This window comes from Euprymna scolopes, chromosome 14 (genome assembly GCF_053919585.1).
Source record: "Euprymna scolopes isolate OS-2025 chromosome 14, ASM5391958v1, whole genome shotgun sequence".
Lineage (NCBI taxonomy): Eukaryota > Metazoa > Mollusca > Cephalopoda > Sepiida > Sepiolidae > Euprymna > Euprymna scolopes.
In genome coordinates, this window is record NC_136495.1 from 143036644 (window position 1) to 143108732 (window position 72089).

Consider the following 72089-nt stretch of genomic DNA (forward strand, 5'->3'; position numbering starts at 1 on the left):
TATGTATATATATATATATATATATATATATATATACATATATATATATATATATATATATATATACGTATGGATATATGTATATACAAGGACGTTCTATATCTTAAACATATCTCTTGTGATTCGACATTGTTTAATACCTGCATATGTATGAAAGAAAGATCAATACGAAAAATATATAAATGTTTATATCTTTTCCGTATTTATTTTTGACGTGAAGGAGTAGAAAATGTTTTTTGAAAAAAGAAACAGGAATGTTTCTTTTAAAATCACATATTTTTGGCCGACCGTTTGGTCTTCCTCAGTCTGCATAATAGAAAACATGATGGTAGGCGGGCCGGCTTTTTAGCAGAAGGAGCACGGGTATAGCCAATAAGGGTAAGATCTATTTGAATACGACGCTTCCAACGTTTTGGATATGAAATGGTCAGCAACTTGTATGGCCTCTATACAAAACCAAGTCTTTAATAAATTTTGAATTGGACACACAAGCATCCCACGGACACTGTCGCACATGTGACCATACATGCATATACAACCGCACACTACGACATATGCTTCTTAACATATCCATGCATACACAGGATACGCACACACACACACACACACACACACACACACACACACGTTTATAGACGTATGTACATATACACCTGTGATAAGCAGATGTACGTGATAAGCTATATAGAATCTTCTCACCAAAAGCTTGGACTTATAGATTTAGTATGGTTCTAGGTGCGAGACGGGGTTTAAGGACACGCCGTTTGTCTGGATATTCTACATGCACGCACACCCACAAACGTTTATTTATTTTTTTAACCGCTTACTGAATATTCTCGTGTCTTCCGTTATATTATATCTGACGCTTACACATTTTATATAACCGAGTATTGTATATTGTCGTTATATCTTTCAACATACTATCATTCTGTTCATAAACAAGCTTAATCCTTTTAAACATATCTTATTAACTACTTCTTATATATATATATATATATATATATATATATATATATATATATATATATATATATATATATATACATACGTATGGATATAGGTAAATATAAGGACGTGCTCAATCTTTAAAGATATCTTTTGTGATTCGACATTGTTTAATACCTGCATATGTATGAGAAGAAGATCAATACGAAACATTTATTTTTTTAACCGCTTACTGAAAATTCTAGTGTTAATTTATATATCTGACGCTTACACATTTTATATACCCGAGTATTGTATATTGTCGTTATATCTTTCAACGTACTACCGTTCTGTTCATAAACATTCTGTTTAACTACAGCCACATCCGTTAACCAACAATGCATAAAGAAATGTCCTAAAGAATTGTTAATGTTCACTAAATATGTTGTTATGTTAATTGGAAAGTATATTTCTGGGAAAAAACAATATTCAGTGTATTTTGCTATAACCAGTTTAAATAATTAACAACCCCTGGTGCACTAGTTGGATTACTTGGAAAAATCAATCGTAAACAGTGATATTATCATAAAGGTTGAAGGTGCAATCAGTGTGAGCAACCGTAAAATACAAGTGGCAATTCTTTAGGAAATCTATCAGGTCATAGCTAACGGGATAACAGCATGAAATAAATAACGCCTATCCTGCCTTGACAGAGTACACAATAGACTTCGTGGTTTAGTGGGGGATGCCCTTTTCTCTACCCTGAACCCTCTCTCCCACAGAAGAGACGTTGCGAGCCTATCCTTGTTTTATCGTTATTTCCATGGCAGGTGCTCGTCTGAACTCCAATCTCTGGTCCCCCTCGCCAATCTTTCACGAAAAACACCCGTCTAGCTGAATCCACTGTGAAAAATTTCCCCCACTCTATATCTGTGCCTAAATCAAAACGCGGATTCCATGAACAACGCTTCTTTCTTAGAACTGCACGCCTGTGGAACTCTGTTCCGTCTGCGTGATTCCCTCCAGACTACAACGTGGATGTCTTCAAGTCCAATGTTAACAAATTCCTAATGAACCGCCCCCTTAATTAAACACTTCATCAAATCTCCACACGAACGTAATGCACTTGCAATAACCCTTATCCCTGAGTGGCTTCCGGGCCTTGATAAGTGGTGATCACTGTGTAAAAAAAAAAAAAAAAAAAAAAAAAAAACGTGTTCCGCTCAACATTCTATCCAAATTCTCGAGTTCGACAGAAACAATCCCGAGTTCGACATGATAGACCTGAAGAGTGTAGGTGGTTACTTCGATAGAAGCGTTGTGGAAATAACAGACAAGATGGGAACAGTGAATTAAAATAATACGAATGATCAAATCGAAATTGGAAAAGTGCAGAAACGTAATGAAAGAATCTATTCAATTATATAGGGGGTAAAATATTCTTATAGACATACCTATAACACTCGTACACCATTAGTAACACATTTAAAAAATAAATCTGAACACTGTGGATGAATAATATCCGATTAGCTATGAACTAAATATGTGCAATAAGAAAGAAAATTATGGGAAAATATAACGTATGATTAAAATATACGTAAAACAATAGTAATAAAAATAGGGTAATAAAAAGAAAATGCTTATCAAAACAACTAAAATAATTCAAGAAAAGAATAAAGACTAAAACGGTAGAAATAAAATTAAACGTGCATGCGCAAATAACATCAAAGAAAAATACGGACGAAAAGATAAATATATTTAATTATATCAAAAAAAATTATATGCAAATAGGAAAATATTATATAAAATTATATGGAAAAATATATTCAAGATAACATTTCAATATGAACGCAACAAATCAGTGAAATAAATATACAATTCGGCGAAGTATTAAATGGAGAATGAGCGGACACGGATTGCTGAAAAGTAAATATATATATTAAGATGAAATAAGTTAAGAGAAACGTGTGCAATAAAGTAATACACGTTAGAATCGAATGGAAAATACATAAAGAATGTGGAGGAAAAATACAGACACTACCGAAGGATGAAGTAGGAAGTGTCAACCATGTTTGTGAATTTGTCTTTTCATGTCGATTTCTATGTTAAGCCATGCGTAAACGAAAATAAAACACTTCAGATCGACCTTCATACGCGGCGAGTTGTCCACTTTAAATCAAGTATGTGTACTGATTCGCTTTGAAGCCATAATTAGATTGCTATATGAGTCACCTTATTTTCATCCTTCTTTATCAATAACAATAGAGACTGGATGTCTCTCTTAATTATGTATGGTTGAAAATAGTCGATTATAAGTCTTCATTTTAATCAATCTCTAAAAGTACAATTCTCGCGATCCCGGTATCATGCTTGCTTAACTGTTTACTGAAGCCCTTAAAATTGGGGGGAAAACACGGACGGATATTGAATCCGATTCGTCAGTTCTATCTGTGCGTCCTGAAATAGTATTTCAATTTGAGTAATCGTCAAATAAACAAAAGGATGCGTAAATGTGCCAATAAAGACATATCAGAACGATACTAATATCATTTAGGACGAAATATGACACACCTAGAAAAACCATATCTATAGGTGCTTTGTTGAATATGAAATTCATTTTACACAATTTTACACAGTTAGTCATATAAACTGTGCAATGAATCTAGATAGGAACAACCAGTCACACCATCAGACCGTATTTATTTCTTATATCTATTTAATGAGACATTTAAAAAAAACATACAATTGTAAATCACTGATAAAGATATGAGCAACATTTTTTCCCTTCCCGTTACTTACGGCATTTTGTATTTATCTTTTTTACCGAAGGTAATATCAATGATGAATGTAAATTTGGTGAAGGGTGTATGTGAAAAGTACAGGGTTCGAATTTGGGATACGTGGTTTTACACTCAAAGTCGTAAATCCTGTAGCCATCGTCCCCCTTATTCACGCATCATATATTTTTTTTGTGTTCTTTGATTTTCTTTTACACTTTTATATGAAAATTCCGTGCCTCATGTAATAAACACTAATTTATATTCTTATAACAATAATATAATGCAATTTTTGTCGAATAAAGAAAACAGACCTACGGAAAATTTATATTACACATTAATTAATTACTTAACCTTCCCCTACAAAGGATCAATACGCGATTTCATATTATGTATAAGTTGGTTATTTCTAATGTTTATAAATGTCTAATATCTCATTATAACTGGAAATAATTATAAACGTGGAAACAGTAGAACAGTACTTTTTCGCTGTCAAGTAGACATGTAGATCTATTAAGTTTTAAGTGGTCCATTATAAGAGGTTTGCTTTCTCTTACAGATGGAGGTAGTTTATATATATAATCGCCTCGGCCGTCCCTATTGAGACTAGCGTAGTTACCGGGCATATTTATAGACTAGAGTAAACTTATTTTAATGCATTAGCATCTCAGAAAGACGGATGACTATTTTCCAACATGTTGGAGAGAAGATACCTATATTTTTCGTGCTGTTTTTAATAATATATCATATTGATTACTGAAAGTAAAATATACCAGACTTTTAAAACCTCCAAACTGAAATATCAGCAAAAAAATGAGTCTTTATACGTTTGTTTATAATCTACATGTATTGAAGACGTATTTTTAATTAGAGTGGTCGTGCTTTGATATTAAAGATTATGTCAGATGAGGAGGAAATGTAAATGTTGGTTCGTTCGGAATTAATTGTCTAAAAAACCATGGCTTCCACGTTTTGGTATAATATGTTTACTATATCCATGTGTGTTTTTATATATTTCTTGTTAATTATGACATTGTACTTAATTTTTCTATGATAAATAGGTGTTTTTCTTTGTACCGAGAGGCCATTTTTTTTATTTAGGGACAATTATTTATTACCGCTTCCTGTCACGTGACCAGTGTTACAATTTAGCGGTTTTCCTGCTAGATCTGGAGATTTCGTTTGCAATCTAGCGGGGAATTCTGAAAATCTGAAGATATTTGGCACACACACGCATTAGATTATTAAAAAATAAAGACAACCCGAAAAGCGATTGAAAATACTTTAAAACATAAAATAAACTCATTCATGTAAGTAAAAAAAAAAGTAGCATATATTGCCTTTGGTAACAATTATTTATTGATTATTTCTTTTGTTTTTCACCTTTTTTTTCGACTAACCATTCTTTAATCTCACTATAAAATCGATTTTTCCAAGTACATTGTAGGTGGGGGGTATTCCAACCTCCGAAGGGGTTTGCATTACTGTACACATAGATTCGAAAAAGTTGTGAAAAAAAAATATATAACAAATAAATGTTAACAAAGGCCAGGTAAGTTACTTTTCTGCTAAACTGGATATATTTTTCGTGTGTTTATTCAGTGTAACATATTTATTCAGCTCGAAAAACATACAGTGTTTACCGATGTATTTGAAAATTCAAGATGGCGTCTCACACCCTCTTTTACACTGTAAGTTTAAAAAAGATGTTATAAATAAGAAAACTATACAAAACACTATTAAAAACCCGCCGAATATATGTCAACCTATGTCACAGTAACATGTATTGAGCGAGTTTTTAACAGTATTTAATCCGTTTTTTTTTTTTTTTAAATATATCCAGTTAGGTAGAAAAGTAACTTATCTTGCCTTTGATTACATTTATTTGTTATATATTTGTTTTTTGACAACTTTTTCGAATCTAGGTGTACAGTAATAAAACCCCAACATTGCATCACTAAAAAAACACCACAGGCTTAATGTAAACAGACTGTGTTTACAATATCGGTAAATTTTCAATGGGTTTAAATTACATGATTATTGATAATGTAACCATGTGATTGAACTTTAATTTAAATTAACCACACGTGGACGAAAAATGAATGCCGACGCTCAAAGTGTATACACAGTTTGACTCCTCCCTTTACTTAAAGATTCACTAAAAATCAGGAAATTAACGAATTTTAATGAAAATTGCAGTATTTTTCAAATAATGATCGCAGAATATAATAAACTAATTATTTTTACTTAACTCTTAGTGAAAATGTTTTATTTTGTTTAAACAAAAAAATACCTTTACTAAAGTTTTGGTTTTTAGTAGTAAATAAAAAACGCAAGAATTTATTTTTGCTTTTTTAAAGCATCGTAATTTGTAACAAAAAAAAATAATTTTTACAGTAACATTACGAAAAAAGCCCCTAAAATCCGTATTAATGTATTCGATATAACTCGAAGAAAAATGAATTCTTGCATAATATTCAGGAAATTTACTATTCAATGCAATTCCTATTTCAGTCACCTAAATTATTTAGGGTGAAATGAGTTTAGGAATTCATAGCCAAACCTAAATATTGTTTGGTAAGTATCCAGATACGCTACTACAGAACACCGACCACTCTAATTTGTTTGCGCGCCCCAACATCACATCCCCCCCGCTGGCGCCCCCAATGTACAAAGTAAAATCTTCGGAAAATGTTAAATGGTGTTCTAATTGGTAAATGTCGATGCGTTACTTACGGAAAATTTGAAAATTCGATGTTCCAGGTAAAAAACAAAAACAGATAAATTACCCCCCTCCTCCAACTTGGTGTGCTTTCCTTTTCTTATTTTATTTCTTTTTCACCTAATTTTAAATTTTCCGCCCAAAAAGCGCTATAATGTATTTTAGAAAATTAGAAAATTCTATGTCCTGGAAAAAAAATCCCCTACCCCCAACGTAGTTTGCTTGGTGAAGCCGTCGTTTATGCTACAGCGTGCATACGTGTAGCATAAACGGAAGCTGCAAAATGGTGGAAAGAAGTTCGTGGGTTTAGGGGTAAATACCATGCAAACCGTAAAATTGCACAAAGTTTGACTATCAGATTCGTTGTCAGCGACCTCAATTGCCTATAAAAACAAATTAGAGTGGTCGGTGTTCTGTAGTAGCGTATCTGTTGTTTACCTTTTTCTTTTCTTGCTTAAAAAATAGCATTAATACATTAAGTTAGGTAAACTGACTTTTTCGTTTAAAAATGGAATTATTTATTAACTTAAAAAAAATTTTTTTTAATAAATATTTTGTGTTTTATATACATAACGTGCAATTGTTGAATGTTACTGTTTTGATTATATTCGTTTGGGGGGCACAATTAAAAAATTAAGAAAGATTAAAATGAAGCGAAATTAAAGTTTCCGTTCCATTTTTACAACAACCGTAAAACAGTGCATCCTCAGCAAGTTTTATCGTAATTCATAAGCATATTGAAACACTAAATCAACATTTTATTTATTTTTTTGTATAATTAATGATGGACGTATTTTTCTGTTTATTTTCTTTAAATCTGTTAAAAAAATAAATAATTTGTACATTCTCTTGAAAAAAAGAATCAAACTTTTCTCTACTTTCACATGTGTTCCATTTTAACAAACTGAGCCAACACAACGCGTGGCCTGGTACAGCTAGTATATATATATATATATATCTATATATATATATATATATATATATATATATATAATAAATTCGAACTATTATTTTAAGTTTTCCGATTATATTTGCAAGATGTTTGCATTTGTTTCTCCAACATTATTCCTGTGTAAACATGGACATATTTTTTTTTTAATTTCTAGCAGAAGGGATATGATAATATTGAATTGCTATACGAATCGAAGCTAAATCCTGATATAATCAATTCATGCAAGATATTAATTAAGTAGCAAGTGCAGCATTAGAGATGCAAGTGTTTGAATAAATGTTATAAAATCTAGAACTGTGTTTATTTATTTTTTTATTACATTTTCACCCTAAACAAGGCAAATTGCAACTTTGGTGTAGAGGGCTACTATCAGGGGCAACAACTATTGGGTTACTATGTAGGGATTTGGGCAGCAAGATGTATGTTCACGTTAAACTTGAACTTCTGCACGTCAGTACTGTTGGGGAAGCAGGGACCTGGAAGGGAATTCCAGAGTCTTGCGGTTCTGGGGAAGAAACTATTGGAATAAAAAGATTTTTTGCATCTAGGGATCTCTACAGTGTGGGGGTGGGATTTAGCAGCCTGTCGGGTTTGTTGTGGGCGCTCACGTCGTAGGGGGCACAATTGATTGCAGTTCGTCAGCCCATCCACCACTAAAATACTTGTAGAAAAGGCAGAGGCATGCAACATTTCGTCGATGAGACAGAGGCTGAAGATTAGATGCCAGTTCAGGGCCTATCAGGTGAGCGACTCTCTTTTGAACCCTGTCAAGGAGCGAGAGACTAGTAGCAGATGCACCAGCCCAGATGTGACAACAATACCCCATACATGGCCGAATGGTGGCCTTATAGAGGTACTAGATACTTTCGGGTGTTAGTAGTTTTCTAGCACGGTAGAGAGAGCCCGCCTTTCTTGCAGCGGCCCTGGCAATGCCTTCAATGTAATTGTTCCAACTCATGTTTCCTGTGAAAGTTAGACCAAGGAGTTTGGAAGATGCACTCTCACATAGAGTCGTTGATCATTGCTATAGGTGGTAGAAAGTGATTCTTGTTCTTATTGAATGAAACTAGTTTAGTCTTGGCGGCATTGAAGGCGACCAACAACTTTTGTTCCCATTCCACCACGGATTGGAGATCTTCCTCTAGTGTTTCTGCCATTTCTTTAGAACTGTGTTCATTCGTCTTCCTGTCGTGCCTACCATAGAGTGTAGTGTCATCAGCATATATACCCATCTCAGAGGCAATTTTGTCGGGGAGGTCATTTATGAATATCAGGAACAATAGAGGTCCAAAGATAGAACCCTGGGACAACCCCGCATTTATATCATATTTTTAGATGTACGGCCGTCGAGGACAACCTGGATTTTTCTCTTATCTAAGAAGCATTTAATTATGTTAAGTATTCTACCAGTGATACCGTATGATCTGATTTTCCTGAGGAGACCCTCATGCCATACCCTTTCAAAAGCCTGCGATATGTCTAGAGCTACCGCTCTGTCCTCCCCCGCTTTGTCCAGTGAATGTTACATACGTTCAGAGATTACAGTTAGGATGTCTGCCGTTGAACGGGCTTTTCTAAATCCATATTGTTTGTCAGTCAGAGGTTTAGCATCTCTAAGCTGATGAACTAGAGCATGGTTAAGTAAGGTCTCAATATTTTCGCAAAAAGTGGAACGATGCTAATGGGGCGAAAATTCGATGGGTCAGTTCCTTCGCCAGAATTCTTGAATACTGGTACAACATAAGCAGTTTTCCAACAACCCGGAAAGCAAGCTTCATTAAGGCATGTGTTGTAGAGTTTTGAGAGAACTGGAGCTACTTCGGCTGACCACTTTTTTAATAGCATAGCTGTGATGAGATCGGGTCCACATGCTTTTGAAGTGTCAAGGCTTTTTTATGATAGCATGCACCTGAGCAAGGGCTATTTTCAGATCGTCTAGCGCGGCGTCTGTCTGCATAGGAAAGTCAGGTAAGGGGGTGATTGGAAGAGTCCAGTGTGGAGTGAGGCAAACGGACTGGCAAGCATGTTAGCCTTGTCGGTTGCTGAGGAGACAACCTCGTGATTATTGGTTAGCGGGATAATTGTTGATTGACTATTATTTACTACACTGTTGTAGATTTTCCAGAAGTCTCGAGTTCCTTGTTGGTGTGCTTCGATGCGCTTTTTAGTGGTTTCCGTACATTCTCTCTTAGCTGTCGCTATTTATTTCTTAACGTTATTTCTAGCTTCTATATACTTCAGTCTGTTTGAACTGGACTTATGTCGGTTAAACCTACGGTATGCATGCTGCTTTTGAGCAATGGCAGTCGCGCAAGTCGACGTAGACAATTGGGGAGAGTGGGGCTTACTATAAAATTTCCGCATGAGTTGTGCTGCCGGCTGCATCTCTGTAAGTAGGGAATCCTAGCCATTTTCTGTGGTGGACATTAAAATCACCAAATACATGTATTTGTGCGCTAGTGTCGAGGGACAGTGCCGTGTCTATGCTGTCAGAGACTTTGTTTATTATGGTGCAGTCCTGAGTCGAGGGGGAATGTTAGAGAAAATAAAAGTAGCTAATATTGTGGTGCATGTTTTATCTAAAGCACATACAGGCTTGATCATCTCTTTCTGGGTTTGCTTCTCTAGTCAGGGGGGTATTACGAATGTAAACTTCAAATCCGTGCATGCGTCTGCCAGAGTCCTTACCGCAGAGTCGGAGATATCCAGGCATGTTTAAGTGGTGAGTAGGGGTTGGAGGAGTGTAGGTTAGTCTCACTTATTGCTAAGATAGCCGAGGTATTTTTTAAGAGAAATGCTTCAACATCAGCTTAATTAGTTCTAAGCCCACGGATATTTGTGAATGCAAGCCTCAAGGGCGGAGGCAAGTTGAATTTGTTTGTCCCCAAGCCTTGTTTAAGCTTATTTTTGGATTGTACTGTCGTCATGTTTTTAAAGAGTTTGTGTTTAGAGAAGGGGGAGATAAACAAGAGGTTATACAGAGCATCGAACCTGCATCACAAGTAGACCATCAGCTGACCTTTCTCCAAATAGGATTGTGGCCTCAGGAAAGTCCACTTGGGATTAGTGCAGGGCCCCTTTCCATGCGCGTCATGGCAATACAAACAACCCGATATTATTCAACTGTTGATGGAGCAGCCGCTCTAAGCGCTACTAAAAAGCTAGGGCACATTTACTACCAGTCGGGAACAGCAGCCAGTAACTGTCAATCCGGTACACTCAACTCATTAAAAGAAGGTCAACCCAATCTAATTGGTCAGGCATATATCGTACTCAAGCACTCCCAAATGCCCAGTTTTAGGGATGGGGTTTGCTGTGAATGGGGAATACGGCGTTCGTTGCCCTAGCCAAGAAACAAGATCTCCCGCTGGGTGCTTCTGTCGAATTACTGAGATAGTGTCTCTGCGCTTGATTAGTAGGCAAAGAAGGAGTATGGAAGCTGGGCGATAGACAGAGCCTATCTACTCGTTAAGCAGTTTAGGTTTGCAATCCGGTGAATTTGTTTGAGTCATTAGCTCTAAAAAGGTTGTCATCCAGGACTGAATAGGCCTCCCTCCCCTTTGGTTTAGTTTCAGAGTGTTCCTTCTAGAGGGATGATCTGGGAAGACCACCTGGGTCCGTCAGCACTGAGAGGATTTTCTCCGCGCCTAGGTTCTAAACCAGGTATTTCTGCGACCCCGCGTGGTTGGTTACTGTTACTGAGTTAGTTTGTGGAGGTTATATCTCTGCTGATTGGTTACATTCCTCAAAGTTATTTAGGGGCATTGCTATTTAATTGTTAATGGATAAAGCGGGTGAGTGGAGTTCATGCACTGTAAGCATTTATGATTGTAAGAAGGCTTGTTAGGGAGGAGATAATGTGGTTTGAGTCTTACCCTTTTTATTTATTTTATTTATCTAAGCTTAGGTCTAGGATAATGTTACAGTATGAGTAGGTATTAAGAATTGGGCTACGAGTTGTGCCCAAACTGTTTTAGATGATAGGAGGGTTAAGATGTAAGTGCAATATAGTATGGATAAAACAGCAAGTTTTGAGTCATGCGTAATTAGGTGAATAGATATATGGGCAGGTTTTCAGTAGGTGCGAATAGAGTTGAAGTTGTAGGTATTTTCAAGTAAGAATCATGAGGCATTTTGCATACAAGGAGTGTCGGTTCAATTTCGTATTAATCGTTGCAAAACTCTCAAGGATACAGTTATGTAATGCAGATCGGTTTGCTTCTGAGTTCTTTGGCTGTTAAATAACTGCTTCTGAGTGCTTAGGCTGTTAAATCGCTTACTGGATAGGAATAAGCTGTAATGCATGACTGACAGGTATAAATGTATAAATGTTTAGTGATGGCTATTAAAAGAGTTTGCATGTGAGGGTTTGGGGCTGGAATTAAGCGATTCCACTACAAATGCGGTGTAATGTGGGAGTTTAGTGGCGGATAGGTGGGAAGGAGTAGATTGCTAGCGTTCAAGAGAAAAGGGGTTATTTATTTACGGATAGATCTCCATTAGAGTGTTTGAGTTACAGGTAAGGTTTAGTTTGAAGAAAGGGGGGAAAACTTCTTTTTTTTTTCATGCAGGTAAGACAAACGCAATCGTCTTGGAGGTACAATGTATATTAAGATTTCGTAGCTAGCTGTAAGGGTTTCGCCCCCAGTTATAAGAGGAACACCTAGTTCATTGGGATTCGGAATTGTAGTCATTAAGGTCAGGCACAGAGTGTTGCATCTACTCAGAAAATTAGCCGTAGTATCACAGCAAAGATTATGTATATTGCAGTTACAAATATAGTGATAGTTAAATTATAAGCCAAGTTCAGTGGTTTGCTATGGATATCCTGGAGGACACTTTAATACAAGCAAGCGTACGGTGATTGCAGATATTAAGTATACTACTTAAATAACTTCTTCTGTCTTCTATAGTAGAAATAAAAATAAATATAAACCCTCGCTCCTGTTCGGTATTATTTTGCCTAGGCTATTCGCTTTTCGAGTCGAGTTCTAACTACAGACGGCTCGCATGGAAGCAAAGAGGTAAAGGCAATTTATAAGCATATATAATTAAAATACATTAAATAAATAAATTTAAAAGAGAGAAGGTATAAACAGTTCGTAAAAAGCTCAAAGAATAAATAAATAAATAAAAAAATAATAGAAAACGGCTCGCAGGAAAACAAGGAGTTAAAAACAATATATGCGCATATAGTTAAAATACATTAAATACATAAATTAAAAAAAAGGCCGTTGCCATTTTGGTAAGATTAGGATTGATTAATTTCACTTAGCTTAATTTCTTTGGCCATCTACATTTGATGCGTCTGCCAGCGAGCGTAACCATGTTCTAGGTGAGAGGGTAGGTTGGACTTCGCTTCCTTTCCTGGATTTTCTATATATTTATAGAGAGCGCACATGCGTATGATAATTTTACTTTGTTTTAGCTTTACAGTTCTGTCTTCTATAGTAGAAAGAAAAATAAAGATAATTCCTCGCTCCTGTTCGGTATTCTTTTGCCGAGGCTATTCGCTTTTCGAGTCGAGTTCTAACTACAGTCGGCTCGCATGTAAGCAAAGAGTTAAAAGACAATTTATATGCATATATAATTAAAATACATTAAATAAATAAAGTTAGAAGAGAGAAGGTATAAACAGTAGGTAAAAAGCTAAAAAAAAAGACACACCAAAACACACACGAATAATTTCGGTTTACGTAGCAAGACACGGAAAAGATTATGTGTGATTCGTTTTTTACAACGTAAGGACATTCGCGGCCGTGCCTATTAAAATACGAATTATCAGATATAGGTATCTAGTTCGTCTCCGAATAGCTTTCAACAGTTTAACTAAAGCTAGTTGTTTTCGTCCCGATGTTGGGCTAGACATAATTACACCTCAATATTAAAAATAGGAATCTACCCGCAAGAAAAACATTTAACACACCTATGGCTGTTTATAACGAGCACTATCCAATAATAGAACAATCTAATAATATTATTTCATGAATATGACACAGACACACCAAAACACACACGAATAATTTCGGTTTACGGAGCAAAACACGGAAATGGATGACGAAACTTTACCATATTTGCGACATTAAATCCCGAATATGCCAGATACGACAAATGATAGCTAATACTATTATGATCACGGATTGTTAGTAAACATCTGTTTATAATAATGTTTGTATGTATACATTATTATCTTTGACTGCCCTTTTTTGTACGAGATGCGAAGCTTCAGTATTAAATACTATCGGCGCAAATTATTGTTATTTAAAGTATTGCTTTTTCAATATTCTAATCATATAGCTTGGCATTTTTTTCATTCAATCAACATATTAGGCGATGAAAATATCATTTCTAATCATACAGTAGCAGAGCGAAAAAAAAACGATAGACTTGTTTAGAAAATGATTGAGCGGAGTAGATACTTTATTACTGAGCTAATTTGTAGCATCTTTTCTTAGTCTTATAAAATAATATAGATTTAGAAACATATCAGGTTTGAATCTTTCTCAACACAGTTTAATACAATATTAAAGATAATTTCTTTATTCTTACATCTACGAAACAAAATTATTTAAGTATATTTTTAAAGTCAAATTTTTTTTAAATATAAACATCTCGTTATGCATTATGCCCATTTCCATCTGATCAGATGAAATATGATGTTAATATAAGACATTAGTTATATTCAGTTTAAGCTTGGGGCATAAAAAGAGCTGTTTTAATATACCGCGTGTGTCTTTCAATCTGAGACACCCATAGATAGCTGTGTTTCCATGAAGAGTTTTTAAACTTTTTTTTCTTTACTTTTCATAAAATTTACATGTGTTCAATTATTATTGTCTTTGTCTTCTTCCTGTAAAGTAGCTTGTCTCTATCGTAAAAACACTTTCTCATATCTTTCGTCATCCTCTATCTCTGCAAATCAACAAGTACACAATATATGAAGTATTGCTGTAATCTTTGGCCTTGTGAAATTTTCTTGTCTTTACGAATATTTTCCAAGATAGAGAAATGCATCATCTTTTCTCTGTCGTTTCTACTCCTTCTGAAATATTGCTAGTCTCTCTTTTCTATATGAAAGACACTTTTTATGGTATGAGTTCTTAAGAAATGTCCCATCATTCCAAGCCACGTTTCTCTTATTTTTGCTCTGTTTATTAGTTATTCTAGTGGATTCATCAGTTTACTATGTGCACACTTATATTAATTCAGTGGAATATTTCCGTAGCGTTTAAAAAAAAAAACGCTCGCCTAAGGAACTCTTTGCTTCTACTGTGGTATTTTCATTACTTAGGATAATAATCATATCCCGTCTTTGCGAAAATCATGTTTCGTATTTATTACTTCATTTAATCTAGTGACATCACGCATTGTCCGAATCTATTTGCATAAAGTTACCACAGAAACATCGTAATAATTCATATAAAATGACAATACTCTATTGATTGGCTATCATTATTGTATCGATATTTTAATGTCATATTTTGTAATACATTTTACTAATCAGAGGAGCAACTGAATTAATGAAAATAATTTCGAACACTACTCAGCGAATATACATGTTCAAACAAATACAGGGGTGATCAAAACAATCGTATTTGAAGTACTAGTTATATTCCTAAAATAGTAGTTGCTGAATTTTCAGAAATAATATCCGCAGTAAAATAATAAGAAAAAGAAAGTAAAAAAAGAAACCATTTTTTAACTAAAGTAGTTGTGCTTAAATCATGGAAACTGCGTATAGCTACTATATTAACAAGGCCGATAGCCATTAGTCGCGTGCTCTCCTTAATGAATGAATGTGTGAATGTAGGATTGACATTAAATTCTTAAAGATTAACTAAAATGCCCGAAAATGGGCTGAAATATCTTAAATAAATAAAAAAGTAAATGACGTCGAATGAGTTTAATAAACTTAAGGATGAATTGAATGACCTTAAGAATGATTTGAATGCTTAAGAAATAGCTGGAATCCTTCAAAATCAACTTGAATGATCTGGAGAATGCCTTGAATGGCTGTGAGACTGAGTGGTTGTAAAGTGGGTGATCATTTTACATTAAATTAATACAGCAAAGTGATCCCCCACTTTATATCACAAATTTACAAACATAAGTACAGCATGTAGTAAGAACAGATACTACGTTTTGATCTTGGCCAAAAGACCAAGAAAAGCTTAAAAAGCTAAGAACAGCATCTATTAACAACATACTTTTGATCTTAACCAAAAAGGCCAAGCACGAAATTGTTACGGACAGACCGACAGGCAGACCGACCGACAGACCGACCGATCGAGCGACGGACCGACGGAGTGACTTATAGAGTCGCTTGCACATGACTGAAAACTTACTTTATCATCAATCTATATGCAAGCCTAGTGATCGAATATAGTCGTGGGCGATACCAACATTGTTTTCCATTGCTGCTATATGTATGCCTTTCTGTTGCCAGGATTTTACATCTTGCTTTTAATTTTCACCTTGTAACTATATGTGTTTAGCAAATGGATGAAGGAAACATTTCTCACGTCTTTAGCATGTTTTGAGTGAGCATTAAACCTCCAGCGAATCTGCGAACAAACTTACCATTACATGAAATAAGCCATATATTGCTTGTATTTTTAGTATTATTATTAATTTGGCCACAGGTTACACGAGTAGGTATTCCAGTCGGTAAAAACGTCAAACTCTTTGTATGTTTGTTTCTAAATCGATTGCTAATCATAATTAAGAAATATGTCATCTTCTAGTTGATCGACTATAGGTGGTCAGTCTTTCATTTGTAAGTAAACCAGGCCAGGCGTGATTTATGTTTTACATCCGCTACACAGCCGAGACAATCAAGCAACACAAGATTAATGCAAAGCGTTTGAGCAAAGGTCCGGGTCATGGACATTATTTAGTAACGCCTACGGTCAGGGTATAAAGTTCAAACTCTATCGCACACAAAACCACTCCCTTCACCTTTCTTGAATATGAGAAAATAGTTGTCTAATCTATAAACATAAGGGCGTCAGAGGAAAAGAGTCTCTAATTTCGGCTGAACGGCAGCTTTCAATATTAATTATCTTTGATGCCACTTTGCAATTTAATTTCTAATCAAAAACAGACATGAACTCATAAAATGCGACGTGAGTTGCGTTATGGATATGAGATCTATGTCGGGGTCAGAAATCGACTGTCATATGGCTAAATGAAATCAATAAAAACAAACTAAGCTCCGATCAGCGGGGGAAAAAGATATTTAGCTGACAAGACCAGAGTTTATTTACATCAAGAATGTGAACGTAAATTTGTTGCGATCTGGGAGATTACATATAATATGATTATAAAGTTCTCGTGACTAAACTCTGTCAGCAATTACTTATCCAGGTTATTAACCCGTTTTAGAACCACCACAGGTACTGTTTCATTACGGCGCAGCTCGTATCTAAACTTTTACAGTAATAAACAGAGGTAAAACTTCAATATTTATTTAGTTAAATATTTTCATTCTTTGTTATATTTGCGTTTTTTTCTATCTCTTCCCGTATTCAGCTTAAATGCCTTATATAAATTTCAAACATTACTCTTACCGTTTCAGAATACATGGAATCAATAGAGATTAAAAGGAATGGACACGCCGGATATGCATGAGCATCGATAAAAAATTGTTCACTAAATTCCAACGTCGAGGGACTTCATGTTGAGAAGATTGCCACAAAATCACTAATGAATATAAAGAATCCAGGTTTAACCGAGAATGGTTAGTAAAATTCCGCTCCGAACCAGGGATCGATTTGTGGTCAGTTTGACAAAAGATCTAAGCACAGGATCACGGGATGGGGATTACAAAGTGAGAGAACATAATGCCCCTTTGACTTTTCAAATGGCAAGACTCAGAGAATTGAGACCGCCCCCGCTCAACGATGGGAATATAGATACTGGGGATTAATTGCACGAAAGAGCAGGGGAGGAGAATCAATGAAACTGCCGACCCTGTAACTGTTGCTCGACGATTGCTTGTAAACATTTAAAGTGAGTACTCTGATTTTGAGCAAAAAATATGCTGTTGTGTTTATATTATTTTAAAAAGAATCATGAATGTCTTTAAACTGATTATTTCTGATTTTGGAAAAATCTTGGAGTTTGTGTTTTGTTGGGTATTTTGTTCTTATTGATACTTTGGAAGTTTTGAAAGTGATTATTTCTATTTTGTAAAAGTGTTGGACTTTTTATGCTGTTTCGTTCTTACCAATGAATTGAAACTTTAAGCTGACGTCTGGTCGGTCATTAGTCTCGATAATAGTTTTTGCAAAAAAAAAAAAAAAAAAAAAAACATGAGGTAATGTTGGAAATTCTACTTTTAAAAATTAATTAAAAAAAATGTTAGAAAAAGAAGACATACAAGTTTAGGAAGATAACAATTTTTAAACTTAAAAATAAAGAGTTGAGAAAAAATTTCTACATAAGGATGAAGAGAAGTGGATTCTTTACGGCGATGCTTTGAAAAAACGAAACCGCCGGTAACGATTTTTTCTATTTTTTTCATAAGGATTCTAGATAAGGATATGGCGATTTCAATTGTTTTGGTACTATTGCTGTCAAGCACTTTTTTTACATGGAGTTCACCACTTATCAAGGCACAGAAGCCACTACTGGATAAGAGTTATTGCGTGCACAGTAATCAATGGGATAGTATAGTAGTAATTCAGATTCGATAAAGTGCCTTATTTAAGGGGCGGTTAATCAGGAATTTGTTTATGTTGGGCTTGAAGACATCCAAGTTGTAGTCAGGTGGACAACAGGCAAGCGGAAGAGAGTTCCACAGGCGTGCACTTCCAAGAAAGAAGGCTTATTCATGGAATCTTCGTTTTATTTAGACGCAGATAAAGACTGGGGAAAATTAATGCTAGTGGTCTCAGCTAGCCGGGTGTTTATCCTAAAAGATTTACGAAGGGGAACTAGAGATTGGAGCTCAGACTTCGTTGCAGTTGTAATTACTAATAAAGCTGTGCTCAGGGAATTGTTTGGATTTGAAACCACCGGTACTGATTGTAATTGGCATTAATATAATAGATGAATTTAACCATAGAGAGAAAAAAGTGATTGTAGGATTTTGCGCTGAAGCGAAAAGAAAACCAGTGATTACTGTGTATGACGTAAAATATAAGAAAAGAGAAAAATAAAAGAAAGAGAAACCAGCAAGCCAAAAATAGAACAAGGAAAAAACAAAAAGAAAAAAAAAACATATAGCCAAAACAATAACAGAAGGGAAATCGTTTCGTGTCAGATCCTCAATTGAATCGGCCCATCAAATTCAGCCAATAGAATTAGTGTCACAGATTCGCAGCCGAGTAAACCAGCATTACCCGAATTGCGACAATTTTGTTTTCAGCGAATTCTGTTATGCTTTGAACCTTGGCTGTTGAATTTTTCATGATTTTTAAACAAAAACTATTTTCAAAATATAAATCTGCACACTAGCGACAGGGCATAAGACCAGAACGGTGATCAACCTCGGAGATCTGGGGGATGTGGTCGGACAACAATCCCTGCCAGAGGTGCGTCTCCAACGTTAGTTATGGAGGCGCGGTCCAGCCGAGATGTATCCACCAGCGATCAAGCAGGTAAAGTGTCTCCCTTGTGCGTGTATTAAGTAGTTAAATAAACGAAGCTAGCTATAGGACTTTGCTGTAGAGTCTTTAAACTGCCATTCCTGATTTTATGAGATTGAGCTTCGCGCACAGGGGAAGTCGATATATATGACTTAAAAATTGATCGACAGTTGCGAGAGAAGAATTGATAAGTTCTATGAGGCTAAGCAGCAGTTTACTAGCACGTATGAGAGACTCCGAAGTCGGGAATTGCAAGATTGATGTTACGAAAAAGTTGAGAAAGTTTTAATACTATAGTTTTCCAACTTGCCATCCTGCAGGAATATGTTCGAAACGTCTCCACTCATTTAGAGACGCAAATATCTAGAGAAGTCTTGTTGCAGAGATACTTGCACGAGCTACATATATCGATCCAGTAAACGCCGATTGGGCAGTCCTGAGGTGTGTGAACTGATCAGATAAGTGATAAGTGGAGTTAGCACGTGTCATAAACCTCAAACAGTTTAGACAGATGTTAGAAAACTTACGCTGATATCACCTGACGTTTTAAGACAGCCTATAAGTACGGAGAAAAAAAAAGTCTTCGAATGTAGTACCCAACTTTGTGACAGTAAACCACTCTTGGCTGTGTCCCAACCCCTCTAGAAACACCCACGTGAGGTGCAATCTATAGCCGCAAACATGGAAGCCGATAAAAGGTTGATAGTTGCCGAACCTGTGGCCGGGAGTCGTATCGATAAAAAAACTCAAATTGCCAAAAATGTTAAAGAACATTGATAGACAAAAATTGAGGTGATCTCAGTGGCATGACATATGATAAGCCTGATAATGGCCCAGATTGCGATGTGCGTGGGGGCGATGTTTTATGTGAGAAAACGACTGAAACGGCTTGACAGTAAGAAACGCTTCAATCTTACCCGTAGCGATGGCGAGACACATTAGAAACTGAGATGACTCCAGCCAGAGCAGACGCAAATTTCGATGGCACACAAGCGGAAGAAAGCACCTTGAACACCAAGATAGAGGAGATGCACTAATGAAACAAATAAAATTACTTTGATTTTTTTCTGATTTCTTTTCCAGGAGAATATAACATTTAAAGACTTGCACACACAGCTAGGAAAATAAAACAAGGTGTGTATCTGTTACTCTAATCGTGATTACGTACAACACGACTAAGCGACTCGCAAAACTATCAGGTCTAACAATGTATCTTCCAATGAATTTGCGACTACTACAAATATATGTAAGATTCATAATTATAACATAAAATTTACGGTAAATCCTGGTGTATTTTGTATAATATCAGTATCAATGATAAACGGTATCATACTTGTAGAAAAAAGGACAGCATGGTCTGAATATTTCATAGACGATCCTATCCCCATTGTTAGTTGAATGAATTGAATGTAGGGTGATTGAAAAAAAAAGGATCGCATAATGATGAGAAACACACCGCTGTATATTAGTGAAAGAATGTAGATTTTTTTACATCAATTTACATGAGAAATAATAAGAATATAGAAAGTGAGAATGAGCGTTCGTTGAGAATGAGGAGTAACGTTACTTGCAGGTGATGTAAGACTGACTGGTAATAAATAGCGCTCTTGTTAGATCTTGACTGGCCCAAAGTTCAGCGAAAGAAGAGCGAGAAATAAAAAAGAAACAAAACGTAACGTGACTGTGTCACTCTCCATTTATCAGAGATTAAGGGCAACAATCAAATTAGCCTGTGAGTATTGTTTTATGTATGTGTGTCCCTTGGCTGCGAATTTCCATTCCCACATAGTTAACGCAACACCATTGTCCGTTATACTGCTAATGGAGAGAAGGAAAACTGTTAGGGAGTAACAAGTATAAAATTAGAATAACATGGAAATGATGAATATTACTTGGACGTTCGTGATTGTAATATGATCAATTGAATATGATTTCTAAATATATTTGGTTTAACAATTGCCAGCATAAATTAATATGTGAAGATAATCTTAACTGCCCTCGTTTGCTTAGTTACAATGATTATTAACAGCGTGGATGTACATTAATTTATTCGAACCAGCATGGATACATCCCGGATATTATTTCTAGAATAAGTAGGCCTTATATAAATACAATAGTGGTTTTCACAAAATCGACATTGATAGAAACACACTAATAATTACAGACGCAATGTAATCGCTGCTGAAAAAGTAAAAAAAAAAAAATACAACAAACAAAGTAGAAAAAAGGCGTGATAATTCGGAAAGATATTGAATGGTAAACCTCCCTACACATTAGAGCATGTTGGTTGTTACGTTGCATTTATGTGCATAATACAAACCCAATGATGGCCCGATGATATACACGAAGGAAACCCCAAGTAATTTCTTTAAAACTATGGAACGCATTTTAGTATTGAATCTTCCAATGTTTAAATTGTGTTAAAACGAATAATTACACGATTAAATGGATACCGAATATGAAAAAGCAGATCTGAGACTAAGAATCCCCAGTAGAATGAAACAAAATTATACAACAGGAAATATTGTAACCACGGACTACGATTCATTGCATAAAGATGTTAGTTTATTTTTCCCATCAGGAAATTATGAATAAACAATTCAAACCGAAAAATTATACAAAATGTTTAATTTCAGAAAAATCTCGATCTTATCTGTCGCACTGTTAAGCCATCATTTTTATATAATATGATATGATAAAAACGCATATAAAAATTGGTAATTCTTTGTGAATAATACGCGATTTGGAAGGTATGCGTGTATCGCTTCCAGTACTGCAAAGTTATCTAGAAATATCTATATTTTAATAATCGTAAAATTCAGCAGGAAAAATACTTTAAAGAAAAAATATATAATATAAGTTGCAAATTAATTCAGTGGCCGAGAAAATTGCATGGAACGTGCTTGATTTCCATCTCAAACATTGCATGCTAGGTAATTTAAACGTGTGCATTTCATCGAAATGAAATGGCGTGTCGATAGAAATGAATTACCTTTTAAAGCCAATAACATTTCACGAAGTTTTTTTTCCATTCGTTACTTTTATATATATATATATATATATATATATATATATATATATATATAAATATATATATATATATATATATATATATATATATATATATATATATATATGGGTATGCATATGTACCTATGTGTGTGTTCATATTAAAGTGTTTATGAATAATCAAGACCTTCAGAATAAATTCATCAACCTCTTTATATACATATATTGAAATAGACATTCGAGCAGATTTTCGGCTAATTAATTCACTATTAGCCCTATATATATATATATATATATATATATATATATATATATATATGTGTGTGTGTGTGTGTGTGTGTGTGTGTGTGGGTGTGTGTGTATATATACTTATGTGTAATATATCGAGTTCCTGTAATTCAGTAAGTTTTCATATACCAATGAGATTTAAGCCAAAAAGAGTTGGCTTAAAAAGTTAGCTACAAAATTATTATATTTCATAATTGAGCATGTATATACTGTGGAAGCAAAATCAAAACTTAGAAATGGGGGGGTTTGATGGACACAAAACGTGTATTTTATTTTACGTTACAATTGTCCAGTCCAAAACTTTCAAACATTATATCGTTTGAAAAAATTGCAAAACAAGCATTTCTTCAGACTTTATGAATAAACACACTCTGTACAATAGAGGATGTTTGAAGAGAAAGAAAAAAGAAAAATTCCTTTAACGGGAAAAGCATATGAGAAACATTTACCTTTGCTGTAGTTACGGAAAAGCCAGTTTAAATATTAATATATCGCCTAATTTCGTATCTTTATTAAAGAAAAGAGTCATGAGATGTTTTCACAGAAGACCCTACGACGATAATACTTGGCCTGAAGAAGTAATCCATCAACGCGGTTGATTACAGACACATGTATGCACATATGTAACCATCAATATTAGTATAAATAATTTAATATACCTGCTCTGTTTACTCATTGAGCACTCTTTGGTAGACACAAATTGTTTCATTGGATGTACTTCTAGGAAACTTAACTCTACTGGCTAAATATTCACAGACACACACACACACACACACACACACCCACACACACACACACACATATATATATATATATATATATATATATATATATATATATATATATATATATATATAGTGATGATCATATTTATTGGCACGGTAAAATAAAAGTTCAATTTTGTCTAATAAATTCTAAAAAAGGGATTAAATTTTGAACAAGGGTTTTTTGCAATTATGTTTGTTCTTCATTTGTTATTTATTTTTTCTAAAATCCGATTGCTGCATCGGAAAGGTCAGTTACAAATTCATAATATACTTCGTTATTTTTTTTTATTTAATCCCTTTTTTAGAATTTATTAGACAAAATTTAACTTTTATTTTACCGTGCCAATAAATATGATCATCACTGTATATATATATATATATATATATATATATATATATATATATATATATATATATATATATATATATATATATCAATAAATCTATCTGTATCCATACCTATTATATATATATATATATATATATATATATATATATATATATATATATATATATATATATATATACAGGGTGTCCACAAAGTCTGGTTACATTATGCAGCCAGACTTTGTGGGCACCGTGTAGAATATGTACCCAGACTTTGTGGGCACCGTGTAGATTATATAGCCAGAATTTGTGGGCAATGTGTAGATTATTCAGCCAGACTTTGTGGACACCCTGGGTATAAGTGCAAATATAAACACACATATATATATATATATATATATATATATATATATATACATATATATATATATGCGTATTTGTGTGTGTGTGTGTGTGTGTGTGTGTACTCGTAGCCAAGTCGAATATGAAAATGATTATATCTTAGGTTACATGGGACGAAACTACATGAAAGTTGTCAGACTGTTTGAGGATTATGATAATATTCTATTGTTTCAATTTTATGACAATTGGAAAAAAAAACTGTATTTTTAAACCAATAAAATATGTCCAAATTTTTCTACATTTGTATATAGTGTTATTGCAGGCTAGCCTTTGTTTTGCTGCTTTGAAATTAAGTATACGGAAGGTTCTTTGCCAGGTTTTATACTCTGTGGTTTTGCCAGGCTGCTAATATATATATATATATATATATATATATATATATATATATATATATATGGTGGGTATATGTGTGTGTTTGTCTGTGTGTGTTCAATGAAATTTAACAATTAATCAATTCATTAATAATAACATGTTTTAATTATTTTATTATATGCACCTTTCGTTATAAGTAAGCAATTTTTTGATAGTGCTGTGTAAGTAAAGAGACAGGAAGGAAATTATATAAATATAACTATAAAGATACATTTTTAGTTCTGTAAATAATATGTCAGTTTATTTAAAGAATCATATTATATCCTTAAATTTCTTAAAGATCTCCTCTTTGCGCTCGATGATATAGACAGAATATAGAATGAAACTATTTTTTATAATGGGCAAAAGTACATGCATAATTTTCGCAAGCAATGTCTTCACTAAACACTTAAGTATTTCATGAATGTCTTGTTCATCCCGGTAGAATAATACAGATGAAACGTTCAAAGGATAGTTATTTAAAACTGTATATTAATTAGCATCTATATGAATTTTCTCAGAAGTCCAGAACTGAAAGCGATCTCTAACTATGTTTGAAAGAACGATAACAATTTGGGAACGTTTATTAAACAATGGGTGCCTTTAAAATCCCGTATAATTTATCGAGTTAGGCTTAAAGTATCCCGAGTGCGAAGTGAAGCCGAAGTAAGTAAACGATTACGCCGACGTTAAGATCTAATATGAGGTGAGTTGACGAAATTATTTCCTGGCATTTTAATTATTGTATTAATTAACATCCAATTTTACTTTAAATATCCAATTTATATATCAGATTGAAACGAAAGTTATTGCACATTTTTACGTTGTAAATTTAGATTAACATATCTCAGCTTAATAAACGAAAACCCTTATAAATGAAAATAAGTACCAGCACATACAACACGCATTTGTCAACGCAAAACGAGTGTATTTATTCCAGTAGCGTACAAATAATGCACTCTGGTCTGAAAAAAAGTCGTTGAACGGGACTTTATATCGCTTAGGTTTTTGAATCATTTCCCACGCAGGGAGTTGTCGATATGCTTAAAAAAGTGTGAGTCGGTAAGTGAGAGGTATCGAGAGTATGACAAATGAGGCAAAGTTTCGTAACCAAGGCTAAGGTTAGCTATGTTCGATCGAGCATTGTCTTCGAGGAGAATAGGACCTATTTAGTTGATTAATGCAGAGTGGTGTCGATATTTCTGATGCATTCCATCCATTTGCTGACAGTAATTCTCCGCCGTAATGGCCTCGCGAACATTAAAACCAAAACTGTAATAGATAAAACGCATCACTGATAACTTAACAGTCAGCATGAGTTTCTCCCGGTCCAACACTAGCTTCGGGAATTTTCGTGAATCTTAGTCTGCGTTTAACTACGGAGCATCGGCGGTTTTCGAAAACAAAACAAAACAAAACACACATTTTATCGCAAGCCACAACTCGTGCTACAGATTGGTCATTCTGTTGCATAAAAGAAGGAAGATGAGACTTCAGAAAGGCGTTTCTTTTTGTTTGCGTTTTATTAGTGAGAACTCATTTAATATGTTTTTTTGTCCCTCCAATCTCCTTTAAGTAGTTGAAAATCGTCGTATACCTTAAAAAGTAAGTGCTCGAACAGTTGTGCGTACATTGGCTCAAAAACTTTATTGATCATTGTCAATACCCGATTGCTGACCTCTATGCATATTATACCGAGGACACCCTTCGCAGCAACGTACTTTCTTAAACAAACATGTTGTTTGGTGTTTGGTGGAGGGTCCTAGGCCTAACACATCCTTGATATCGCGAGCTCTTTTAACAAGTTTTCGACCTAGCTTTAATTGAAATAAGAATATAGTGCACATTTGCGTTTTTCCACCTTGTATTCAAGCTTCTGAAAAAAAATTAAACGAGTGTAATTCATACGATTGGATAGACTGATTTACGCCTTTTAAAATTATACATAAATTAACGCTATTATAATGAAACCCCATTCGAATATATATCTTTTAAAATCAAAGTTAAATAATCCGCAAGAGCATTCTAGTCAACCTAATATATCGATGTAGGGTTCATATTTTTATAAACTTGGCGGACGATTTATCATCAATAAGCAGACATATTTATTATACTAATTTAATGAATCTCTAAACATTTTTTATACAAAAAGTGGCAGAAAACTTATAAAATCTGATTAAGAATTTCTTCATACTTTTCTGTATCTCAAATGGTTTTTGAAACTATTTGATATTTTGAAAAATACACCATACATTTAAACCATCCTGACATATATCTTATATATATATATATATATATATATATATATATATATATATATATATATGATGATTGCAACTTCTTGTCAGACGAGGGCCACTCCCTCATATATTAAAATCCACGAGCCCAAATGTCTGAGGGAGTATCCATACAAATATGATGTTACAGAGTCTTAGCTTTGTACGACAGATTAATCTCTCTCTCGTTTCAAAATGTTTAGATCCAGCAACAAGCAAGAGCAAGATAGCCAACAACAAATTAAACAGCAGACCAGATTAATGCGGGTACTGGTGTTCCGTTTTATTCTTTTTTAAATCAGAGATATGCTTCTCCTAGAAAGGTTGCCTTCACCACGGCTTACGGGAGCCCTCTCTACCCCATATATATATATATATATATATATATATATATATATATATATATATATATATATGTATATATATTATATATATATACATACATATATATATACATATATATACATATATATATATATATATATATATATATATATATATATATATATATATATATATATATATATGAGGCAAATGTTGCGTTCGCATTTGTGTATGCCCATAAAAGGCTTTTTGTCGGGTTCTCGGAGGGATTACTATGTTTTATAACTCTTTATACACCCCCAATATCATCGTCAACTTTTTCTAAAATTCTTAATATTTCGACTTTTAATATGTGCGTTCGTCTTTTTCGAATAAAAGCGAAACTGATCCGAAGCGAAGATGCGGTTTTCGGCTTTCGTGTCGGGAACATCAAGAAGGCAATGGGCGCTTGATCAATGTGGGGAAACTCCTTATATTAGACAATTGCTCTTCATATGGATGCACCCCTCTTCATGGGGAGCTGGTTTCTTCCCAACATTTTCACGAAACAACAAGTTGTGAAACAAAACCAAAATAAATACCTCGCAGTAAAAGTCCACCAGGCGGCTTCTATGCCGGTATCAATAAAATCGCGCATCTGCCAATTTAACTTTTTAATTGTTAAAATTGAACACGGGTTAGTTATTTTCCTTCGTGGGTGAGTGGGTAAGCTGTCAGGTTTTTTCACACATTATTTTCCGTGTCCGATCCTACCTTCTTTCCAAAACTTTTTTGTTAACTCTCGAACAAACACACCTACAAAAACCCGGGCAACGCCGGATATCCCGCTAGTTTATATATATATATATATATATATATATATATATATATATATATATATATATATATTATGGCATAATATGTGGGTTTTTGTGTGGGGGTTTGTATGTCTCGCAGAAAATTTCCGCACAGGCGACGGATTTTCGCCAGATCGGCATCGTTTTAAGGCTGGAACTTCCGACGACAAATATTAAAAAAAATGGCTAAAAACATTCATTCCTTTACCCTAAACTTGACACTTTTTGGACAGAGAGTGGTAAAAAAAAAGCGTTGCTTCATTACAAGACGGCTTCTACGAATGAGTAAACAGGCGCAAAAGACTTTTAGATATGAAAAGCCACCTGCATTCACTCACGCGTTCATGGTCCAACAGTTAAAGTGGCAGTTTCGTTGTCTAAAGTTTGCAGGTTCGATACGAGTGCTCAAATTATTTGTGTGTGTGTGTTTTTTTTCGATGTTTTACTTAAGGGATACTTACGCCATTTTTTTTTTCGCTTTTCACTTTTTTTTTTGTTATTGTTTTCTGAACACGTTCATCTTTTTCCCTTTTTTGTTTTTGTTTTTCCGATTTTTTAAAAGAAGTTTTATGTTCGTTCGCCGTTTTTTTTTAAATTAAGAAGTTTAACATGTTTTTTTAATAATATTTAAACGGGGTTATTACTTCTCTTATTTTTTACTTTACCACCCCTACATACACTCCTCCAAACAACCGGGCAACGCTGGGTACCCTCGCTAGTATAATATAAATGCGTTAAAAAGTTAAATGCATGATTTCGAATCACGCTCTTAAGAATATTTTATACAATGCTGACGGTACATAGTAAAGTAATAGTTTCGGTTGACAAACTCCCTTGCATATCGTATGCAGATGTTTCAAATACAGTAAACAGGAACCCTTATATAATAATGTATTCTGATCCGTTATAAAATGAAGAATTTACTCCTGTCGATCACCGTGGATTAGGATTCATGGTTTGCCATACATATGGACTGTTTTCATTTTTACTTAATTCATTAAGTACTAGAAACAAATGATCTAAATAGGTATGAATACAAAAGGCATGTATATTACCGGAACACATCTGCTCTGGTATTGTTTGTCTCCGTTTTCTTTAACAATAATAGTTTGGATTTATTATGTGCGAAATGTGTTCGTTAATACTTCATATTAACATACGTTCTGTAATACTCATAAAACATTCTGTGATTGTTGCACTAAAATTTGTTGGGCAATTAAATGTCAGACAAAACGATTAATTGATATTATTCCTAATTTTTGAAGTTGACGTTACTGTTTGTTAGAATTATTTGTGGATTTCTTTGGAAAACAAAGGAATCAATTGCTTAATTTTGAAATCATGATAATTCCTAAAAAAGACCATGCGATTTTCTTTACTTTGTCAGATTTAGGATCCAACTGAACGAATAAATATTTCGAATGATCAATGACTATGATTAAGAAACTAACAGTTATGATACACGAAATAATCAATTGACGAGAAATGCAACTGGATGAATTCATATTTTGCTAAATAAATACGTGGATTTTGTAAAGAGAATATTACAGGACAAAGGATGGGAGTTTAGAATACTACTTAGAAATGTGTGTTCAGATAATTTGCACCAAACGTAAAATCCATGTTAAAAAATAGCGAAATATAAGAAAGCTAATATATAAATTAAAGGATTTCTTTAATCAAAACTTTTACAGGTGATATGCCAACGCTTAGCTGTCAGGTAAAAAAAAATATGTTAGGAATAAATGAGAAATATACCCAATGAAAAAATGAATAAAACTGATATATAGACATGGGATCTGCAGTGGCTTAAATAATTTCTAATAAAAATACATAATATTGATAAACGAGGAACAAATAAAAATGCGGTACAAATAAACAAAACCAGATATAATTACAAAGATAAATCAGTATTCGTTGTTATTTTCGACACTTACAGACTTATCGACGTGATAATGAAGGTAATAAACAGATTTTTATAGAACGTTACATAGAAATTTAAAGAAAAATGTCTTTAAACCGGTTAACAGACGGACAAATGAATGATAAAATATTAAACGACAGAATATATAGCAAGTGAAGTATGCATGCCCCATTATGAGTGCATAGTGCACGAGGCATAAAATGGCTATGTTCAGCATCCCTCCAATCTAGCCTCAAAAGTCCCCAGAGGACGTCAAATCCTGGTGAAAATGAACAAACGGTAATGTTTTAGGCCTTAACATATGTCATTTAGAGTTCTGCCCCATGAAAAAAAAGAAAATATTAAGTCCCTCATTTGACCTCCACTCTATAGCTCCAACAGTCTTCAAGACCTTAACATATTTAAATTTGAGTTCAGCACCATGCAAAACTGCTGAATAGAAATACACAGAAAATTTTGAACAAATATCGTAAAACAGTCCCAAAACTAGACTGTTTTTATTATCAGTAAAGTGTCCCAAGGGCCACACTCAAGAGTTATCGCGAAGTATAGACAAACGAAATTATATAAAAATCAGTTAGTTACCTTTCATAATGTTTTATAAAAATCCAACGCATCATTTTTTCAATAAGTACAAAAGTATCAATTTTAGCCATTTTTATCAGACCCCCTCCCCTAGAAAGGGGCAACTGGAATTTCCCCGAAAAATCCAACCTGTTACATTTTTACGCATATCATATTTAATGTTTCGGCAAAATTTCACAAAAAATCCAAGGTGTCTGAAGTATGGTTATTTTAGCCTCAAATTTGCACGGTGTACTCGCGCCGCAGGTCGCAGACTGGAGATTAGGAAATGGGAAAACGTGGTGCGCCATTATCCCCCAATTGGCAAAATTCGAAGAACCGAGATCGCGTCCGCCATTTCTGATTCGAATTTTGCCAACTGGTGGATTATACTAAAGAATGACTTGTTTGATTTTGAAATTGGCTTGATAATAACTCGTAAGTAGTTAATTTGACTTTTGTCTTGTGTGATTTAATTTTAACGCCCACTGAGGTATATAAATTAATTATTCTGAGTTTGAAAAAAATAAAAAGAATTAAGTTGTCTGTGTGTTGATAACATTTCGTACGAACAGTAATTAGAGATTTGGCCAAATTTTCTCTCCGGAAAAGGGAGATAAAAACAAATGAAAATAAAATTAGCTTTACATATATTACAGACGCATTCTGGGCCGTCCCTCTATTGACGATAAATTGAAAAAATAAAGACTGAAATTTGCGTGAATTAAATTGAAAATTTTATCATTTTTTTAATGTAAACAGGCACTTCTGTGGAAAAACTTTGCGCTAAGGTTGTTTGGAAAATGACTGAGAATTTCAAATTAATATTTTATAGATTAAATTGAAACTAATGCTGAAATGAGATTTAAAAAAGTTAAAATCGATACTTCCGAGAAAAATTTTGCGCTGATATTATTTTGATATTTTATTGAGTAAAATCCTATTGATACTTCTTTTGGAATTAAATTGGACAATTCCAAAGCAATTAAACGGATCCGTAGCGAAATAAAACCGCCTGGGTTGATGGGTGTTTAATTCGATGTTTTGTAACAAGTGCATTTTAATAGGAAAAGAGACTACTCTAAATGCGAACAGCGTTTGTGAGGTTTTGTATTTAAAAATAAAATAAAAAATAGAAAAGGAAGAAGGAAAAGCAGAATGCGGGTCGTTGAAACCGAAGGAAGAAAAAGTCGACATCACTTGTTTACACCGAGCGACGCGCGACTCAAAATCTCCCTGATCTTATTAAAGAAATTGTGCGGCGCTTGGCAAGCAAAAAATAGGGCGAAGGCCAGCTCCGGTAATGAGAGTTAAAGCGAATTCAGTCGTATTTATGCTCTGGTTCTTTAATCCTTTAATGATTTTTAAGAAACAAAGTACTTACTGTCTAGGAGTAACTAGGTCTGGAAGGTTATCTTTTTGTTGTTTTAGCGAAATTAAATGCGTTTATAAAAGTTCGAACTATGAGGGATAGCGTTAGTGGGTGAGTGTTAATAGACAAATCTAATGGCGATAAAAAAATGAGATGCGTGTACACGCTTACGACAGAGCCTACGCTCTAAACCATGGTTGGTGGTTGAGCGTCCGAATTTGAACGTTTACTTAAATTAGCTGGGAAAAGTGTGTTCGGCCAATCCTCCATGAGATCATTCAACCGGTAGTAGTTGAGACCGTGTCCCGCTCTTGATATCTTCATTGTTGATCATTCTGGTATTCGATGTCTCACCAGTAGGTGGGTGTTGGTAGATCATCTGTGAGCGGTTATAAACAAGAACACCCTAACGGAAATGAAACAAGTGAGCAGCGGCCGTTATAGCCTGGGATACTGTGTGCATTCAGTGGAGTTTACGCCCTAACAGAACCAAACACTGTTGGAAAAATCTGCTGTGACAAGAGTACCATATTTATTGTGACCGTCGTTAGGTTAGAGGTTGTCGATGAGTGTTATACTTTGAAGAATATTTCGGAGATATTAGATTGTTATTCGTAAAACAATGTGGACATTTAAGGTGACTTGAATGAAAAGGCAGGGATTCTCAAGGAGGGAGATAAACTTGATCATGCAAGTGTAATCAATGAATGAGAGGACTCCTGACAGTAAAGTCTGATGCTGTCCTTAAGCAAAAAAAAGATGTTATTATCACGCATTCCCGCCCTTATTGACATTGCGAGTGAGTAAATCATATTAGATATTAACCAGAGAATATCAAGACGTTGTCGATACGTTCGATAAAGCTAAGAAACCTTTAAACGTACTTAATATTTATGAGGCTATAATCACAAAGTCACTCCAGTCAGTGAACTTGGTGGGTGATTCGAATCTGTAGGATATTGATCGGAAAACATCAGGAAGGCATCGATAATTCGATAAGCCTAAACAATTTTTAACTACTACTTGAAACTAATAAAATGCAGATCACGCAAGCGTGCCAGTCGGTGCCCTAGTGAGTGATTTGAAACCTGTGGGATATTGATCAACCAATCTACTAATGAAATAGGCTAGTCTGACAAGGGTACGCAGTCTTTAACTACTACTAAATGATGCCCAAGTTATATGCCCAAGAATAGAGACCTCTCTAGGATGAGTTGCGGTTATGGCGAAACTGGTAACTCATACAACGTAATTATCTAGGTAACTTAGCAGCGTTGTAATGGGAAAACCTCGGTCGCGATATTTTGTTAAAATGTTCATACATAAGAACCCATTTACATACGACAGCCCTCTTTTATATTCATGATGAGGGTGACGATGACGACATAAAAAACTACTGCATAAATAAAAACACTAATTGCCCGATGGGAAAGATACGACCAAAGAGATCTATATGAACTTTTTAATAAAATAATTTCGCCCATTAAATGTATCCTCTCCGTCGGACATGTGTTGTTTTTATTTATGTATCAATTTATTAATGTGTTTATCAACGCAATCACCATTAACACCAAAGAGACCTACTGTTTTTAAAACGAATTTTCTATATGAACTTTTAAATAAGAGATAGGGAACGAGGTATGCCTATTACATGTATCCTTCCGTCGGACATTTATTTTTTTTAGTTATGTACAAGCGTGACCTGTGAAAATTCCACCGGGGGCTCATTCACATACAGTATATTGATGTTGGAATTCTGTAAAGGTTCAATGTAAATAGAGACGCTCTGATTTTATTATGGCATTTTTGTTAAAAATGCATAATTATTTATCTAAGCTAGCACGAACACACGGTAAACTCTGGTCGTAAAGTACGTTTAAATATGATATGTTCATTATTGCAGATTTCGTATATATTACTATAGTGTATATGATCTATTGATTTATATATATATATATATATATATTATAAAGTTGCGATTTCAATATATATATATATTATATATATATATATTATATATATATATATATATATATATATATATATATATATATATATATATATATATAACATATGACGTGGGTGCATTTGCTTGAATTGAAACCAAAGTAAACACGTATGGGAAAATATATATTTATAAAACTTAAGTTCTTCAATCAGAGCGAAATAGATTATGATGTGCTAGACGGGGATTCACCGAAGGAAAATCAAACGTCTGCTAAGATACCACCCATTACTCAATATATAATAGATTGCAGAGCTATAATAGTATGTGGTGTAGTTTTAGAGAGTTTGGAATTTTGAGAAGACGGTCAAGTGCCGCAAAGAAATCCGCGTTAAAGCACTCGTCGATTGGTCGATCAATGAGCAATGAAAGCCAACAAAAAAAAACTTTCTCTCAGTGTTATCGAAGACTAACAAAAATACAATCGCTATGTTTATTTCATTTCTTCTGCTTGAAACATTACATAATTGCTTTTATTTTCTTTTTGTGTAACAATTAATCGTTATACGAACACGGAAACCAGAGTTGGCGTTGAATTATGTACGTTAATACTCATATGTAAGCTCTACAAAACAACCAAATGTAATCATCTTGTTTCAGCATGCAAAAAGAAAGGGACGATTATCGAACTACTGCACCCAGCGTCAGATCAACCATGTCTTCGTGGAAGCGAGTTAGAATGCGTCGTTGGACATTAGTGGATGTTCGAACTAAGCAACCGAAGACAAAACTTAAATTGTCGACACTACGGTCTTCATCGTTTGGCATCTGAACTGATGTTCGTCGATTTTAAACACGTTGCTATACTTGTTAGTTTCGAATAAACCTTGCTTTTGTTTTTTGTTGCAGCTTTTTGTTTTCGTATCAAGTATTTTTGCAGTTCCTTTCCTGTTGCTTAAAAATCTCATTTTTTTTCGTTTTCTTTTTGTGTTCATAGCATGATCTTGATACATATTTTCCGTCTCAAGACGTTATATTAGAAAAGTATACAGGTCACAGCGGGATTAAGTATCTTTCATCTACTTTAACAGCTCCAAAGTGTTTATGTCCTCAGCATACGTTAATCTCAATATAAACAAAAATAATTCTGGGGAAAAAATTACTTTTTTTCAGAACAAAGTCAATCAGTTATATTATATTATATTTCCAAGGCCTGCATATGTAAACGCTCGTCCTAATCTTCGGCGAAAATATTAAAGTTACATGTAATGCAATGTGAGACTCAAGACATAATTCAATTATTCAAGGGAGCATAAAGAAACAAAAATTAACTGAGCAAAGCTGTTGTTGGGATTAGTTAATGCTGCACATATTTCTCTTCTCAAGTAAACCAGGATGGTATAGATTGCTGCCGATACTAAACTGCCGAATCCCGTGAAGTCCCGGTTAGATTTTTGTCAAGGAAATTAATAAAAAGAGAGAATCGACAATAGCGTTATCGTTTTAAATATATCGGCGTTCAAATACGATTTGTCGGAATAAGATTGATGCGAAGTAAGGATAACAAGATTTCATTTAAAGCATTACTTTCCCAGATATATTTGTAGCTTGGTAGCCATCATGTACTTACAGTAGAGACTACTGGTGTGTTTCCAATATACAGAATGAAAATAAAACAAAATCGAACATAGTAACCAGAAGTTTTCAGTTCGATTAAGTCGCTGTCAACTCCACAATTCGGTATAAATAAAAATATATACATATATATATATATATACATATATATATATATATATATATATATATATATATATATATATATATATATACCCAGGGGGAATATCCAAGAAAATACAAATACATTAGAAAAATAAAACAAAAGAAATAGCACAAATACATCGAAAAAGATGGAGAGGATTAAAACCGAAATATGGATAATTAAAATCAAACGAATCAATAAAAACTGTGCAATAATCATTATGAGAAACATAACAGCAATAGATAAGCCGAAAAATAAGAGAATTCAATAAAATTGATAAGAAAAGTGTAAATATAAGTAAGTGAAAAATTATTGATAAATTTATTGTGTCGTTTACCGATATTTTAAATTTTAAATTATTTAGTTCGTTTTGAGGTGTTTATATTTTTTAGGATATATAGTATAGTTTAATTTATTTTGCAATAAATTGATGGATAGATTTTTCAAGCGAAGTGAAGACGACAAATTATAAAATACCGTATTCAAGTTTTATAAGGAAAAAGAAACAATCGTGTTAACATGAACTGTATTCCCTCTCTTATGGCGTGTGTTTAATGTGTCCTGATAATTGAAGATATATCAATATGCTCATATATACAAAACATATACGCACGCGTATATATATATATATATATATATATATATATACATGATTGTGTGGGTATGTCTGTATAAGGCATTTTGTGAGTGTACATATGTTATTTTTGTGCAAGATTAGTCCTCTATTTCCTGTGAAAACACTTAGCCGATTCATTTGAAATTTCACACAAATGTAATCCTGTGTCTGGGAGTGTTCGGTCGTAGGTTTTATGTCGGAATATCTTCGATAAATATAGAAATATTTATAACTAAAAATTTGACGGCTGAAACAAACTATAATTATTTACCAAAGCTTTTACTTTGATTCAGCCTTACATCATCAGCTCATTTTGAGTAGATTTGCCACAGCACATTCATACGTTTCCGTCGTAAAAAATCCATAAGTTTTGGTGCATTCGAAATCTAATATAAATTTTATAATGTATTAATATATTTACACGTATATATCAATGTGTTTATTTTCAGTTTGAAGCGTGAAACATCGCATTATCTTTCAATGTACAAACAACATATATAACATTTATGACAATCTTTACAATAAAAATGGGTATTTGTAGTATTCGTTAGGGGGGTTAACACCGGTTCATATGAGGACACATACCTGGTCCATCTGAGTTTATTTTGATTTTAAGGATACAAAGGAAAGCTGCAATACAAGATTCATACGCCCCTAAGTCTTGATTGTATTAACAACAGCTTATAAACCGATGTTTCCCTAATGTAAACATGTCCCCTGGTCTTAGATTTTTACTGTCGATATTTTCCGACTATCTACCTTGTTCGGAGCCATTTGATTTCCCTTTTCCTGCCTTCAGACTCTCGGCCCTCAAATCTGACTGCCAAGTTTTTACTAATTTCTAAACATCTCTCACGCACCCTCTAAATTATGCCATCACTACATGCCTACTTCCTAGATACAGAATAGGTGATTTTTTTTTACATAGGCATCACCACATCATCAAGGCCAAGAGGCCACTCAAGGATAAGATTCAAAGAATGTACAGTAGAAATTGGACAATATAGTAATCATTAGTAATGAAAATTTGGTAAATTTGATAACTTATATGGAACGGCTCATCAAGAACTTATTTACGTTAGACTTGAACACAACCATATTGTAGTCAGCCGGAATGCAGGAAAACGGAAGACAATTCCACAGGCGAGCAGTTCTAAGAAAAAAGCTTTGTTCATGGAATCTACGTTTAGGTTTAGGCACAGATAAAGAGTGGGGGAATTATTGATAGTGTTTACAGCTAGACGAGTGTTTCTTGTGAAAGTTTGGCGAGGGGGGCCATGAATTGAAGCTCAGACGAACACTGTCCATGGAAATAACGATACATCAGAGACACACTCGCAACATCTATTCTGTGAGATAGAGGTTGCAAGGAAGAGAAAAGGACATCTCCTACGAGGCTACGAAGTCTATTTTGAACTCTATCAAGGCAGGCCAAGTCCTTTCTAGCAGCTCCTGCCCAGATGTGGCAACAGTATTCCATCCTTGGATGTACCTGGCTCTTATATAGATAGAAAATAGCATCAGCAGTGAGATATCTACTGGATCGATAAAAAAATCCCACCATTTTTCCAGCGGCCTTGGCAACAGATTTGATGTACGTGTTCCATTTAAGATCAGGAGTAATGGTCAAGGCAAGAAGCTTGTCAAAACTTGACGCCTCCTAAAGACGAGAGCCATTCATTTCACTTGATGCCAGATGTGGATCAGAATGTTGATGATGTAAAGAGAGAAGCTTGGTTTTAGATGTATTAAAAGTAACCAGCCACTCCTTACCCCATTGTACTACGTGCTCAAGATCAGAGGAGAGAATTGGAGAGAACTTGGTCGTTTACTGTCTTAGATGTGCTACCATAAATGGTAGTTTCGTCAGCATAAATGTCTACAAATGATGTAAGGATGTGATTTGGAAAATCATTAATATAGATCAGGAAAAGAGTTGGGCCCAGGATGGACCCCTGAGGGACACCGGCATTAATACCCTGAGCTTCTGATTTTTTTCCCCTCAACTACTACTCTTATGAACCTATCAGAAAGAAATTATTTAATAATTGAGAAGACATTTCCAGCAATACCATAGCTAGAGATCTTATGAAGTAAACCTTTATGCCATACCCTATCAAAGGTCTTAGATATGTCAAGAGCAATAGCCCTAGAAAGAATATCTGAATGTTCTCATAATTCACATTCTAAGATATGTCGTAGAGATGTATGCCGGTGTTACACCTTTATATGCCAATACGTCACAAACATGCAATGACCAGGAGCCGCATAATTCTTTCTCTTCTGATCATGGACACGTGGTGCCATGGAAAAATATTGTTTGTCAATCTGTATGGATCAAAAATATAATCTCCTTCTTTTAATCATCAGTACTCTCCCATCTTTCTGACTGCGATAGAAATAAATGCATACCATCTTAGAAAAGAAAATATTTTTACAAGCTTGCGGGACAGACTTTAATGATCTGAAATGGAACACATCCATCACATTCGTCGCAAGGTCGCCGTGAAACCAGTTGAATCATTCTACCCCTCCAACGCAATCTTTTACTTATATCATGTCATATAATAGTATATTTTGTCGCATCTTGGTAACAGCCGATAGAATCGCTTAATACTCTCTTCGTAAAGTTTTAATCTAGCTTCGTAAGCTAGGAATGAAAACCGTGCGTTTTCCCTACAACCTATTTCCCACACAAGGCATTGCCAGCCTGTCCTCGCACTATCGTTATTGTCAGGGTAAGTGCTCGCCTAGGCTAGAATATATGCCCGTTCGCCAAAATTATGAAAAACACTCGTCCAGCTACAGTCATTATTGGCCCTCTCGGTGGGGCATTAGAATACGTCGACTGCCTCCCTGCAGAGGGTAAAAGTCCCTCAATGGGGGTCCTGGATATGACCTTACACTATATCCAGTGGGGAGGCCCCCGCTTGTGGGCTTTGGGGAGTGTGGAGCCACCCTTAAATTTCCATTGCTCCCAGGTCCACTCTGACCCGGAGTGGTAGTACCTGTTAGGGTCCCAACTATGGGTTGAATAGAAACCAACGTAAAAACAAATATATTCTATTAAAAAAAAAATTCTTAAATCTTTGGATTCGGCATTAAATAACCTGAAGACGGTTGATATGCCGTAAAACAAAAACAACCAACCAACCTACAGTCATGATTAACAATTCCTCACTATCTATGTGTTACTAAATCAAAACGCATATTCTATGCAGAAGCATTTCTAGACTTGCCCTCTGTATAAATCTAGTCTTCTGTTCTGTTTTCCAGTTGACTTCCATATGCATGTCTTAAAGTTCAATGTCATCTACTTGCTGTTCAGCGGCCTCCTTAAATATTCAAATTATTAACAATACCCACTCTTAACGATTATTACGCTGTTGTAAAAATTACCACCGTACAGGAATTAACCTATACCCTTGAATGGACTTTGGATTTGAAAATTTTTTGACCTCCTTGTAAAAATTAATCTAATTAATTGCTAACATTTATGGAAGATGATTGAATTATTGATTGCTTTAGAATCCCTTATATAATACTCTAAACCATGTAATATATATTTTGTTATGTACATTTAGTGCTTTATTAATTGCCGGTGGTTGTGCTTCGTACACCTAGAACAAAACGTAATTTGAAAAAATATGTTTTAGAAAAATAAATTTAGAAAAATATTATCACGTGATAATTTCTCCATAGACTATAACGCGGTCGTTTCCAGTCCAAGATCAATGGATACTTACTTTTTCAAAGCAAGAGTTAAACAGTATAATATTGTTCATTACGGTCCCAAAGTATACGGAAAATCTCAGTAACGCTCATCCTCAAGCTGATTTTGTCTTTAGTGAATTGGAACGTATTTATATTATAATTCAATACAGTCTTTGTACGGAACTTAAAGGTCAAAACTCTTATTTCATCTCTGTCGATCAATTTCCTGATTCTGTCAGTGCTATACTATTTTTAAGTGTTCTGTTGGGGTTGCCCCGATTATTTCCAAACTATACAGCATTGCCAAATCTTGCTTACCTGACGTCTAGAAAAATTCTTCTGCTGTATAAGCTTTTAAATATGCCTGGAAATACACTTCGTTAAATACCCCATTTAAATTCCTAGGTGTATTATTCAAAGGCGAAATAAGGTGTAATATATACATTGGGGGCCACAGCTGCTACGAAGAAGGCGGATTCGGTCTATGTGTCAAAAGATTGCGTACAGCTGAGACGGGCCTCTAAATCAACAAAGCCACTATTCGACCAAGCATGGAGCATTGTTGCCTCATTTTTACTGATGCGTCTACCATTTCGCCCTGGTTCCTAGACAAGATTACAAACTGGCCTTGCACTAGCAAACAAACTCCAATCTCTCTATTTTCGTACTGAACTGTTCTATCTCTAAGATCATTTTACAAGTAAATTTAGGGAATATGTTCTAATGACTCAAAGGACCTGTACAACTTCGACCTATATTCATCCTCGGACAAACCTGTCAAGAACACTAGATACCGTAAAGTTATGATAGCATGGCCTGGCAACGTCAGATTGCCCGAATAGAGAGGTGATTGTCGGGCATTTTAACTGAAAACAATGTCATCGAAATAGCAATTTATTTTGATAACGGAAGAATATTTTCAAGTAGAACTGAGAGTAAATATAGAAACCAGAAATTAAGCCAGAAATATGTAAAAAATGTAAATATTTAGAGGGATGTTTAATAAATAGGATTGCCATATTTGCTTTTAATAAACAAACACAGGCGACAGAAGATGTTTGGTTTAATACATATATGGCGTAACGAGCCAATAGAATCGCTGGAAAGTTAGTGCGTAGAATTCGGAACTAGTGTGTAGGACAAAGATTTTATTCCGTCTCTCGTTTGTCGTTTTATGTCTACATACACCAGAAAAGTTGTTTGGTGAGATTCTAAAAACTAGACGATCAATATTGAATACATATATGAAAAACAAACGCACATTCAATATGACACTCATTATATACACATGTATATATGCACAGAATATAAACACGTACGCCTAGGAAAATAAACATACTCGTTATGATACTCCTGTAAATGACATATATCTGTTTGGCGCCGCTTCAAATAGCTGCTTCCCTCGAATTACTGGACTTTAGAATTACCTCCCAGATCCTTGCTTTCAGTCCTTTACTGATATGCAGATGCTTAAGAATAATGTGTTCATGTAAATTTGGTTCCAAAAGTAGCTCGTTATGAAAAAGTTGCGCGGCGTTTTGTTTGGCGTTAAAGACTAGTACAAAACAAAACAATAACAAAATAGTCGCCCACACGTTAACCTGTTAGATGCGGTATTTATATTGGGAATATCAGTATCATTTCAAGCACATTTTATTTTGTATTCAAGAATATTATTTTATATTAGTTTCAACTATGACTTTTAAAATTTATTATATTTAAAAAAAAAATCATGTATGCGAATAATCTGTCAATATTTTAGACATATGTAATAATTTTATAATTAAATGATTTATTCTATATTACTCATTTTAAGAAAGCTAAATTAGATGTCATGCTGGCTTGGGCAGTCAGGAGAACTCCAATGTTTTTTTCCTAATAGAATCGATCAAGATATGGCTGAAAATGCAAGTCAATTAATTGAATATAGTTCGCGGTCTGGCGCGTCATCAACTTGCCTATTAATTACTTATAACACATATGTTAGTATTTTTTTAAATATTACCGTTGCACACAGTGCAATTGTATTACTGGTGTAAAATTTACAAATCATATTAACAATGGTGAATGCTCTGACGACCTAGAAGCACTTGTACTGCCTCGACGTAAATTCCCCAACAACCCCGCCAAGCAGCAGAATCCCACTCCTTCACAGTCGAACCTCTAGGTGTAAGAAAACTTTCTACTCTAATAGTTTCTTCCTCAGAACTGATACACTTTGGGACTACCTTCCGAGATTATGCGTTCTTAACTGTACTAGCATGCATAAGTTCAAGTGAAATATGTTGCTGCCCATCTCCCTTCATAATACCCCTACAACATATGCCCCCGATAGTATCCCCCTACTTCAAAGTGGCACTGTGCAAGGTTTGGGGTTAAAATTCAATAATAAAATAAAAAAAATACATAAAGAAAAATAAACGTATGAAAACAAGCAACAAAATTAATCAGATATAACTAAAAAGCGTACGTGTTAAGAGTACAACATAGCATAAGTAGATGAAAAAGACAGTAAGCAATATAACAAGACAGATGTAAAGTCAGAAACATTTAATATAAGAATAACAGGTGAAGGAAACAGGACAAAGGCAATAAAATGTGGAATATAATGCAAGTTAAATAAAACGAGTTTATTTAGCGATAGAAGTCCTCATTTATAAATTTCCTGTCCATTTCCAAAGTTAATCACCGACAAGTTTCATTGAAATAGGTAAAAGGTCAAAAGCTTACATTTATTCTGCTTGAATTGATTAAGAATTATGGTAGAAACTGAACAAGGACATTTATAGGATGACAAGATGCAAGAAAGTTTTTCGTGAAAGCGGGTACAGGAGGTTGAGAAACAGACGTAATAGGTCAACCTGCCTCCGCCTGAGATTAAAAACGAGTGCAAGCAGATGCTCGTCGATTTTCCTGTCAGAGAACAGATACGGCATAAATGGATGAGATGTTTAATAAAATGCGACAGTGTCTACGAAATGATGGTCGTTCTTTTTGCAAGAAGATAAAGACCCGAGGAACAAGGACGAAAGGTCTCTAAAGTCACAAACGCGAGTAAAATAAAGAAAATGTATAATATTATGCAAAATATTCGCTAGAATCAAGCACTGGGGTAAAAAGATAATAGGTAGAAATTGATAAATTTCACTAATATTTGTATAACAGTAAAGCGCGTGTACACCCCTTGGTTCTCCATTGATCAATATGCATATTATTACTGATAAATATGTTGTAAATAATAAAAAATCATTATGAAATAGAATGTTAAGTCAAGAAAAATGCGAATAATATCATCTGTCTCTCTTAAAAATATATTTAATTTACGTAATACTTTTTTTAATTAAAACGATGATGTTTCTTTTATAGTCATTCATTTATTGCCGAATGCAACAATATAGATTATCTGTTGTATTATCGTAAATCTGAATATCAAATAAAGATAATTTATCTCAATAAAATGGGTCCCAATATTTGTACTATATATATATATATATATATATATATACATAAATATATATATAATATATATATATATATATGTATATATATATATATATATATAAATGTATAATATATATTGTGAATATTTAGGCAGCATCGTCTCATTTAGACAGATATTATTGAATAGCACGAAGTTATTCTATTTTACAATTTTCCTTTTTATCTTCTCCAATTTCTGAATAGTCCTTGTTGTGTTCTTCTCGAAATTGTATAAGTTAGATCCATAATCGCGAGTGTTTTCGACAGAAGTGCTTCTATCTTCCTCATGCATAATGTCGAAATAAATGTAGAAATGGTTGTCTTGTACCAAATAGGCTCCTATATGGTTTAATATTATAGAAAACTGATCACATATAATGATAGAAGATGTATCGAGACAAAGGAATGGGTATGTTTGATCTGGCATAAATATGATTCAATAAAATTGAGGGGTCTGCGTACGCGCCTGCTCAACAATATATGGAAAAACAATTAAAACAAAAAAAAACGTTTACAAGTGTGTTTGATATAGATGTACATAATAATACTCTGATAAGCATGTTTTAACTTAAAAAGGGATGATATCACAAATGGTGGGGTCTGCGTTCGCGCGTGGCCTACATAGAATGAAAATAGGAAACACTTTAATAAAGAGTTTTCATATCTATCTGCGTAAGTATACTTTGAGAATTATCGTTAAGTTTAAAGAAAAGAGGTATAATAAATTATGAGGTGTATTTATTTTCTTTTTACTTTCATCATATTTTGCTTTGATTTTGATAACCCCAAATTCGAAGCTATCTCTTTACGCCCCTTCCTTTTCGTAACCTATCATACTTTCATAAATCAGAGTCCAGTTTCTGTAGTCGGGTTTTGAAGCCAGTCAACGACGGGCACTTTTCCTAGTATATATATATATATATATATATATATATATATATATATATATATATATATATATATATATATATATATATATATACATGCATACATATATGAATGCGTGCGTTTAAATAGAAAATATATATATATGTGTGTATTATATATATATACATATATATATATATATTTTTTTTTTATATATATAATATATATATATATATATATAAATATATACCGCTCCCCATTGTTACATGAAACGTGCTTGTCCCCGTTTTCATGTAAGTAAGAATAAAGAGAATTAGTAAATGAAAATAAAATGAGAGAAAACGGGAATCGAACCCTGGAGATAAGTTTTAAAGAACAATAGGTGTTAAATGGAATGTTCAGTAAATTGTTGATTCTGATAAAATAAATAATGAATAAACTATTTATTGTTAGAAAGAATGTGGATAATAAAATATGGGTTAAATTAATTAGATATGTAGGTTAAATGAAAAATGGAAAATCAGAATGTTCGGAACGTGCAGGTCGCGCATGTTGATGGCACGTGAATTGTGGTCACATTGGCCGGACATGCATGGATTTTTCAATATAGGAAGTGAGAGTTAGTTAGTGAAGAGTCAGAAGAATGGAGGCAGACAGTCACAGTCAGACGAGAGTCTGACCAGAGAAGAGAAGGTTCACTTCGAGCTTGGACTCTGGAAGCGAGAGGGTTTTAAACAGAAAAAGAGGTAAAGAAAGAAACTTTGAATTCCTGAATGTAAACCCATTGACCGGTCAATTGGAAGGAATAAATGTTATCATGTTTTTTATAACTTCCGTCTCCTGTGCCCATCATTACAACGAAAAAAGACATTGCCAATTTATATATGAGACCCATTTGAAAATTATAATCTAAAAAATATATATGTGTAGAAAGTATATTTATGCTATATAAACAGAACCATTTCATACAAAACTGTAAAAGCATAAATGCTAACCTCCCAATCTATCGGTCTATTTATCTAGATATGAAATCCAATCTCAAAGTGTAATAATATATACTCTCTCTCTCAATTATAAACTCTAACTCTCTATCTTTATATACACCTGTTAATGTATCCATATCTCACAACATGATCACACACATGAACCTCAAAGATCTCCATGGACACTCTTATGACTCTTATCCTTCTTAACATGGAAACAAAAGAACATACATTCATAATTGTAATATTAACACTACATAACACCCATCTGGGGCTACCAAATTGGTTAAAGGGACGATTGTTCCTGACTCGCATTTAAGTACAAATGCACTTTCGTAAATAATTAAATTCATTCAAAACGTATCGCAAAAACAAAAACAAGTAACATCTAAATAAGTCGTCACATAACCGGACACTCAAGCGGGATGGACGCGCGGATAAAGAGTTTAGGCTCATAACCTGCAGTTCATAATCGCCCCTTTAAGCAATTTTCAACCCCAACATGGGGGGCGGTACATATATGATTTTTAAAATATAATTATCCACTGACACGTGTCGTCTAGGACTCATCAGAGTGGTTGAATCTAGCGAGAACCGTTATATTGATAAAAAAGTAAGATATGCTTTTCACACGATTGCCGAGACATAATGAGAATGATCTTTCTTATTGTACCTATTTACTATGCCTGCCCACGGGACAGAGTTAGACACCAGGGTCGTTTTTTAACGTGGAGAAAAGGTACAAAAATAAAAATTGTCTCAATCGTGAAGGATTTCTCCTGCACCGAAAGAGAACAAGAAATAGAAGTGCAGCATCTGAAGAACAGATGGTATTTATTTGCTCCCCCACCGAGCAAATTAGGCACAAGGCCGATTTTTAAAGTGAGGAGTGAAGGGGAAATGGGGACCAACTCCCCGGGGAGTAGGGGAGCTGGATAGTGACAATTGGCATGAAGGGTTGCCCCTACATTGACCAAGGTCTTATATGTAGGGTTGCCCCCACATATGGTCTTTGCTTGCAGTATCTGCCGGAACAGATGGTATTTATTTGCTCCCCCACTGAGCAAATTAGGCACAAGGCCGTTTTTAATGTGAGGTAAAAAACCAGATCTCCTAAAAGTAGGCAAAAAGGGGGCACTCTGGTTACCAAAAATAATAATTGTCCCAGTATAGAGGGTTTCCCCTCCATTGACTGGTACAAATTATCTTAAGTGCAGCATCTGCCGGAACAGATGGTATTTATTTGCTCCCCCACCGAGCAAATTAGGCACAAGGCCAATTTTTAATGTGAGTAGTGAAGGGAGGGGGAAGGGAAAAAGGGGACCAGCTCCCGAGAGGTGGGAAATGGGAGCTGGTTAAAGGTCAGGCATTTGGGGTTGCCCCCACATCTGGTCTTTGCTAGTCATAGCTTGCAGTATCTGCCGGAACAGATACTACACTTTGATCTTGTCCCGAAGGCCAAGCCACAAGCGGTATTATTGTTTTATAGTCCTAATGTATTATTGTAGTAAATGTTTGTACACGTTTCAAATGTATTTAATGTAATTTCAGAATAAATATATGGTTTTGTATGTTGATGATAAAAGGCTAATAAACGTGTGTGATATATTTCCATTTCATATTCGATATATGTGAAAGTAGATGGCGCCATATAATCGCACTGTTTTTTGGTGAGAACGTATGTTTCGTTTTTTTAGTGTAGAATTTAATAACAAATTGTATTTTTCAACCATGGTTTATTTAAAATTTTACATTTCTATTTTTATTCTGAATATAATTAAATTAGCATTGATTTCTCAAGACGTATAAGTGTTTAATAAATAGATGATAAATCTATGCATAAATAAATAATTTCAGAAATGATTCCTTAACTATACCCTGGTCACTGTGGTTTTATTAAGTGTTGAAAAAGTTTTGATTTATAACATTAAATAATTTGTATATAGATATTTGGGTTATATATTCAATAGCGTACAAATGAAACCATATAAATTGTTTTAAAGTCTAGCCATCACCGTGGAATAGTTTTCTATACTTTTTCGTTATTATAATATAATATAGACTCGAAATATATCGCTTAAATAAATTACAATATGTACACAGATAAATAAGATTATATTTAAAAATATGTAAATGTTAAAGAAATAGTTAATTTCTGATTACGATTTCAAAAATGTTTTTTTTTCTTATGATATATCAAATATGAGATCCATCAACAAGTTTACATAATGTTATTTTCATATTTTTTATGCATGAAGTTTTATCGAATGCTATCAATGACAATTCAGAGAAACATGCGCTTGTAGACAGGAGGAGATTGTCGACAGTCAATATTCGTTGTCAGATAAATGATAATGAAGGATTACACGTAGCAGAATAAAACTGCAAGTTTGGGGGAGAATCGACTATAGCGTAAAACAATTCGGTTGCAGGCAGATGCCGATGTAAAATAGAAGTTATGTCGTAACACTACCTAAATTGTAAGCAACGTTTTGAATGTCTATTGTATGAATATTATTTTTTTATTGTCTTTGATTTCATACATAGATAATCTTTTCCAGAATACTTACTTAATCTTGATAAACGAAGCAATACCTGAATAAGAAGAAATGTAAAGGTATAATACATTAAATACAAAATTACAAATGAATAAATTTGTCCGATAGTAAAATAGTTATAACTAAGTTATCAGGTTCAGTAAATATCAATTACCTGATGATTGTATGCGGATAACACTAGATATATTTAGCAATATCGGTTCGTCTTCCTTAAATATATAATATAGTTGTTAAAATACAATGCCTTCTATTTGTTATTTGGCACGATTTAATTAGAGATGATAACAAATGAAATCTTCATAATGATTTTAATTCCGCATTTGTCATAAATAATTTTTCAATAGTATTATATTTTCTCTATAAAATTTTAAAAAAATGCTACCTCAAGGAATGCATTTTATTCGGTTTCCGAGAATATATATGTTAGTAAAATAATTTTCCGAATTAAAAATATCAGCTTCTATCAGTTGGTCAATTATAACTTAGCAAATTTTATCCATTAAAATATTTCGTATTGCGGCTAAAAATCTACAATATGCAATTGTTGCATATTTAGTAACGTACTCTTTAGAGGTTTACCTGCAAAACACTTACAACCCACCATTTGGGAACACTTACATTGTTCATATAACTGACACACTCAAAAATTTACTCTCAGAATCTGTCAGTAGTGCGATGCATATTTTTGAAAAGAAATTAGTGTCGAACTGAGAAAGCTTGATAATAGGGGCTTGGATAATTATTTATTAAAGAAATATAGTAATCAATGACATTCAAAATATACATATTTTATGTAAGAGAAATACAGTTTTCTTAGTTTATGTAAGATTTAGCTATATAAATTGTGGCAACCGCTTTTTTTGTCATATAGCAATATTTTCCTAAAAAGACGTAACAAAAGAATGAAAATTGTACCATTAAAGCATTGCTCACAGTTTAGTTATTTCACGAAATTTTTATCAAATTCAAGCTATATTCAAGAAAGTACAGCGTTTTAATTATTGTTGTGGGGTACAAATCGCACCCGTATTAGAACTAACTGGAATCAACCAGTTCTAACGAATATTACCGGTTTCAAAGACTAAATAGAAACATTCATACTATGTCAAAATGCATGGTACCAAGGCGTTCCTCTCATACCATTTTAGTGGCCCCTGTAGTCTTTATGCTAAATAACTATTATATTTATACACTTTACACGAATTGTGGTTTCTGTCATTTGTAGCCCCTTGCACGGGTCTACAACAATAAGTATTAAAGAAATTTAGCTGTCTATCGTTTTATTGAATATCTCTTAAAATGCCAAGAAATCAGGTGATTAAAGGTTATCAAAAAGGAAAGGATAGTTACTAGGCTCACAGAAAGACTGGGACCTGAAAAGATTGGCTGCATTCGTGAACAACCCGAACACTAAATTCAGAAAAATAAAGGCATCAGGAGAAACATTTTAGATCCTGATATTCGTAAAATTCGTAGGGAAATCCACCGAAATAAAAACAACGTCAATGCTTTTATTTTTGCTAAAACTGGAATATCTCAACTATACAGGGAAGCCTGATACAATGTGTTGAATGAGACTGCAAGGAACATAAAGCCTCTTCCAATGTCTCAATTGACAATTCAACAGCGGGGAAAACAAATGGCTTGGATACGGAATTACATGAAAATGGATTTTCAACAGGTCCTATTTAGGATGAGGCCCATGCAGCGCTTGACGGTCCGGATAGATTGACAAACGTTTGATACCCGGATAGAGTTCCGACCTGTTACAGACTTTATTGCCCACTAGGAGATGATATCATGTTTTGGCCTGGAATCATTGGGTATTAGTTGGTTGCACCATTCCGAACGCTGGACGGTGTAAAGCTTACCAGCAATGCATACACGTCCATTTTAGATACATGGCCTACCATTATCACATCGCTTTCAGATGATTTTTATACATGACAATGTACAATCCGATTCTGCTTGGCGCAATTTCTTGAATCGATGGAGATCCGTGGGGAAATTGTCATGGACTGTTCTCCAGACCATAACCCCATTGAATATCTCTAATCAATATAAGAAAGAGGAGTCTATGAGGGAGGAGAGCAATCTACTTCAAAGGATGCCCTGTGGAGGAACATAGTTGATGTTGCTGGAACTATACCCCCTTTTAAGATGAAAGAACTTACTTTCTCGGGGGGAAACATGTTGTTGTAAGTGATTTAAAACATAGTTAATATATCGATAAAGAATTGATTTATAATAGGCGCATAATTAGGATATGTTTTTGTTTATTATTCTTTGACAGACAAAAAATAATAAAAAGTAAAGATAAGACATTGTATTTTCGCTCGAAAATAACATTTTAAAATACTTACAATAAAGCGATAGACAATGAAACTTCTTCGATTAAGAATGCAATGTCATGACTTCGTTAATATCGCATTACTAATCTGCAATAAAGCGATTGACACAGTATAGATGCATTAATAAATAGATAAATAGATACAAATATTTACACATGGATTATCGATTTCAACTATATAAAATGTGTAACAATTGGTAAAACGTGATATTATGTTCCCTTAACTTTAAATATGGTATAGTTGTTCAACTTTTTTTATGAACATTTATTTACACTACTTTCCACATTCCGAAAACAAATTAAAAGAACGAAAATACATAAACATACAAATTATATTTTCATGTAATCAATGACAGCATTGTATATGTAATGATGAATTGTTTCCAATGTTTTAGCTTTATTAATTCAATGCATTGCAAATAAAATGCATATTTATAAAAAAAAAAACCGTATAAAATATTATATGCCTAATAGTATAAAAACACGTATTCGGCGTTTAGCTATACCATTACCGAATGAATACTCTTCATCCTTTAATTCCGGCTTTCCTATATTTTAAGATATTTTCCATTGATTATAAGGAGATTCACGTGCACATATAATATCGATAATACGTAATCAGATTGAACATTCCCTCATGTAATGTAATATATTCATGAAAACGAGGATTAACTAATATTTTAGCTTCAACCTTAATAAATGTCATGTATTATTTGCATAAATATTTTTGAAGCGATATCGCTTAGAGATAATGATTGTTTTTAATTAAACCCACCACCATATTTCCTATATGAACATATGAAGTATTCGTTAGATTGCATAAAATAACATGTGCAAGTATGCACGCTTGTAAAGGAACTAATAGGCAATATTATACATAAACGATTACACATATACTTATCCAGGAAATTATACACACACACACACACAGGCATATATATATATATATATATATATATATATATATATATATATATATATATATATATCAGTATAAATAATAATATATATATACATATTTTATATAATCGGATGCAATATATCGCTTTATATTATGTGTATGCATGTAAATATATATTTACTAAAATAATATTAATTATTTTGTGTGTACATAACATAAGTAATTCTGCCAAGAGGCATTTATATATTAATATATACAGTATCGGCCATTATATAAGGAAGGGAAAAATGTACAATTATTCATGTATATTTAAAAAAATTAGTGCATGGATTTTTCTGAAATACTCAGAATGAACAAATAGAACCAATGTGTATGAACTGGTACCAACAAAAATACGATTCAGTATTGAGAAACATTTTAGTTTAAAATTATATCTGTGGATTTATCCTGGCCAAAAGTTTAGGAACGAAATAGAAACTTTATGACTTTTTTTTAATGCAAATGTTTTAAAAAATACATTCATTCAATATTAAGTGAACATCCCTTTATTCTTTATGACCTCACTGCATCTTCGACCACAAGACTGGATTAGTTTCTTGCAAAATTCAGGATTTATCTTTTCCCATTCTTCCTTCAATAAATCCTACAACTGATTTTGATTTTGGGAATTCCTCCTCAATGCTCTTTCTCCAATCATTTTCCAAACATTTTCTATCGGATTCAGATCTTGACTCTGCGCTGGCCAGCCCATTATTCTTATTTCTTCTTCCTCGAGGTAACTTATCACTTTTTTAGATTTATGGCAAGGGGCGTTATCTTGCATAAAAATGCTTGGATGATTAGGTGAAAGGCGTAAGCTCTCAATGACATGTGATTGAAGGAGCTGCTTATAAGTCTCCGCATTAACCCTACCATAGATTCGAACTAGAGGGCCAACTCCTTGCGAGGATATCATACCCACACAATTACACTCCCCCCTCCGAATTTAAGTGTCTTTTTAACACATTTGGAGGATAAATGTTCACCTGCTTTACGCTGTACATGCTTCTTTCCATCAGATCCAAACAAATTGAACTTGGATTCATCGCTGAAGTGAACCTTAGCCCATTGTTCATCAGTCCAGACGACATGCTCATGGGTAAGCTTCAAACGACTATTTTTGTTCTTCAACATCAAGGGTTTAGATACTGGCACCCTGGATGCAATACGGCAGCTGCTAACCGTCGAGAAACATTTTGTCTAGATATATTTTTTCCAGTCTGTTCATTAAAATCATAAGAAATTTATGTTGCGGATATGAATCGGTCACTAAGTCTGTATTACTATAATCCTATCTTCTCTTTGAGACGTTTTAGGGGGTCTGCCGGTTTTAGGGGATGCTTCATATGTATTTTCATTCTTATATCGAGCTATCACACGATGAACAACACTTTTTGATATTCGGACGATATTAGAAATGGTTTAAATTGATTTATTTTATTTGTAATTGTCTAAATTTTTTTTTTCTTGGAGAGACAGAGTTTTGCGAGTCGGTGACGCCATTTTTCTTTGTTGTTCCTATCAGCAGTTCCAATATTAAAAACTAGATATTTTTATGTAAAGTTTAGTCTCTTCAAAATAAATTTTCTATTTCGTTCCTAAACTTTTGGCCGGGATAAATCCACAGATATAAGTTTAAACTAATATATTTCTCAATATTGAATCGTCATTTTTTTGTACTAGTGCACATTGGTTCTATTTGTTTATGTTGTTTATTATGGCCGATTCTGTATATTCATATACGTACACATATATGCATAGACAAACATGTAAACAGACACAGAAATATATATATATATATATATATATATATATATATATATACACATGCAAATAGACAATAACCCTAAATACAATACAATATCTAGTGTATATAGATTAAATTATGAACATATGAGGAATAATATAAACCGTGAAGATTAAGGTTGTAAATGCTATTAATGTCCATGTACTACAACACCTAATGCTTCTCATAAAAATACCGAGGTAGGTAGTAAGTAACAATTACTTAATGTATAACCTTTAGATATGCACATTTGGATTAAAAAAAATTGGGTTATCTAGAATAGAGCTGGACGGATCGGAAGCTATATAACAATTGCGAATAAAATGAATAAATAATAGAAATATGAGACATTGGATAATATGAGGAAGCATTCCATTATATGTTACAGGGTATAATTGATACGTCTGATATGCTGATATATATAATTACATTCTAGAAATAAAAGAATGGGTAATACTGGTAAAAGACCTCAAAGAAAAAAGAAGCAGGGGGTAAGCTGCTTATATACATACAACCCCACAAACACACACCCACACACACACACACACACCCATATATATATATATATTGATTATATTGATTCTTTTTAATGTAACCATATGATTATGTGCATATGCGTATATTAATATATATATATATATATATATATATGTGTGTGTGTATATATATATTCATATACAAATCTCGTGATATATCTATATATATGTATATATATAGACATATATATATACATTCTTATTCCTCTCTGTTTGTTTGTTTGTTCACAATTTGATAAATATATACAAATGGTCAGCTCCTTTCCTCTGTCATTTTTCCTGTATATAGTGTGATTCTTGCAAAGTATACACTTAAGAGAACATCTCATTTGCATATTTCATTAAAGAAAATCGATTTTAATAAATAGAGGTGTGTTAGTTAATGTTTTACGGGAAAGAATAATTTTAAGTGGTCTCTTTAAAATTTTAATTTTATATACTATAACTACCAATTTAATTGATAATATATTTAATTTGATTTATTTGGAATTATTTCCGACATCAACTTTTTTTAAAGACGTAGATTTACCCCCCCCTAATAAACTCTTAACCAAATAAAATAATCTGGTAATTTCAATAAGTTTCTAGCTTGAGAATATAATTCCGTGTAGACAGAAAAAAAGTTTATTTTTGTATATTCAAGCAACACAAAAACACTTACGAATAAACTAAAAGAAAATCATTTGTTCTAAATATTCTTGACACGGCTATAGGGACAATTAGACCGCTTCGAATTAAAACTTCAGCCACATTTTAGAAACGAAAAATCCCCCCTCTCACACAAAAAAGCAAATCGAAAATGTCCTTTATTGTAGAAACAAAAAAAGCCAATGAAAAGTGTCTTTACAAAGCATAAGATTTAAAAAAAACGTATATTACGCACGCGTTTGACTATTTGTTTTCGGTCGTTCGGGCACTCACTGCTATTTTTATTGAAGCAAAAGTCGTTTTAATTTAGTTTTATTTATTGATTTTGTGGGGAAGGGAGTTTCCTTTTTAACACACGGACAACAGAAAGTGCTCAATATCTGGAGAATAGTTTCTTCTCTTTGTAGCCCTTCTGCCGAAATATGTTAACACGTGCTTCTTTTTTAGACGATTACATTTACATGTTTTTATCCGATCTTTTATTTTGAAATAGTTTCCCATGATGAAATTCTCCTAAGGTGAGGTCATGTCAACCCGGTCAATGCTGGGTACTCATGCTAGTATATATATATATATATATATATATATATATATATATATATATATATATATTCCTATACATATATATGCATAATTATATATACACCCCCTCACACACACACATATATATATATATATATATATATATATATATATATATATATATAATAAGTTGTATAATATATTATTAGTCGTCTTCATGCACTAATATATGCAATGAGGTAGGATTTTGTAGAGCAAATTATAGCAAGTATTCTCTTTTCTAAAATTATTTAACGTATTTTGATAATGTAGACACGTTTCTTTTTATTCATGTTCTTAGAATATAGTTAATTGTTTCTGGAGTTGGAAGGAATATTTTTCATTCCCATTTCAATTTTGTCGGATAAAGATTTTGTTTAGGAACACATTTCATGAATAAAATATATTTTAGTTAAATATTTCACCTTGTTTTTATAGTTGTTTTTCTTTATATTTTTCGTATATTGCGTCGATGATATTTGTAGAATGCTTATGCCTTTTTACAATTATTTCTAAAGTGCATAGTTTATGTTACATGTTCATTCAGAGTGATATTCGCAGGCAAATGGCGCAAATATTAAAACCAATTATTTAGTGATTACACACACACACACACACACACACACACACACACACACACATATATATATATATTTATATTCATGTACATTTGTATGCATAGATACATGAATATATAATCATTAAATTATTTTACATCATATATATATATATATATATATATATATATATATATAAATACTGTATAATCATTAAATACCTGATGATTTATACAATTTAACTGTAGATTAACTTTAAGAATTGCTCTCGCATTCTATAAGTTTTTGAAAAAATACGATGTAGATCGATTCTAGTGTTCATAGTGTTTATAAAACCGATATATATATATATATATATATATATATATATATATATATATATATATATATATATATATATATATATATATATATATATATATTCTTCGTTTTCGTAATTGCCCTGAAACTCATTTATAAATGCACTGGTTTAGTCGGTTTGTTTTCACATTTTTACAAGTGACACTCATCCGAAACGAAACTTTTCAAATGATTACATTTCTTTCTAGATCTTTAGCCGGTGCAAATAATGTTTACAGGAACCAATAAAAAAACAGAACTTGCTCAGCGTGTGTGGGCTGAAACTCATATGCATAGCACATCGTTTTAATTTTTACATTAATGTCAGTTTTAACTACTTTTTATATGAATGACCACAATCCAATGGTAATGTCATAGTCTTTTAATGCTACAGTTTTGCACATGTTTCGGTATCGATTATAGCTGATTGCACTCAAGTCATATGTTTTGTTTACTGTCATAATTAATGCATGATATAGGAAAACATTGCATATGGTATAACTGAGGTACTCTTGACTCTCTATTCATATATAGAAAATGTGGATGAATTAAAATATATTCAGGCATACTTTACGAACGTTCAAATTCGGGCAACGCATGAGTTTCGAAATAAAAACAACTTACGTTTATGTGTATATTTCATAAACCACTATTTAAAATTAGGTAGGATCTTGAAAGAATATACGTGACTAAAATAGGAATTAATTCCTTTAAATATATCGTTCAATTAGGAAAAACTTTATTTTCACAATCCGTATATTTCGCAATTTTTTTGTGAAAATATTGTATACAATATTCTTTGTGGGCGGGCTTTACATGCATCTACATATATTTATTTTTCACTCCGGGTATGGCTGAAGAAGTTTACGATTCGAAAGACATATTTTGGAATGTGAAAAGTGTCGACCTTTTACATGGGTTAAAATATATAAAAGCACATATACAAATATTGAAACATTTTACTTATGTAAATTAGAGTAAACATTGGAAAGTAATAAAATGAACGTGCCAATTCGGCATATTCATCCATTGTTATCTATATAATTATAAAACTCAAACCACCTTGTAACGATGTATGTAACCCACTTTTCGGTTTACGACATCCGTATGCGCATGCGCACATATACATTATCTCATAACAACGTACAGAATTAAACACAAATAGTTTCTTTTGCAGATTTTGCCATGTGCATTGAAATATTAACGTTATTATTTCGAAATTATTATTTAACATTGGAAGAGTGGGGTTTAAAATAACTTAAACGTAATAAAGAAGTGAACGATGTAAACAAAAAAGCAGACAGTATTAACAATTGCTTTTTTGGATATTTTAAACGCAAAAAAACAAGGACAATTGGGACGTTGAAATATTAACGTTATTATTTTGAAATGTTTATTTAACATGGGAAGAGTGGGGTTCAGAATAAATTAAAAAAAACAACAGAACAATTGGGAGGCTGAAATATTAACGTTGTTATTTCGAAATTATTAGTTCACGTGGGAAGATTGCGGTTTAAAATAACTTAAACGTAATGCAGAAATGAACGATGTAAAATAAAAAGAAAATCAGATATATCAAAATTTTAATTAAAGTATTATGGCATCTGTTCAGTTCACATTAACCTATAAGTATGGCCAATCACTTATAATTCAGTAACTGCATTTTTTTTTTTCAAAAATAATCAATTATAATAAACAGAACGACAATAGAAATATATCTATATTCTGTTTTCATCTTAATATACTTTCATAGAAATGTTTCTGTTATGTCAAAAAAAAACTATTTTCTGCGTCACAAGTGTCACGCTCATGCATGAATCCCATAGCTAATATAATATACTGACCCAACGGGTCACGGGTAGTCTAGTCATTTATAAAATTCAGTATATCTGCCCGTATTTCTGTCTCCAGATTCAGCTTTAAAAGTTTGCTTCCAATTACTATCCTGACTGACGGAACGCAATTCATATTTTACATTTGGAGACACAAATTTATAAAAAAAACTAGGCAGATAATCATATTATAACCAATAAATAATAGGCTCTATTATAATACATCGGAAATCTAATTAAATTAAATTATATATATATATATATATATATATATATATATATATATATATATATATATATATATATATATATATATATAAGAGCATTTCACGAGCAGGCAACGTCACCTACCCCGCTATTAAATATAAAACATCAAAATGTCACTAAAATTACCAGTACTAACTTCATCCCGAAACAAACTCTCTATATAATTATCTCCGCTGAAAGGCAGAGGTACAAGATGATCTATATTGGGAAGACTACGCACACATACACGTAGACATACAGACGCGCAACACATACATGCACATACACGCATATATATGTATATATATATATATATATATATATATATGTATATATATATAGAGGGAGAGAGAGAATGAGACAGGTAGATATATATAGAGAGAGAGTGAGGCATACGCTGATCTTTTTGTTAAGCACGGTATTAAATATTCTTTATATCAAAAAATTCTTAATATCTGGTTGAGAATGTTTTGCGGAATTTAACATTTTAATTCCAAATGATGAATTTTTAAATCAGAGTTCGTTATAATACCTCATACTTTATATATCATTTATAAGAGGGCGTGTCGTTCTAGTAAATCGTTTCAATTATGATAATTTTAAAACAATTATATCTCTTTTAAGAACGATGAATACAAGATGGGAAATAAAGCAATTTGACACAACTGTCTTATTTAAATTAAACCTAGCCCAAACAGCCGCAACACCGCTCGCGACATCAACCAAGCGTTTAACACAGAGATCACTACTGGACGCAGAGCACAATGGCGAGGACAAATGTCTTGAAGATGATTACCGTAATCGGATGATAGCAACGATTAATTAAGAGCCTTAATTGAATCCAATCCACGCCCAGTCTGTTGAGAACTTGCTGCTGACTCAGACGTAACGAATACCATGATTTCCCAGCACTTGAGAGATATTGGGAATACAAAAACACACGCACCCACCCACCCACCCACACACACACCCACACACACACACACACACTCACACACACACACATAATAAATGAACGACAACCAGAAGTAATGCCGTCATGAAGGGCCACCTTCTTTTTTTTTACGAAAAAGAAGGACACGTTTCTCGACCAGGTTGTGACTTGCGATGAAAATTCGGTTCTTTACGAAAACTGCCGACGCTATGCTCGAATAAGCTCCAGGACACTTCCCGAAGGCAGAGCCGAACCAAAAGAATGCCAAGTGTACTGTTTTGTGGTCAGCCTATTGCCATTGATATAGGTATTTGTTCAGAGTTGGACCGGACAAATCTTCGTGTCTATCGGCATATTATGCCGAGCGTCGCTGATGGTTCAATTTTAATATCAGTACGAAAACGAAATAATAAAAAAAATGGAAGTCGTAGAAATTATAAGGGAAACACAAATAGAAAAATCTAAAGAACTTTTCTCTAATTATTGCTTTTAATGTTTCATGACAAACATATTTTTATGCAGTACTTAAAATATTTTATCTGATTCTTGGTTTGAATATTGATAGGTAATGTTTATGGAAAAAAACATTTTTATGTAAAAAAATTATCTTTTTCAGGGTTTTTGGTGTTTTTAAAAAGTTCAAGCATTTTGTTTAGTATTTTAAAATATCATTTTTTCAAGAAATTTTAAGAAAAGGATTGTGAACCTTTCGCCACATTTCATGCTTACAGAGGCAATTTTGTATATGATGCAGTTAACATCACATGTAATTCAATTGTTTTCGGGGTGCGATTAATTTCTGACTTTGACAAAAATGACCTACTTTACCAGGTTTCAGCAGTTGTTTTTCTAACTCATTCTAATTCAGAATGCTGTTGATCCCCATGTTTTCAATATAATCTTTAATTCTATTTTATTTATTTATTTGTCGAAAATCTCGTCTGCTAGCTGCTGCGCGTTGTGATTGACTAATCGGATTCTTACGTAAGTTTACAGGCACCCCGGAGACGATGACGCCAGATTCCGGGCAAAACCGGACGGAATCTTAGATAGGACCAGATCACAACGTGCTCAAGTAACTAAATATATATTCATATGTGGGAGATGCGATTTGTACAAAATATTAACCATTGCTTTTTGAAGTCAAAATATTTTGTAGGCGAATCATTGCAGAAATCTACCAAGTGTTTATTGTTCACCTTTTTCTAAGTGAATTTTTTTTGCGTTTAAAAGTTTGAATGATTTAATGTCCATTGATTCGATTATTTTTCTCTTTCTGAAGTGAAGGGGTTACATCCATTTTTATTTGTTTGCCTTGAATGGAATAACTGAACTGATCGATGCGCTGTTTCTAAAAATGTTTATTCGCGCAATATACTAAGTGATTTGATGTTTTTTAGCCCGCCTAACCCACCTCAGGAAATGACCTTTTCCGCAAACTCTTCAAGGACAAATCGCTTTCATAGGGGATTTATTCTCGCTTTACTTATGCGTTGAAAAACGATTCGATTTACTCCACTTATAGAATTGGCGACTTGATGTATTTCCACTCTATATAGATTTTATCTTTGCTATTTTTGTTTCCTTTAAAATTCGTATTTGATTTTCTCCTTTTAAAGAAAAGAAAGGTGCATCCTTTATCTTTGATTGTTCAGGGAATCTATTAGCGTGTTTATTTATAAAACATTTCATGAATTAAATAACATCTATTGGAAAAGAAATAAGTTTTAATGTTTTATTCACATATTTTCTTTTACTCATTCATTTTTATGATAATAACCATTTTTAGGTGCATTTTTATTTTAAGTTAATTCGTAAATAAAGCAATATTTTGCGGGTTTAATTAGCCTCATAATAGGCGGAAAGAACTTGAAGTCACGACTAACATATCCAGTATATACGAATCAATCATTATATATATATATATATATATATATATATATATATATATATATATATATATATATATATATATAAAGTATAGTTATCCACTGACACGTGTTTCGTCGTCTACGACTCATCAGATGGGCTGAGTTTAGCGAGATTCGAAATCGGAACCCGACGGTAATGAGCCTGACCTCTTTGCCTGCTAGCTCATCTCACCAACTCCTAGGATATATTTCGATCTATTTATTTATTTATTTATTTATTCCATCCGTTTTGAATGAATTCAGTTATTTACGAAAATGCATTTTTATCTAAATGCGAGTTGGGAATAATTTCCCCTTTAACCAATTTGGTACTCCCACATGGGGAACGATATATATATATATATATTATATATATATATATATATATATATATATATATATATATATATATATATATATTATTTTTTAAAATATAATAATCCACTGGCACGTGTTCGTCGTCTACAAGCCATCAGAGTTGCTGAAATTTCACCCAGTCTTTATCTGTGCCTAAATCAAAACGTGGATTCCATGAACAAAGCTTTTTTCTTAAAACTGCACGCCTGTAGAACTCTGTTCCAGTCTGCCTGCTTCCCACATGACTACAACTTAGATGTCTTCAATTCCAACGCAAACAAATTCCTAATGAACCGCCCCCTTAAGAAAACACTTCATCAAATCTCCACACTAACGTACTGTACTTGCAATAACCCTTACCCCTTCTGGGCCTTGATAAATTGTGATCATCGTGTAAAAAAAAATCTAGCGAGATTCAAACTCGTGCTGATGACACTACAAGCTATGGCAGCGCATCAAAGACCGTAAACGACCAATTCTCTCTGATGTTTAGAATGAGACAATGTGACTGATTACTTTTAATACTTTAAAAACAAAGCTTCTATCATTACATCATCAAGATCTGATGTTAACTCCTGCTGGGAAATGAAAACGTACATCAAATCCGTTTCTAATTTCGCTGAAAAAAATGGTGGGATTATTCTATCGATCCATTAGTTATCTACTTGCATATACAAGTCTCTATATAAGAGCAGGTACGTCCAAGTATTGAGTATTGTTTCTACATCTGGGCACGAACTGCGGAAAAGACTTATTGTACCTTGACAGAGTTCAATATAGACTTAGTAGACAAGTGGCGGATGCTCTTCCGTGCAACCCCATTCTCACAGAAGATACGTTGCGAGCCTATCTCTCTGTTGTAATTATTATCATGAAAAGTGCTCGCCTGAGCTCGAATTTATGGCCTCCCTCGCCTAACATTCACGAGAAACACGCGTCTAGCTGAAAACACTATCAATAGTTTCACCCGCACTTTATCCGTGACAATATCTAAACGTTGATTCTGTGAACAAAGCTTCTTTATTAGAACTGCCTACCTGTGGAACTCTTTTCCGTTTGCGTGCTTTCCAGCTGATTACAGCATGGTCGTCTTCAAGTCCAACGTAAATAATTTCTTGATGAGCCGTTCCATTAAGTAATCCAATTTACCAAATTCACACTTCTAACGATTACTATGATATTATCACTTTGGCTACTTACACTCTTTTACTTAATCCTAAAGTTGCTTCTGGCTCTTGATCAGTTGTGATTCCTTTGTAATATAAAATAGAAAGGAAATGGATGTCGGTAACAATATAGCCTGAAAATTTTAGAAAATCTTAGATTTTTTAACGCAAATAGGCTACAAATACGTAGGTAAATCCAAATGTTTTTTTTTAAATAATTTCTCAACACGTCTTAAATATCATAGGAAAAAGCAAACATTTATTTATTTTTCTTTAAATAATTTTTCCACTGCATTTGCTATGAAGTAAATGTGTGCGTATCGTAGGTAATCCCAAATGTTTGTTGAAAAAATATTTTTTCAACTGTAGTTTACATAAAATAGGCGATACGCGTAGATTACTCAACCCCCGGTTATTTTTGTACAAAACAGTCAACATAATAATAATGCTCTAGAAACACTTTTATTGATTACTAATCGAAAACAAAATACCTATTTGCAGACCATTGCTGTGCGGATTTAGTTTTAATCATACTATTTCCCCTAAAAGATTATAAAGAATTCGGTGTATTTAATGTATAGATAATTTTTTTAAAAAAATACCAAAAATCTTCTGTCTATATTGTATTGAAGTAAAGAACATTCTAGAAACTTCCATGTTTAAAATAAAATAAAATGGTCGGTCTAAAATAAATAAGAGTTTTGTTTCTGTCCAGACGGTCTCTCTCTCTCTCTCTCTCTCTCTCTCTCTCTCGCTCTAGCTCTCGCTCGCTGTCTCCCTGTCTGCCTATCTGTCTCTCTCTCGCTCGCTATCACGCATTCTCTTTCCATTTTGCTCTCTTTCTCTCTCTCTCATACTCTCTTTCTCTCCATCTCCCTCTCCCTCTCCATCTCAATCTCCGTGAATCTCTCTCTATTTTGGCATCGGTGTATCTGTATCTAAGCATCGTTCTCTAAAATCTATCTTACCTTGTTTGTGTATGTCGATTTTCCTGTGTGTATCTGTTGTTCCCCAGTTGGTATCGCAAACATCGAATATAGTGATAAAGTCGTAGTTTTAATTTGCATGACAACAGTTAAAGTTAATTAATATTGTGCGAGAAGGAAAACGAAGCACAAAAAGGGTGTTTATCGGCCATGTATTTTTTTTAAAGCTAATGTATTTGTTTATTCTATTCTCGAAAAAGCGGGTTGATGAGTAGCAACCGATTAATTAGGAAGGAAATGTGTAAATGAAAATCATTATTTTTGTGTAAAGGAAATAAAAAGTAAATGCTTTGTATAAAAGTTTATAATCCAGTTAAAAATGACTATATATTTTCCGAGGGTGGACTTGTGGCAGGAAGAGGACTGCAGAAAGAGAGGGAAAATTTGAACTACTTCCTCTGATGATTCTCCAAGAATGTGATATAGGGTTTTAGTATAACGAATATATGCGGTTAAAAGTTAGAGAAGAGAGCTGATAGTTTAGACATAATGAAATTTTATGTCATCTGTTCTTGGAAATCTACGGTAATTTGGTCCAGACAAGAATTTCTGTGCGTTTTCTCATATATAGTGATACATACACACAAATACATGACAGAAAAGATAGACACTGTACTGGTAAATACATAATCACCGTCTTCGACAAAAAGACTGTGCAAAATAACATCACAGTAAGTACGAAAAAAAGTGCATTGTTTTGTATCTAAAAATAACATCCTAATGAGGGCTTATGAGCCGAAAATTATAAGTTATAAAGCTTGAAATTTGTAAGCCGAAAATTTTAAACCCATAAATGAGGGTATATTATGTTTATATAAAAAGGAAGAAAATCGACAAATGGTCGTTCTTCTAAACTCATGCTGTATATATATATATATATATATATATATATATATATATATATATATATATATATATATATATATATATATGTATATATACATATTTATATATATACATATATAGGTATATATATATCTATATATATATATACATATATATATATATATATATATATATATATATATATATATATATATATATAAACAGAGAAAAACTGAGTGATCGAGAAAATGGAAATTAAAGATATAATGTGTCCCCAAAAGAAAGTCCGCTACTCTCATTTATCGTTACAAAACTGCAAATTTAAGCTAAATTGAATGTACCTGTTAAACAACCAATACGTCATTTGATTCGCATGTTTTCCTTTATAATTTTATCTGTTTATATTTCACTTTTAATCGAAGGATCATAGTGTTCACGTAAATTTTACTAAATAACATCACATCGAAAAGGCGCAATTTTCACAATCGAAAATTGTTATATAAATGTAACTAGAAAATTAATACAAAAATAATACAACGCGAACACAAGGAAATAGTAATTATTTAGTAGTAGATCCCTTCTGAAATTTGAAAGACATCAATCTTTGGGCAATCATTGATTTAGTCTCCGAAAATACTCCGGTGAAAGGGCATCACTTTCTCTGAGAGTTTTTTTTCTAAAGTTCTTTCAGAAATGAAAATGTAGCATTTCGACGCAGTTTTCTGATGTAGAGCCATACTTTGTCGATGGGATTGAAGTTTGGAGATTGTGCAGCTCAATCAAAACACGAAATATCATACTCTTAAATGAACACTTTTGCATTGACAGATGTTTGAAGATGAGAAATATCCTGCATGAAGATTGGATTATCATTCAAATATCGGCCAATGAAGGGGGTAACTATTAATGTAATTGGTCGAATTAATTCGACTAACAAGCGAAGTATAGACCCTTAACTATTGACAAAAACTGAAACTCCACTAACGTACAGCGCTCCAAATGTGCAACCAGGATTAAATTCATCGCCTTTCCTTCAGCGGACGTACTCTCTACCATAACTGCTTAGCCTATTGAACTTGCTTCCGCCATTAAAATCACTTTCGATCAATAGAAAGACTTATAATCTTCATTGCATCTGAGGAAGTCCAGATGATGCTTTCTGTTTTTCACGAGAATCATTGACTTGCATCTTGACATACAGACTTGCAAATTAAATTCCTTAAATCTATTAAGAAGTGTACAAAGAGTGCACTTTAAAACAAAAAAAAACTGATTACATATAATGATAGATGTATCGAGGATCAGTCATGGGTGGGTTTATTATTGGAGAACGGTTGTTTATGAAAATTGTGGGGTCTGCATTCGCGCCTGTCTCCCAAAGCATGGAAAATGAAAAAAAAACGTGTACAAGGGTTTTTTTTATAGAGATGTACATAAGAATAGATTGATAAGTATGTTTCAACTTGAATAGGGATGGTATAATAAAATTGTGCGGTCTGCGTTCGCGCCTGTACTCCATGGAAATATTGCACAAACATTAACTAAGACTTTTCATATATATTTGCGTGAGTATATTTTGATGATTTTGTTTCAGTTTGAAGAAATATGGTATAATAAAATTATTGGGTGTTCGTTAAAGCCTGACCTCCATAGAATGAAACTATGCCACACACTTTAACAAGGTTTTTTAAAACATTTGTTTGGACTTTATCTTAGAAGGAGAGTCTAATGGTAGATGCAACATCCCAGATGTGGCAACAATACTCCATGTATGGGTGAATAATGGACTAGTAAATATGCAGGATACTTTCAGGTATGAGTAGTAGTTTAGCTCGAAAGAGGGAACTCAACTTCTTACAAAAGATTTTGCAATGTAATCTATGTATTTGTTCCAGTTCATATTGCTCGAAAATATAAGGCCAAGAAGATTGAATGCAGAATTATTAGATAGGGTGCTATTTATCATGGATATAGGGGCGTCTTGTAATTATTAAATGAGAGCAGCTTAGTTTTCTAGCATTAAATGTTACATCACGGTGCGGTCCCAATCCACTATAGTCTGGCGATCATTTTCTAACGATTCTGCATTTGTCTTAGATTTATGTACATCTGCTCTCCCCTCATAAATATCCTACAGTGTTGTCTCATTAGCAAATATACCCATATCGACCCCTGAGGCACCCCCGCATAAATGTCATGCTACTTGGGTCTACGTCCGTCAATGACAAACTGCATACTTCTATTGTCTAAAATCATCTGTCGGAATGGTGATTTGATGTTGCAAGGTGGTCAGCTAGTGCATAATAAATTACGCAATTGATTATATCAATATACATACAAATATATATATATATATATATATATATATATATATATATATATATAATCAATTGTTTTTACGATACAAAACAATTAAGCTTTTAAACATGACATTTATATATATATACACACACATATATATATATAATTATATATATATATATATATATATATATATTAATGTGTGTGTGTGTTTATGCGTGTTTTATACAGTAGATGCACTCCTGCAAGCATATTTGCCATACAAAATTCTAATTTATTCATAATTATATAGAATAAGGAACGTGTGTTTCTGTTTTGTTTCTATATATCATAATTGCCAATAAACTTATTACCTGATAATTGGGAATTTCGCAACAATAAACTTACCGTAATCTAATGATAATAATAAGAACAACAATCTAGGTGTATCGGATTTTTCTGAAATTTTAATTGTTATAAAAAAAATCTCAGAAATGTATTCTTAGTTTACAGTTTGTGTATATGATAGTTATATGCATAGGATACATGGCGCTGGGAAGAGAATTCTAATTGAGTATATTTAATATTATGTAATCAGAATAATTTAATACTACATATTATTTAACATTTTCATTCTGGCTCAAAATAAAGACGTTTTCTATTACAAAAAATATTATATAATGTCTACTGTACCACAGATACATATCTTAATAAATATTACATTGTGACTTTGTTGATAACTTGTTACATCTGGCACTGTTCAGGCGTAGTTATAAAACGAATTTACAGAAATATACATCCAATGATAACACACAATGATATACATATATATATATATATATATATATATATATATATATATATATAAACAAATGATTAATAAAACATGTTAAAATAAATCTAGAAAAAGAGTTAAAAACATATTTAATTTTAAAAAGGAAGCACAAGATAAGTGGATAGTCCTTAATCCACGGAGTTTCGAAGAAACACTCTCCTTCTAATCAGAGGGCAGGAATTAGCAAAATGCAGGATATATATATATATATATATATATATATATATATATATATATATATATATATATATGTATATATACTAGTAGAAGTACCGTCGTTGACTGGGTGTAAAAACAGCCTACAAAAAATGACTGTGATTGATGAAATGTGAACGGTTATGAAAAGGAGGGGGTTGTAAAAAGAGGCATGTGTTGATACTCAATACATTCGCTAAAATATATCTTTTATATCAACTTTGTTTCCATCCGTAGCCAAGATTGATCAACAAAATGATGGTTCCTTACAAAGAGAAAATGTGATATATATATAATATTATAAATATACAGGAAATAAATGTTACCATACTCAATAAAAGTTATTTTTCTGGTAAAAAAGTTCATTGGTTTGTATTTTTATGTAGTTTGTAAATTTAATTTAATTTTTTTTATTCACGAACCGGTTAAAAAAAATAAAAATGGCAGCGACTTTGAAATAGAGAACCCTGTTTTCGATTTGGAGGAGGGGCACTTGAACATTCTGTGTTAACAATTTAAGAGAGCCCCGTCAACGTAAGGAATATTTATAAACATATTTTAATGTTTTCCTTTATTTTGTGCTTGAGGAATATTCTATTATGGAATGCGTAGTTTATATACAAAATTATTTAAGTAGTTATCGCCTAAAATTTCGTTTTAATTTCGGTTCGCTGAAATTATTTCAAAGAAAAAGAACATTAAAAACTATTTACAAAACAAAAAATAACATGAACTGAACTTTTAGTGACTATGGTAACATTTATTTCTTGTATATTAATTTTTTGGGGTAGGCGTTTGTTGGCTTTTCTGCAAAACACTCTTACTAAAAAATATCGGCGAAATCTCGAAAAACAAAGAAATAAAAACAGTTTTGAAGAATAATGAAGCTTTACTTACTTTAGTAAAATGATCGGAAACAGCAAAATGGGATATTAAAAACGTAAACACGTAATTACTTTAGTTTTTTAAAGCAAAGAATCGATATAAATATGAATGAGAAGAAAATGGCGCCCTTCTCAAGCAGAGCAGCTTCGTTTCAGTTTTACAGTAATGAACGGTGTAGTATTTCGCCGACAGATTCAGTATTGGACTATTGTAATGTAAAGAGCACGCGGAAAGGGTTGTTTTCAACTCAATTCTTTCTAGTACACTGACAAAAACAAAGCTGAAACATATATATAAATAAAAATAAGAACGTTATGAAATTGTTTTTAAAAATACACGTAATCACGTGAGCAAGATTGTTTCCTTCTTTTGACACGATAACAAGTAACACTCTAATTTTTTATAATTATCTATTTTCGAAAGAGTGCCACGTGCAAGTGGAGAAGGAAAAAAACAGAGTTATGCAAAATTTGTGTCGAGAATTGTCTAAAATTCCGTCATTTTTTTTGTTGCTTTCACTTAAATAAGAACGTGCATTTTTTAGGTGAATTTATTCGACACGATATTATTCAACTCAAAAATATAAATAAAAACTAACGTGAATTAAGATTAAAGTTATGGTGTTATTGTGGACCCGCACCCCTTTTAAAAAAACCTTGTAAAACTTTGTGACATATTTCCATTCTATGGAAGTCAGGCGCGAACGAACACCCCATAATTTTATTATACAATATTTCTTCAAACTGAACCATAATTATCAAAGTATACTTACGCAAATAGATATGAAAAGTCTTAGTTAAAGTTTGTGCCATATTTAGATGGAATACAGGCATGAACGCAGACCCCACAATGTTAATGTACCATCCCTTTTAAAGTTGAAACATAATTATCAAACTATTCTTATATGCATCTATATAAAACACCATTGTACACTTTTTTTTTCATTTATTATTTCCATACTTTGGGGGCCAAGCGCGAACGCAGACCCCACAATTTTTATGAACCACTATTCTGCCAGATCAAACATACTATTCCTGGCCCTTGATACATCTTTTATCATTATATGTAATCAGGTTTTTAACATAGTCAACAATATAGGAGCCTATTTGTGACCAGACACACACACACACTCACACACACACCCACGCACACACACAAACACACACATACGTTCAGCTTTATATTATAGATAAAGCCTTTAATTATGTTTTTTTTTAATTCTTATTTTCTGTGAAAATATAAATGTGGATACGTGTTCAATACCCACCTATCTCAGAGAGCATAGCCGATACTTGCTCAGCACAAAGAGTGTAAATCTATCAATTTACACCGAATGACCTAGTTAAATTTTTTTATCATCTGCCAATCTTAATGACGGTAATATTTCATGACCGATATGTGCGGATTCAGGTCAGTTTCTCAATGCACTCAAGTAAATTAAATTATTATAATCCGATCACTGTAAACCTTTTCAAATCATTTAAAAGAAAAAAATCGATATTAGAGACCGGTCCAAAACGATCTGAGTTTTTATTGCTGAGTGATAGATTATTCTAACAACGAGAAAATGATGAAATTTACAAAATACCTATTCTCAATAGTGATATATACTTACTTTCTTGTTATAAAATCGTAAAATTTTAATCCCCGCATGAGTTTAAAAAATACGAATATGAGGAAAAAATGGCGCAACAGGATCGTCTATTAGATTTGGGAATTATGATACTTCAAAATATAGGGTAATATGCAAAAGTGAATTATATTCAATATTTCGAAATTACACAGGAGTGTAACAATGTATATATTGGTATCTACTTTTTCTATGTATAAATAGATATACATAAATTGACATTGAACGTAATTTTCACAAATCAATTAAATTACTTCTTTTAATTTCAGTATATGAACCAAAAAGCAGTTTACTAACATTCATTTTGTATATTCCTTTAATATGCTGATGATTTATCATTTGATCGGATGCAAGGTAAATCATCCACTATCTTAAACATTGGACCGGATTTCTTTTTTGTGATTCTTACCATCATTTTCAGTACGATTGGTTGTATGTTTCCCCTCGCTTTCACCGGATATACTTTCACAGATGTTTTAGAAATTCTTTTTTTCTAAGTATTCTTGCTCTTGTAATCAATAGAATCAAGTGGAGGAGTGTTCGGCTTGACTTGATCGCAAAATACGCTTAGATATGATATTCAAATTTGTCAAGATTTCGAATACATTATTATAAAGTGATTTCAAAAGTGACAGAATGTATCCGTGTGCCATCAGCTTTCATCGAAGCAAAGGCAAAACTGTAGCATTATAAGCTGGTAGTGTTACTACTGTACTTACGTTATACGCATAGGAACTGACAAAAAAAATAATTTAAAAAAACAAGATGAATGTAGAAAATGTATAAATATTTTTCCAATTTTGTACCCATTTCTGACCCTTAAAATCTATTTTTACCGGCTACAGACTCATGAGGAGACGGCCCATAAACATCCAATTAATTGAGACTCCAGCGCCACTACGATTTTTATCTTCAGAAGCTTGAAAATATGGAGACAGACGGACGGACAGACAGACGTACAACCTTTTATATATTAAATTCCAGTTTTTCTCCCTTGCATATACGCCTTAGTAACTGATTGTTTTGTCGTATAACATTTTACGATATTGGTATCTCGTCTCTTATAATTAATATTATTCTAGCATGGTCAGTTCTTGGTCCTCCCTATTAAAATCACTATTCTGAACCTAACAGATCAAATTACTTCGTACGCAGCTGTAAGAGTTCTACGATGATGTATAACACATAGTCTACAGTTCTATCTGGCATATCTTGCCAATACTTTTAAGAGTATTTCATATAGTATGTAGTAATATGTACATAGTCCTTCACGTCAGATTGTAAAGCAACTATATGTGTAGATTTACCTAACTTAGTTCCTAACCTCAGCGTCATAGCGATGAAAATATTTCAATCTTTACTTTTAGAAAATAAAGAATAAAACGACGGAATTGAAAAACATCCGAAATTTCTGTAACAGCAGTTACGTCGAACAAACACAAAAAAAGAATGATAAATGCTTAAAAGTGAGAACTGGACTGATTCTGCCCAAAATCGTTCCTGAAGTTTGGTACTTTTGAAGAACCCCTGCACATCGATAAGGTAATCTTTAAATAATATGTCCATCGCTTATTGAAGCAATTTATTATGAGAAAGCCTATTCTGTTTTGATACAGATTTTGAGCAGTGTGTTGAGTTTCTAGTTATTACTACACTTTCCATCTCTATTGCGGCAAGAACTCATCAAAAGTTACAGTTAATCTGCTTGATGTCGGAGAACGGCAATCACTGGCTATCGTGGTTGACAATATATCTTTCAAGAAACTGCAACTATACGCTAGAATATGCTGAATAAATGATTGTCCAAACGAACAATTTAATCACACATTCCCATACGAAAAATTCAGAGCAAACCTCATTATCCCTTATTGTACATACCCAATTATGCAGCTTACATTGCACAAAGGCCACGTTGAATTCATTATATTTATTAGGGATTTTTTTAGTTCAAATAAAAAAATATTTAAAAAGATAAAGGGATAATGTAAAAGTGGGATATACGCAACCATGACAATGCATACTGAAATATTTTGAAAACGCATTGATACGAAGAAATTTGATAATTTTATTTTCTGAAAAAAATTATAACACTGTAGTAAATGATTGTGACTAAACAATGCTTCCTATATTTATTATAGTCATTATGATGGTGATTGCAGAACAAGCATGTAGGCTAATCAGCTTGCACGTTTGGTTGCCATCAACTCATTTAAGACCTACGAAACAGTCTCTTTCAAATATCTCCTTGCGAACAAATCCGACTCGATGATCTGAACATCACCCTTTCCCATATTCGTGGTTATATATAAATATCAAAATACTTGGAATGCGTGTCGCTTTGATTTCAAGCCTGCTCTCCCATAAAAATTAATCGATCAGGTTGCTACTGTTCTTTTCTAATACTTCAACTAATAACTTCCGAATTGTACTTTCGGACTGTTAATATATTGAATATGTTGGACGAGATTTAAAGAAAAAACAAAAGACCTACTCAATCATCGCTTTATTACAGTCTTCTCTCCTAAGAATAATGTGAGTCGTTTACAAATCAAATATTAGTCTACTACTTTAGAGAATAAACATGTTTTCGACGGACTTTACGGATTTATGCATGTTCGTTCTACTGCAGATATCCTAACTGTAATCTCTGAACTTATATACTGAACACTGCATACGAGAATGAAAAATAAGCGAGTATTTCTTGATATATCAGAGCTTGTTGATAGTCTATGATGCGAAACTCATCTCGTAAACATCAAATAATATGTTACATAGAATTTCTGGCCAATTAATAAATATATCCAAATAATGTTTTAGACGAAAGACAATTCCAAGTTGCCCATGATAGTTTTATCACTGATAAAACTATCTAGGACACTAGTAAATTAATTGAGGAAACTATTCTCTATTAGGTACATCAGGGGAAAAGCTTCGAAAATGCCACCCATAAGGGCATGGTGCTA